General features: G+C 36.6%; 3 protein-coding genes across 3 annotated transcripts in view; all 3 read left to right on the forward strand.

Annotated features, from left to right (window-relative positions):
• LOC113232652 (peroxiredoxin-2-like) overlaps positions 1-9,097 on the forward strand; it is a 12,402-nt gene extending 3,305 nt beyond the window's left edge. Inside the window, exons 5-7 of the mRNA XM_026467430.1 lie at positions 690-792; positions 3,246-3,374; positions 7,358-9,097. Of these exons, the coding sequence (XP_026323215.1) occupies positions 690-792; positions 3,246-3,374; positions 7,358-7,449 (324 nt within the window). The 3' untranslated portion in view covers positions 7,450-9,097. The remainder of the gene's footprint in view (positions 1-689; positions 793-3,245; positions 3,375-7,357) is intronic.
• Positions 9,098-25,573: 16,476 nt separating this feature from the next.
• Positions 25,574-43,016, forward strand: LOC113232601 (cytochrome P450 4C1-like). The gene is made up of 10 exons (XM_026467370.1): positions 25,574-25,652; positions 27,085-27,174; positions 30,806-30,916; positions 31,504-31,689; positions 35,808-36,007; positions 37,770-37,836; positions 39,164-39,353; positions 40,394-40,545; positions 42,085-42,267; positions 42,744-43,016. Exons 1-10 carry the CDS (start codon positions 25,574-25,576, stop codon positions 42,902-42,904), a joined length of 1,419 nt encoding a protein of 472 aa, XP_026323155.1. The 3' UTR covers positions 42,905-43,016.
• Positions 43,017-46,774: 3,758 nt separating this feature from the next.
• On the forward strand, positions 46,775-51,495 carry LOC113232552 (golgin subfamily A member 7). The gene is made up of 3 exons (XM_026467320.1): positions 46,775-47,034; positions 48,608-48,760; positions 50,605-51,495. The coding sequence occupies exons 1-3, from the start codon at positions 46,882-46,884 to the stop codon at positions 50,782-50,784; spliced, it is 486 nt and encodes a 161-aa protein (XP_026323105.1). The 5' UTR covers positions 46,775-46,881; the 3' UTR covers positions 50,785-51,495.
• The last annotated feature ends 16,773 nt before the right edge of the window (positions 51,496-68,268 follow it).

Raw genomic sequence — 68,268 nt, forward strand, 5'->3', positions numbered from 1 at the left:
GTGTCGGAGTAAACGCGTAACATGCACAAAAAAATACAGTCTAACTGAAACCTCCTCCTGAACCTCGTCCTTTTTTGAAGACGGTTATAAAAAAATCTTTAATCACGAAGTTTCCCTTCATCATTAGCGAGACATTCAATATAATTCAGTTCAAGGGAACTGTATTTAAGGAGATTTCGGAATAATATAAAAAAAACCAGTATCAGACACAAATCATTGACATTTTCATTTCATTAACATCCTGACATTCAATAAAAATTTAATTAGAAGTTAGTAGCGACATCTTTAGCAAGGGCTGGTAGCTGTAAAGGTTCTCTCTAATCTCTCTATCTAAGTGGGTGACGAAATACTTTAATAGATTTCTCATAGATGGCGCTACGGCTAAAAAGTCGTTGAAAACCAAATACAAATCCGACAACAAGCACATAGAAAAATTCGTGAGGTCCGCTGGTTCGTTCCGTGGCTTAGTTGGCATAGCGTCTGGCACGATTTGTTAGGAGACGCCCCGGTTCGAATCCGGCCGGATCGAAGGAGTTTTTGTAGGTGTTCGATCTTTGTATTAATAATTATAACACACTACTGGAGTAATTTCACAAAAAATAATTGAATGTCATGGTGGTGGAACATCCTGACATTCAATAAAAATTTATTCATTGACTTTTTTATTAATAAGATGTTGTTTAATTCAGGATGGCGGCCTTGGCAAAATTGAAATTCCCCTGTTGGCTGATTATAAGAAAAAGATCTCTCAAGATTACGATGTTCTTTTAGATGAAGGGTTCGCACTTCGAGGTAATTATGTCTATGTTGACTTTGATTTTTGCGTTTGAGGACAATGATATTAAGATCATACAGCCCACCCAGTTCTATGTTATTAAATTATATTCGCATACTGTTTTCTCTTATTATTTTCACATCTGTGATTTAATTATTTTTTATTCAACTCTATGTCGCTTGCGATAAGAATGGCTTTTAGTGTCAAATTTGATGCGATCTTGACATGTTACAATAATTACTGTTAACAATTTAGTAACCTGTTATGTAGTTCCATCTTTGCTAGCCCTTATGATATTTACAGTATTGTTAGAAAAATGCTCGCACACGTGTTCGTGTCGTTACGTCAATGGGACCTACTTACTAATTTTTTTAAATTTACTCATTGAGCATTGAATATAGAGTCATCAGCTTAAGAAGATAACAAATAATCAAGACACTCAAAACGTAATATACTTAAATAAAAAATTAATTCGTGTAAAAACCGTAACTTGTAAAAACCCGCCATTTTGTTTTTCATATTCACTCACATTGCGTGCGTTTTAGAAGTAAAGATTGATGTCGAGCATGCACTGTTTTTGTGCTTCTGTACAACTACGCTAAAACATGGACGAGCTTGGGGTCTATTGGGTACATCAGAGTATGTATGTAATACTCCACACCCACGCGCAAGACTTCGACTACAGCATCAGCATAACTCGACGAGTTCCCTGAAGTAAAGCAAGCCTGCCAAGGATATGAAGCAATGAAATGTCGCATTTCGTCCCAACTTGTTTCGCCACACCCGTCTCATATCATCATCTGATCGGGTGAGGAGTATACGGATACAGCTTACCAAAGACAGTAGACAGAGCAATTAGTCGTATGAGATTTAACATCTGGGATCCTAGTGGCGCAACTCACAAGCTGGAAAACGCTTGGCGACAACGCAAGTTTTCGCGTCTCTCTCCCAGCATAATTGGGTCATTTGGTATGGGCACAACCATTCTTTCATTCCCCAGAATAACTAGCTGCAACGCTGGGTACCTATAATGAGCATCATCAGACTTCTCACCCAGATGTTGGAACATCTTGAACAGACTGAAACTACTTGTCTCTAAAATATGTATTATATTCCTTTTTTTATTACAATTGGAGACGTTATTGATCTCATTAGCTATGAATTGTATAAATAAATAATAAAAATAATTCACAAAACACTAAACTTTTTTTTCGGTTTTCTGACACTTTTACAGAATTTTTATAGAAAAATATCCGAAAAAACCGAGTAACCGCTTAACCGATACTTAAAAACCGAAAAAACTGTTTTTCAAAATAACTCGGTTTTTGCGTGCCCTAGTACCGCGGAAACCGGTTTATTCAGGGGGCTGGAAGTCAATGAATCTGCGAGCGAGAGGGGTCGTGATGACTCGTGAAAACAGCTTATAAACGTGGCTTCTTCTGTAGGGTGTTATCTCCCTTTATGAAGAAGAGTATCGCTACGCTTCAATTCCACCCTTCTAGCGTAGAACCTTCGAGCAAGACTGCAATTCTCTAATAATAATAATAATTGCAATATCCGGTTCCTTGAAATATATATTAAGTAAACATTTTTATTTACGTAATACTAGTCATAAATATAATAACTTATAGATGTGGCTCGCACTTGATTATATTTACCTTTACAGCTACCGCCCTGGCTAGAGACGTCGCTATTAACTGTAATTAAGGTTTTATTGAATGTCAGAATGTTTCACCACCATGATATTCAGTTATTTTTTGTGAAATTTAAAAAAAATAATATAAATAGTATATTATATAAAATAATTTTTTATTATTTTTTTCCCATTTTTTCAATTATGCCTTCCTTATTAACGCCATAAACTTACTGCTCAAGTCATCATCGTATTCGATTGTAAAATAATTTACCTAGACAATTTAGCTAATAACACATTGTTCTAAATAATTTGTAAATACCCGTTCCGTGCATTTTTTAAATTCACATTTTAATACCTATACATATACCAAACCGAAAGGAAATACCCTGATACATGTAGTGTGTAGTGCGACAATCGAGTAATTTCCTGTCTATCTCTTCTTAGCTCTATGTAAGTGTGTGAGTATATGAGAGAGAGCATGTGTCTATTTTAAGTACAACGCCATCTGTTAGCGACAATATTAATTATGTTAACTCAAACTGAAGGTCCAACTAGCACATTCTTACCACTCCGCGTATGGCGCTACCTCATCGGAGAAATTATAGTAGGCGCGTTATCGCTCAAGGTCATCGACGCTTGTCAGCGTCTTAAGATCCGTAAGTCCGGGTTCACCGAGACTTGGCCCGGACGCTCGCCGTACCCTGTTCTTACCAGGCAGCCCGTAGTCTCCTCGGAACTCCCTATCTCTCGGGTCGGTAGATAGGGACACCGTCGTTATCGGCGTCATAGTCATCGACTGTACAATATAAAGTATAAAAATTTACTTTTCGTCAGGTTTATTCGTGATCGACGGCAAAGGTATCCTCCGCCATATGTCCATCAACGACCTGCCCGTCGGCCGGTCCGTCGACGAAACGCTACGATTGGTCAAAGCCTTCCAGTTCGCTGACAAACACGGAGAAGGTATGAGCAGTTATTGTGAAATAATATTTTATGCATTCATTGCATAATGAGGGTTCTTAAAGTCGAATACCGTATTTAGGCCACGAGGTTTTGCCTAATAAAAAAATAATAGGTACAAGATTTTAAGCTTAAATAAGTAATGATTGCATACAATACTTTTTGTACGAGTAAATTAAAATAATGAAACACAGGCAATTAAACGCTAAAAAACAAAAAACCAAAGAGATAGAATAGAAGTGTCCGTAAATGGCTAAGTACCACTTATATTTTAACCAATCAGGAGGCAGTAGAGCGTTTGAGTGGAGTCATATTTGATATTGTTTTTGAACATATACTTATTTTTCATTTGTTTTTTTTGCGAAATAACTCCATTAGTTTGCTATTATTAAATACAAAGATCCCACATAAGAAAAATTCTATCGACCCGACAGGACTCGAACCTGCGGCCACGACCATCGCTCTTCCAACTGAGCTACAGGTCGAGTTAACCGAGTCGTCGAAATTTTTGTGTCTGTTATAGATCTTTGCATTGAGTTTTCGGCTTTCGACGCTGTAAGCGACATCTATGAGAGATTTTATGAACCTTCTCACTCAGCCGATAACTTTCCAGCTACCACAAGCTGACGTTAATGTCGCTTTTCGGGTCGGTTTTTTATCGGGTCGATAGATTTAGATGTTTTTAGATTTGCCATGCATGTACATTAGAGATATCTGAGTATTTGTCAACTCTCATGCGCAATATTGTAAAACACGTGGTGAAGTAATTCCAAGACAAACTATAGCTAAATCAAGTGAATTTTTTATACCAACCTCGTTGCCGTAAAGTAATTTATAAGTATAAAAAAGAGGTACTCAGAACTGCGAAGTCTAGACGTGCACAAAGCTAGCGGGCCAGATGGAATTCCAGCAATAGTCCTGCGTAACTGTGCGCCTGAGTTGTCTCCTACTCTCACACGCCTGTATCGCCTCTCACTTGAGACTGGTGTAGTTCCCAGGTCGTGGAAGCTGGCAAATATGCAACCAGTGCCTAAAAAAGGAAACACAGCTGACCCTGTCCACTACAGACCTATCTCAGTCACTTCCATACTCTGCAATACTATGGAACGTGTACTTAGAAACCGTCTCCTTTCGTACCTTGAAGACAGCTCCTCAGTGATCGCCAGTACGGATTCCGAAGAGGGCGATCCACTGGGGATCTTCTTGTGTACGCCTCTCACTCGTGGAGCGTACGGGCATGGCGAAGCCATTGCATTGTCTTTAGACATTTCTAAGGCCTTTGACGGGTCTGGCACGAAAGCCTTTTAAGCAAGCTTCACTCTTATGGGCTTCCCACTGACCTCTGCAATTGGATTTCGGATTTCTAGAGTGAACGTTCGATTCGAGTTTCTTAGAAGGCTACTCTTCCGAACATCGGGCGATAGATTCCGGCCGGAGTTCCTCGGGGTTCTGTACTGTCCGCAACCCTCTTTCCGCTGCATATAAACGATATGTTGATTCCAGGTACCTTTGGGTATGCTGATGACAGCACAGTTGTGGACAAGTACTTGACCAATGCAAGGGTCAGTGGAGAAGAAATCCAGTCTTGTCGAGAGTCCATGGTTAGTCGATTGAATTTGACACTTAAGAAAGTCTCCGATTGGGGCGATACCAATCTTGTCAAATTTAATGCTACCAAAACGCGGGCGTGTCTTTTCTGCACTAAACGGAGTCCCTTTCACCTGACTCCGACTTTTCGTATATGTCGTGATATATCCGTACCGATAGCCGACCATCTTCACCTACTTGAAATAGACCTGTCGTGCAATCTGAACTTCGGCAGATACATTGCACCCATGGCCAAAAATGCAGCCAAGAAGCTTGGCATCCTTTCGAAGGTGAGGCGTTACTTCACACCGGGACAGTTGCTTCAGCTGTACCAAGCACAAGTGCGGTCGTGTGTGGAGTACTGCTGCCACTTATGGGATGGCTCTGCTAAATACCAACTGGCCACCTTGGATTCAATAGACAAGCGTGCTAAGAGGATTATAGGTGACTCAGAATTAGTAGATGCGAAGCTGCAGAGCCTTGAACACCACCGTCAAATTGCCAGCTTATCGGTATTCTACAGGATATATCACGGAGAGTGTGCGATGGAATTGCATAATTTGATTCCGCCTTCCCCTTTCCATTATCGGGAGACTAGACATGGGCGGAGGTTCCACCCGTATATTGTGGATATTCCCCGGATTCGCACGAAGCATTCCGCTTCCACATTTGTATGGCGAGCGGCTAGGGAGTGGAATTCCCTGCCTACAGACTTGTTCCCCGAACGCTATAACTTGGACCTTTTCAAGGCGAGAGTTAATAGGTATTATTTAGGTGTGCATGCTACATCATCGACCTCATCGTCGCTTTCCATCAGGTGAGATGGAGGTCAAATGCACACTTATTTTTATATAAAAAAACTGCTTCAACATTGTGTACAATTATTTTCAATAAATTCCCAAATGAAATTAAATTGTTACAAGGACAAGCTTCTAAATTACAATTGACAAAATAGCTTTTAACACATTGCTTCTATAGTAATAAAGAATACTTAAAATTTGCAAATTCATTACATTAATTTGAATTTACAGAGACCAAACATTAAATCGCATTAATATTTGCACATCTGCTTCTGGTTGAATGTATGTAATGTACCTTATTTTACTTAAGACCTATGTAATTACTGTATTCTGGCAAATAAACTTATTCTATTCTCTTTCTAATATGTCGATGAAAAGGACGAAACTTCAACATGGTGTTGTTTTTCAGTCTCCGCCTGTGTTCTCTGTCGGACATTATCGTAACATAATTTCTGCTATTCAAGCAATGTAACTTAAATCTAGTTACACACATTAAAAGTGTCCAGGGACCAAGGTATTTTTTAACCGACTTCAAAAAAGGAGGAAGTTCTCAATTCGACTGTTTTTTTATGTATGTTACCCGATAACTCCAACATTTGTGAACCGATTTTGACAATTCTCTTTTTTATTGGAAAGAGGGTACTATTACGGGGTGGGTCTGAGGACATTTAAAAAAAAAATAGGTTTTGGTTTACACAAATATTTTTTATAGAATAAAACGTTACAAGGAAACGAACCGTCTGTCACAAAGCTCAAATCAGACTAACTGAATCGCGAGGGAAATGAAATTATATGTATGCAAAATGCTGTCGTAGGCATTGGCACCATCCACGTGCAAATGCACTGTGATGGTGTAAATACTCACGTGCATCGCCTGTACATATGCATAAATAACAGTACCTCAGGATATTTTCTTCATATTTAAATGGAACCATTCATTTAAATTTGAAGAAAATATTCTACCTCTAAAGGAGGCAAACTAGGGGATGAATGACTTTTGAGGTCGGTTTTTTTAGTACTCTGTACTGAGATTATTTTTAACATTTAATTACTCTATTAAAATAAATAAAAATACCTATAATATATAGAATAATTTAATACATTTATATAAAATTTATTAAATTATTTCTTTATTTATGAAATTATAAAAATTGAGCAAAAACACATTCGTGTTAAAAAAATTAATAAAAAAGAATATTTTCAGTAATGGGTAAAAACGTGATTGATCCTTAGACACTTTTGATGTGTGTATTTATTTATTGGTTACGAGCATTGACTTACAATTATATGGACGTCGGGTCCGCGCTAAAAAGTTTCCGAACTTATAGGGCGTTAAAATCGTATACAGAGCGTCATTCACGCTTTAGTCTTCGTTTGTTCGACTGACAGCGAAGCAAGCAAAATTAGACAGTACTGCGATGACATTACAATTTAAATTCAACGTTTTAGCTTTTTCATATTCCTTTACATGTCACTACGTTTAAATAGGTTGACTTGGGACATTTTTTTCGTGATTTTTGTATTAGACCCGTCGTCCATTTATTTGTAAGTCAATGGTTACGAGTGATAATAAGCTGTTTTTGTTTTTTTCTTTTATAGTGTGCCCAGCTAATTGGAATCCGGAGCACAATGCAGATACGATCAAACCCAACCCAAAGGAGAGCAAGGAATACTTTCGCAAAGCCAACTAAATAGTATTACAATTAGTTACTAGATATTTATTATAATATGCGTTTATAGGTGTTTAACAGATATCCTAAGTTTGTTATTTAACCTTTTTTGTTTATTTCACTTGTACGAAAAACAAATTAAGACGTTATATCACGCCATGATACAACAACGAGAAGATACAAATCAAAATGTGAGGGCGTTTCTCCACTGTTTAAATCACTTGCATCAACTGCCTCCATTACCATGCTAGAGTGCCACGCAGGGGTCCTGAGTTCGATTCCCGGGCCGATAGAAATATTTATATGGCCTTCATTTATTTCTCTCGTGATTTTGGGTGTAATTTGTGGTTGTCTATGTGTGTGTCCATGGCACCCGCGATACAGGGTTTCCCTAGTGCGGGGCTATGAGTATATGCGTTATTATTTAGTTATTATATTCGCCTCTTCACTTCTCATCCGACATCCGATTTGCATGTGCTCCTGCGCCGGGCCGTCAATTTTACCGAAGAAACGCCCTTATAGACAGTGAACATACGCATTTTGAAATCAATGCCGGTACTAAACAAAAAGTTCGAGAAATGAACTTTAATATTTCTACAACCAAGTTATATTTAAAAATAACGAGATTTTCATTAATTGGCGGTATTGTTATTAACGTGCGATTTAAGCACGAACGGTCGTAGCTTCGATGACCATAAAGTAGAATTTAAACTAAAAAAGTTATTTATATAGTTTCAGAATTTCGTTATCTGTGTTGTATAATGTCAATAATTTGTTGTTTGAAATTATAAGTTACTTCCATTAGTGATGATAGTGCAACCCCTCCCTGAGTGTCTAAAGGTGCCTATAGATTTGCTCGGTTTTTATAAGATCGTTATTGTCGCTCGGTATGCCGTGTTTTGATGATCAATAAGATATGTCAGCTATACAGGTTTGCTCGATTTTATCGATCGTTACTGGCGGCTGTTGGCGATTGATAAATATCACGGTTAAAATCGAACAAATTTGTAGGCACTTATTCCTATTTTAAATTCCACATTACCGATCGCCAAAAAAATACGGTGTCAATCGTCAAAAACTCGAGCAAATGTGTTGGCACCTTAACGCTTTACTCAACGTCAGCTCCGCGAAATCCATCGTGGACATTTCGTCCCGCTCAAGCCCCTGCAGCATACCGACACCGGCCCTCAGGAGTCTACGATGAGCTTTTGCGGAGTTGTTCACTATGTCAATAAACCAATTCAGTGCAAGAAATAACACAGCCTTGAAATTTGTTATTTTTTTGTAATAACGCTAGGTTCCTGCTCGATTTTAATGTTTTCCCATAAACCACTTTGTAACTTTGCACGCTGTTTCACTTTCGGTTTTACCCTTCGTTTCTAAATTAATGGTCAACAACAAATTGCTCTAGTCATCTTTATTTGGTATATCATCAGGGATAGTGCTATTACGCGTAACTAGCATTTGATTATGGGTCTCCATTTCGGTAATTTAGTCGTCAAATCACATCCGCGTAAATGTCGTGGCAACCAAATTAGCGTGATTTACGGGAATCTATTGTTATCAGACCGTAGCCAATATAAATTAACGCTTACTGTGCAAAAAGTCGTAGCCATTGAAATAACTAAGTAATAACGTTAAATCCCTCTCCTGTGAAATTAGATTTAGTACGCGCTTTTTACCAATACTATTTACGCGGATTAGCACTATCCCCGACGATATGAAGAAGCAACCTCATCGCTATGATTTATACCCATAGATAATTGGTGGCGTGTAGGTAATTAGTTCAACTGTTGGAAGAACACAGAGATGCGGAGGAAGAACAAGACAAACACGTCGTTAATATTTAAGATCGTGTAATCTTGACACAACTCAGAAAAACCGTTAAATGCTGAGGTTGTAGATGGGTGCTCTTAAATATACGAATGAAAGCGAATTTTTGTACAGTCGTTGTAGGAGGAGTGACAGTTTACGTAATAGTTCTATCCCGTTATGAGTAAAATGAGCGTGAGACGCACGCTCCGCGAAGTACATTTTTTCGTAATTGTCCATAAGTTCGACACTTATTATTAAGTTTTCGCGATTCTTACACATAGGAAATGAAACTATTTTTCCGGATTTAAATCGCGAATATTATTTTTTTCAAACAAACCAACGTTTCGGGCACTTTACAGGTTAACAATATGAATTTAACTTAATAAAAATTCATATTGTTACTGTTTCGTATGTTCATACATTTTATTTGCAGATATAAAGTACAAACATTATACATGCAATGCAATGGCACTAAATGAGAAGGTTCCAGGTTCGATTCCCAATAGGACGAAATTAGGAAATTAACTTTTCTGAAATGGGAAATGAAACTATTTTTCCGGATTTAAATCGCGTATATTTGTTTTTCAAACAAACGACGTTTCGGTTTTCTGAAATGGTTTTGGCCTTGGTGTTATGTGTAGTGCCGCGGAGTGAATTCCGTTGTCCTTGATCTCGCGTTCGATTCCCGGTAAAATAACTTTGGGAAATGAATTTTCTGAACTTGGGTCTGGTCTGGGTGTTCTGGTAATGCCCATGTTTGACTTCAGTTGCTCTGGCACTCATAAGGAGTAAAGGGAGTTCCCTAGTTAGAGACCAGGTGGTTGGCAACAGAACAGCCAAAAGTACATTTCCCAAATTGGTTCTACCGGAAGTCGAACCCGGGACCAAGAGCTACAGAATACACTCCGCGGTATTGCCCAGAACACCTAGAACGTCAAGACCATTTCAGGAAAATTTCATTTCCGAAACTGGTTCTACCGGGAATTGATCGACGGGGACCAAAATGTACAGAATTCTCACTGCGGCACTGCCCCATAACACCTAGGCCATAACCATTTTAGAAAAGTTCATTTCCCAAATTAGTTCTACCGGGAATCGAATCCGGGACCAAGAGTTACGGAATCCACTCCGCTTCACTACGCTAAAATAAAATTTTATTTCTGCACTTGGTTCTACCGGGAACAAGAGCTTTGGAATTCCCTCTGCGACACTATCCGTAACACCGGACTAAAACCATTTTAGAATAGTTCATTTGCCTAATTAGTTCTGCCGGGAATCGAACCTGGAACCCTCTCATGCAGTGCCAACAGTGCAAACTGTTGGGCCACCAAGATCGTCTTATTTGGACTATTATATGCAAGTATATATTATTTGTACGCACAATCTACAAATCGCTTTATACACAGCCACCTATTCGGAAAACAGATTCCCGTGAGAAGAAATATTCACTTTATTTAGCACATGTGAAGTTCTATATTGTATTGCTATTTGCAAGTTCGCCCTAAGTAGTCCAATGTCGCTCAGCCAATGTTCGCCTTTCAAAGAAATATACTTTATTGTCGAGAAATCTAGTCACACTTTGTAGTGCCCGTGGTGGCACAAGTTCGTGACTTTAGGTTAGCGAGTCCGCTACCTAGGGGCCATGGGGCCAGGACAACATCCCCTCAACTGTGAATTTCAGAGGATGCTCCCCCAGCCCCCGCGGCGGATCTGTTAGTAGGCTCCGCCGCAACACCCTACGCGCATCCACGTGGACGCATCCTTTGGAGCGCCCACCGCACGGGCCAATTGCCCAAATTCGGCCGCGGAGGACAGGACGAACGGCAACGACACACCGACATGTCTCTTCCCCCGCGGCCCCACCGCCACTGCATCTGCACCCTATGCGGTGCAGCCCCGCCAGAGTCGCGGAGGATAGGACGAGCGACAACGCCACACCGACACGTCTTTTCCCCCGCGACCCTCTTCCCCGCTCCTCCACTTTATTTAGTAGAAATGAAACTATAGTGTATTGCATTTTCCGCCCACCGCCGCTTGCTGCAGTTTTGTTTTAAACATAATCTCAGTACAGAGTACTAAAAAAACCAACCTCAAAAGTACGCGGAATTACGACTATTTGCTAAATTTTATTGAAATATCCCCTAGTTCGCCACTATATAGGACTTGACACTGGAGATAATAATAATCGGTTCCCACTACTCAAAGTATATTGAGAGAAAAACGCCTTGAATTGGAGAAATAGCAAAATCAACCTTTAAAATAATTGCTCCTAAATTAAAATTAGGCGCTATTTATAAAAATGAATCTTCATGTGTAAACAGCCACCCTTAAAGGTGGATGATTTTCTTCAAAATGAAATGGGACCACAATGGAAGTACCCCCTTTCCAACAAAAAAAGAATCATGAAAATCGGTTCACAAATACCGGAGTCATCGCGTAACATACATACAAAAAAAGAATATACAGTCGAATTGAGAACATCCTCCTTTTTTGAAGTCAGTTAAAAATAGAAAACAAAGAAAATAAAACCAACACTGATTCAAAAAGTATCGCAAATATTTGCTCTCTTGACGACGAACCCACGCTTAAATCAGAAAATAGTACTCCAACTTTAATTAAACTACTTGTTCTCGCTATTTAGATTTTGACGCTTTTTAATATTATCGATTTACTTAATATTTTAATGTATATATAGCAAAGTACATATCGTTATACTGTAGGTACTGTGTACTTCTTATTGTTGGCATTTCCATCAGTTAAAACCAAATTAGTCGTATTGGTCGTAATCACTTTTATTTTTTTATTATTATTAATCTGTGTTTATTTGCGTATTGTATAAAACAAATTGAATAAATAATACATAAAAGTTATACTTTCAATGACGCATAATTAATTAGTAAATATTGACGTTTGTTAAGTGTATGTAAAATATAGCGAATAAAAGTATTTGTTTTAATTTTACTACTCTTTTCTACTTCTCCTTTACAGTTGAAAATAGTAGTATTAGTTTTTAATTGATAGGGTGTAACGATCGAATTATTGCACGTTTTACCTAATACTTTCACTATTTTTGCACAACAACAACAGGAACAACAACGTAGGTATAGATTGCAAAAAAACACTTATGACTCTTCTGTATTCTAATTTACAACTTATCTTTATTTGACTTTGTGTAAGTACAAGCGAGTGGTCGATAGATGGCGTATGTAATTGTTACTACTGCTTAGAGGTCAAATCGTCAGTCATTCACGACTGTTCAAGCCTTAATTGTTATCAAGTCTTGTGTTTATGACCTTGACTTGCATGTACATAAGCCATACTGAAAGTTTCTGGATAAGTGAGACCAGATATTATGTTTATAATACGTTTATTGTTTTTCAAAGTATATGTTGCTCACATACCTTTGCATTCGTTGGAACCATTGTGAAAAGCAGTGGAACCAGTCTCCTCTTCAATGGCTTCGTGGAACGCATTTACCGCCGCTTCCGGACTGGTAAATTGTAAACTTCTAAGGCTCAATTTATATTGCGGCAGAACGGAATTTACGCGAATTTTTGTTGCCATATTGTAAACAGCATAATGAAGTTATTGTCAATTGTGTAAAGTACGAACTAGATACGAACCAAAATCTTCCGCGGAATTCTTGCGCATGGTCCAGAATGCCCGCGCATTCCGTAGAAGATTTTGGCTCGTGTCTAGTTTGTACGTTACTCAGTTGACCATAAAGTTTATTATGCAATGTACAATAACGTTATAAAAATTCGCTTCTATTCCGTTCCGCCGCAATATAAATTGGGCCTAAGTTTATCCTTGATTTTAAATTAAAAAGAAGTCGCATGGTGCAAGTTCTCTGGGTTGTATGGCGGATGGGCCATATACTCCAACATTTAACTTATTTAACTGCCTCCGTGGCCGAACGGTTACCATGCCGGACTGCCACGCAGAGGTCCAGGGGTTCGATTCCCGGGCCGGGAGAAATATTTGTATGGCCTACATTTATTTATCTCGCGAGTTTGGGTGTAATTTGTCGTTGTCCATGAATGTGTCCATGGCACCCGCGACACAGGGTTTCTAGTGCGGGCTATGAGTGTGTGCGCATTATTATTATTATTTGAGGCCTTCAAATACGCATTCGTTACCTTTGTGGCAGAGGAGTTGCCGTGGTGGTAGTCGATATTGCTCCGAGGAAGCTTCTCGCGAAGTTTTTCTACACTCTGAGCAAGCAGATGTTTACATACCAATCTGCAATTACTGTCCTTAGGTCCTCAAGCGCTACAGTAGTGTAATGTCCTGATTTGCCGAAGAAAGAAGCAACCATTTTCTTAAATTTGAAAAAGGAACACTCTGTGAGTAGGTTACTTTTTAGTTTATGAGACTGTATTTGTTTTTTCATTGTGGAGTCGTTTTGAAAACTGTAAGTCGCTCTTACAATGAATTTCAGTCGTGAAAATTTTCGGTCCATGATTTTCTAAGATTTTCATTTTGTGGCTTAAGTCAACAAGACAGTTGTCAAAGGCTTCAATTGGCATTTGGTGATGAAGCCTCATGTCGTAGCTCTGTCTATTCGTGGTTCAGTGAACGTAGACGTGGACGTGATCATCTTCATGACGATGTTCGTGAAGGTCGACCGGCGACTGCCGTTACCGAATTTAATATTGACACGGTACGACAACTGCGCACAGAAAAAAATACTTGTCAGCAAATTCGTGCTGTATTAGATGTCCTGATTTGCCGATTACAATGGGAAAAGCGCTTAACGCTAAAAGTAAATAATCCATATTTAGGTATTGAATGGTAACGGTGCTTGTGAAATTACAGGCATAAGGAACTTTCCAACGTATGTCTCAGGGTGACGGGCACAGCGGCAGTGCCCCTCAGACTTTTGCGATTTAAAAATCTGGATGTCACTGCAAGTGTTATGTACAAGCGTGTCGCTTACCAGTAGGCGTACAACTTGTTCGCCCTGTCACGCGATATTAAAAAAAAACATAAGACACGGTTGACGAAAAGTTGATAAAAATTAACTTGTGCAGATTAACTGCCTCTGTGTGGCCGAACCTTGCCGGACTGCCACGCAGAGGTACCAGGTTCGATTCCCGGGCCGGGAGAAATATTTGTTTGGCCTACATTTATTTCTCTCGTGAATTTCGTGTAATTTGTGGTTGTCTATGTTTGTGTCTATGGCACCCGCGACACAGGATTTCCCTAGTGCGGGGTTATGTTGAGTACGTTACGTTATTATGTTATTATTAATTCATAAATATTTTGCAGAGTTGAATAATTTCAGGAGCAATAATTATTTCAAGCACAACAATTTCCTTTTAGTATTTTGTTAATATTAAATTATATTTTGTTAAGACTTTAAATAAACTGCTGCAATTAATTACTCAATAATAACTAGGAAAGCCAATTTAATTATTATATTGGTATATTCCCGTCTATAATGGAATTTAAAGTACATTATGTACAATTAGCTCGTTCCCTGCCATCCGCCAAGTTCAATTGTGCTATACATTGCTGTCAAAGATCAATAACCTCTCCTCGAGTGGTTGTAAAAAAAACCACTTGCGCGATAGAGAGTGGAGAAATAACAGTTTTTATAAGCTCCGATACGTCTACAAAATCGTTTATTGTGTTTGTAGCATTACCATTGCCAACAGCGAGAATATTCAAACTAAGTATACACAGGGTGTAATCGTTAAATGTGCCCAGGCTATTATTTCACAAATATTATAGATATTAAAAAGCTTTAAACTGACATCGAAAGTACTTTACCTAATAGGTAAATCGCCATCAATAACTTTTCAAAAACAAAACTAGTAGTATAGAAATTTTAACATTAAAATGTTAAAATTTCTAAACGCTCCCATATATTTAATATGACATTTGTAGAGAGGTTTTAGTTGACCTATTATAATCTGCCGTTCCAAAACAATTGAAAACGTGTTTATTTTTTAAAAATTTTGGATACAATATAATCTATAAGAAATATTTATACGACTGAACGTTACATGTCTCTCTATTAAATGTATATTAATAAAAATTTTAAGACATAAAGGAGAAGTCGACGTAAAATTCACATGAAAATGTGAAAGTTTTTTATACAATACTGAGGGCATACCTACTTGCTTGAATTTGTGTATTTAGTACATTTTAATTTACTTTGAGCGTTAAGCGCTTTTCCCATTGTAGTTTCCTGGGTTACGACCCAGGTTAATTAAGCAAGCAAGCACGTCATCAGAAACTCAGCAGACTACTATAGATTAGTAATATGTGCCTGGAAACATAACAACATTTTCGTTTAGCAAATGGTCCTAACTTGTCAAATATTACTTTTAATGTTTTTTACTTTTTTTATTACACGTCTTCCTCTCTTTGGTTTTTTAGTATTTCCTCACATTTGAGAAAAACACTATACAAGCCTCGACGGGAACGGGGATTACTTGATTCGCAGCAATCCCTTAGGTACTTCCCGGCATCTGCAGTAATGTAGGTACTATTTAATTCGACGTGTGAAACAAACACTGGAATGAAAGATAACTTAATACAATATAATACAACACTGCTTCTTATAAAAAGCCTGATAAAATCTTTTTTCAGGCTTTTTATAGAAATTTAAATTTTGACATCTCCGATTGCCAAGTTATGAATTACTTTATCGATACACATCAGCTGTACAAAAATTTATTTTCTTGCAATGAAAAACTGTTTATTATAAATTATTTTGAGGTCGATGATCACCCCGGAAGTGATGTTGGGCCTGATATTACATTTTAATCGGACTTAAATCGTTTAGTACGTAGGTTTACCTACCTACTGTACGGCAATGTTGGCAATTTTGTGTTGTTGTAACCATGTTGTAGCCAGCCGTTTACATGTACATATTTGCAAGTTGACGCAATTCTAAATCTGTTTATTTTCCTGTTTACATCATCAGTGTTTGGTAATGTTAAATAAAGTTCGTTTTAAACAAGTTGATGTAAGTTGATATATGTTAAATTTATTACATTCAATATACTTAATATATATATTGAATGATACAAGAACGGTTCTACTACCACAAGACACGTCTGTGTGTGTTGTCTGCGGTTGACAAGCGGTCATTCGCAAATATAATGGGAGTTGAATTAAAAAAAAAAATTTAAATTAAAAATTTATTTATTTCTCAATTTGGTTCAACAATGGTAGATCAGGTCCTCCCTTAAGCAAATTAAAACCTCCCTTTAAAAAAATTAGCGCTGGGGAATATAATTTATAAAATTTTTAAACAGTATTGGTCCCAGACTAGAACCTTGAGGAAATCTCGAAGTTACACTTTGTAATGAGGAATGTCAGCCATTGACGACAAACATTAATAAGTCTGTCAAATATATCTTAAACCACCTAATTGAGGTCCATATGCCATAAAAGGACAATTTCTGTAACAAGATATTGGTGAGATACTTTATCAAAAGCTTTATTAAAATCATTATAGATCATATCAACTTGCACATGGCTGTCTAAGGGCGTATCTATAAAACATACTACACATGATATTAAGTAAGTGCAAGGAGACATAGTATTACAACCAGTAGTAAAACCATGCCAAACATCTGACAGATATTTTATGAAATAATAATAAAGCACAATAATACCACAGTATCACATTATTTTTCCTAATACAGTCCATAACATAACCTTAGCAAAGTTGTTTGGATCTGACTATAGCTATGCTTCGACTAAGATAACTTGCGTAACGTATAACAGAACGGTCGCCCCATATCGTCAGCGTCCTTCGTTAGTATCTAATCACACCTACTCGCTGACGTACTTACCGTCGACTAGAATTTTAATTACAGATCGAAATATTCTTATATAACATTGTTTACTAAATATCACAACTTCATTAAGGTGAGCGCCCCAACGCTACGAATTTATAATAGTGTAATGGGCACAATGATGCATTTTTCACAAACTCTGTAGCAATTTAACTGCCTCTGTGGCCGGACGGTTACCACGCCGGATTGCCACGCAGAGGTTCGATTCCGGGGCCGGGAGAAATATTTGTATGACCTACATTTATTTCTCTCGTGACTTTGGGTGTAATTTGTGGTTGTCTATGTGTGTGTCCATGGCACCCGCAAGGCAGGGTTTCCCTAGTGCGGGGCTATGTTGACAGTGTGTATTATTATTATTATAAAAAAAATCCTATAAGCAACTTTAGTTCTGTGACCTTGGATGACGTTTTAGCTCAGACAATACTTCAGTCTTATCAATCTATGAGTATGGAATCCTGAACAAGATACAATTTCTTGGAATAGCTTGCGTATACTTCTTTGTAAAACTAGTCCACTGTGTTCCAACTTTGTAAATAATACATCCACCAACAGCTTTTTACTATAATGTCTTCTTGGAACTTAAACTACGTACTTCGATTCCTGAAAGTACGTGGTCTTGTTGTTCGAGGTATGACTGCGGAGTTCGACAAACCGAATTATTAAACTTAATCGTCCCATCACAGTATACGTAGATACAGTTAATGAACCAAACCCATAAGGGAAGGCGCACTAAAAACTGGATTGTTGTACTTATAAGTAACAGTGAATACATTTAAATAGAGTTGTAACTCATCTGCTGCTCATACAAAACCACGTACGCATAAAGTATTATCGCATACCTGCCAGTATAAAATAATCAAGATCCAAGAACATTAACTGTAATGATTTTAATAACTCAAACTATAGGAAGCCCTCAACTTGTGAATTAAGAAAATTAGAAGTAGGTTTTACGTACATTAGTGTATTCGTCATCTTTTTATATTTTTTTATTATTTAAAACTTCGTAATATCCAAATTATAGCGCTCTTAATTAATTATGCTATGTCAGAAAGGTCTTCATAAAAAAAAATATTATTATACTTTATTACGAAAAAGGCCACAAAAAATAAGAATAGAAATATTTAGACACATAACAAATAGTTAGAAATAAGTACGTATATGTTTTTCACTGACATCACGATGTTTAAAGTCAATGACGTCTCTATTTAAACTGGGCTAAAGGTTGTTTGTCAGTTCTTCGTCATTAATAACTTAAGTATGAGGATGTACATATTGATAAACAAACATGAGACGCTAGATATGCATTTGCTTTGTTGTATTGTCATTATATTTATTGTATTTGTTTTTAAGTTTGGTTATGGGTAAAATAGGTATGATCGTTATTTTCCATCAATTGTAATACGTTTATATTTTATTAAAGTTGTTTCGTTACATTGATGTTATTATTCATACATTCCCATTTAATATCATCATTGCTTTTGTTGGTGAAACTTCTTCTAAGTTTCTCTCATTCTTTCCTGAGCCTCTTTTCGCAACGCCTCATGTTGCGAACCGGTCTTATACCCGCTCGGCACGAGACGCGGGGGAGGACGACACGGCGAGCGTGACGTCACGGCGAGCGGCAGCGTTGCCGGTGGCTGTCGATAAGGCGAGTGCCCGTGCCGAGCGGGTATAAGACCGGTTCACAACATGCTCCCCGGGTTGAAGTATGAAATCTTCAAAGAACTGGAAGAGGACAAATATTACTAAAGGCTCTACGTATGGTGCCTCTCTTAGTTTTTATTTATTATATTTGAGTCTAGAAATTTCTATGGAGACAAAAAGAAAACATTGAATAATAATAGAAATAGTAACTAAAAATGCAAATAGCCGGTGGAATGTTATCTCATTGGTTTTACAATTTTTGTTTTCACCCAAATTTTTACAAGGTGTATCGTTACAACTTGGCATTTTCACGTTTTACAAGAGATCTTGTACCTATGTACAACGATCGCCATGTCACTGTGGCGATGTTTGTAGGCGTGTCACCTCGATATGATCATTTTGATCATATCAAGGCGACTCGAACCACGCCCCCACCCAAATCTCCCTTTTTTTCTATATCTATGGAGAACCCAGCTTACCGCAGAGCGATTGCGTAATTAAATTAGTCGTGCTGCCGTTGTCGAGCAGCATTCGAGCAGAGTGCACGGTGCGCTTGCCGTCTACCACCTTCACGAGCGCTGTGGAAAGCAAAACGAGAGGAGTAGTAAACTGTTTCGACTCGTTTGAAGTGGCAAAGTTGCTAGTTGTGGCAATGGCAGGCTCAGGGATGGGCCGTGACTCACGCAAATGCAATAGCGTATTATGCCTTTTTTTTGCAACATTTACAGGGTACAAGGTTGCAATTATTTTCTAAATGCCCTGGACGTAAACAATTTAGACAGACCTTGGCCTTTTGTATACGCATTTCAATAGGAAGGGCTCTGAATGTTTCACAGTTAAAAATAAGATGATTTTGATTGCATAAGGGACATATTAATTATTTTTTTTAAGAAAGTAATTTTTTTTTTTGACTCTTTTTTGTCAATTTTCATTTGATTTTTGACTCTTTGTACCAATAAGTAAATTTGAATTTGTTTTATAAGTTTCTATTTTGTGTGAGTTACCTTTACTTTCCTGCAGTCTCCAATAAGTCTGCTCTGTTCATAAGAAAGGTAATAAATGTGTCTAAAGAAGGTGGGGTAGTTCGAGTGTTTCTATGCTCTTCCCATACCCTGAGAGTGACACTATCAAGTTTCTCGGCCATCATGTGTATTATAAGTGTGTCTCAATGCTCAATAGGCTGTTCTAAGGTAGACAGTGCACGAAGATTTTTATTTGTGACGTCTATAAGGCGACGAATAGCTGAACAAGATTCACTACGTATACACTCAATATTGAAAAGTTCCCTGGCGTGGTTATTAACAAGTAATCTTTTGTTATCGTGCCTATTGCACAATAAATCCCACGCCGAGTCACAATTTTCGGCCTTAAAGTCCAAGTTATCAATAAAGAGCTAGGCACTACCTTTAAGAAATGCACGAAGATAATGCAACTTATTGATATTATCTATATCCTGCCTGCAATTAATTAAAGAAACAAAAGTATCCCTAGTATATATAGGGACGTGAAATAAAAGTGGACTGTATTACAATAGGACTGGTATATTCGCCGTCTCAATTATACGTGTACTCGTTTATAATAAATGCGTAGGGGTCGACAGTCGCATCAAGGCATCGAATTGCATGTTTATTTGGTCTATGTCCAGTCAAGGGCATATCAAGCTTGATTCTTTGGACGGTTCTTCTTGCAAGTGGCGTACAGTTGAATTCAAATTTTAATTACCAAGCGTGACGAGCTTTTGAACTTGTATGTAATTCTTTAGTCGTCCTCTACCTCACCTTTCGTTGATCCTTTTTTGAAGTTTTAATTTTTTTTCCTAACCTTTATAATGTTCATCAAACTTCCTTCTCTCTTTCTTGTAAAAGTGCCATTATAATTATATGGACGTCGGGTCTGCGCCAAAAAGTGTCCGAACTTATAGGGCGTTAAAATCGTATACAGAGCGTCATTCACGCTTTAGTCTTCGTTTGTTCGACTGACAGCGAAGCAAGCAAAATTAGACAGTACTGCGATGACATTACAATTTAAATTCAACGTTTTAGCTTTTTCATATTCCTTTACATGTCACTACGTTTAAATAGGTTGACTTGGGACATTTTTTTCGTGGTTTTTGTATTAGACCCGTCGTCCATTTATTTGTAAGTCAATGAAGAGTGCGCATGAAGTTTCTTACTTTGTTCATTAGCTAAAATTGTATTAAAGATGCTACTGGTCATTAATAAAAATATAAATAAATATACTACACATTAAGAAATCTTTTTATTATTGTCTATTTATTTAAAACACTTCCATTAGAAGATATTCTTTGGTTGCGCCCCCCTTTCCAGGTCTTAAATTTCTATCTCAAGATATTTTTTTATTCAACTGATGGGACGAGCAAGTTGTACGCTCGTCCCGTGGTAAGCGACACGCCTGTTCATAACAGTTGCAGTACCACGCAGAGCTTTAAAACACAAAGATCTGAGGTCACTGCCACTGCGCCCGTCTCACCCTGAGACATAAGTTGACAAGCCGCATGTGCCTGTAATTTCACCAGCACCCTTACTTACCCTTCAAAAACCGGAACGCAATTCCATGGTCAGGCTCTTTCACAAGGAGCTCTACTGCTACTTAAAAGTTGCCTTGAAGAAATAACTACTTAGCAATAAAGCCCCCGATTGTACGTACATTAGCTTACTCTGTGATGCTTAAATTACTTTTCTATGTTGTTATTGTAATTTCGAAAGTGCAATAAAGAATATTTCTATAATACATTCATTCATTCATATTGTTTATAGTATTTCCTTAGTTTAACACCATGTAATAAGTAGGTATTTTTTATGATATCAGGACGAACGAGTCGTGGGGCTGGTGGTAAACGACACGCCTGTTCATAACAGTTGCTATGCCAAAGCTTTAAATCGGAAAGCCACTGCGCCCGTTACCCTAAGGGCTCATGACCATATGGTAAGAAAAGTCGCCGGGACTATGCAAGAATTCGTGTCTTTTCGACACACGAACAGTGTACACAACTGCCTCGGCGCCGGACAAGAAAAAAATCTTGTCTACCTAAAACACGACGCGCTTTGCCGCTATTGTATGGAGTGAGGTGAGGTGCATTGTCAGTAAACGAACGTTTATGGACGTGTACGGGTGTCGCTTAGCAATCAACATATCCAACAACATGTTTCTTCCCACAGTCGGTAGTAAAACGACAGCTACCTGGAAGGCTCGTAATGCACTGATACATTTTACCCTACACACGTCTGTCCGAAAACATTCGTATCGTGTTATACTCATCATTTTCTCGTCTGCAACAGACACGACATATTTTCGTGACTAGATCCGACAAAGTTCTTGTCGTGTACAAGACCATTCTCATATTTTCTGTAGCAGACATGTCAAATTCCTAGCGTGTACACGCGCCCTTACACATAAAGTTAACAAGTGGTAGGTACCATTTGGCTGTAATTTCACCAGCACCCTACCCTTTAAAACCGGAACGCAGTAAGGTTCAACTCACACTGGCGCAGAGTCGAAGCGTCGTCGCGACGCATCCTGTTTGTCGCCTATACCATATTCATCTCTATTTTCCCATTATTAAGGTACAAATATGTGTTAAGCAAATACGGAATCGCTTTTTGTAATTAAAACCGACGCGACGCAAGGCCTCAACTCTGCACCAGTGTGAATTCAGCCATTAGGCTCACATTACTACCTACTTGTTGATTTGGTGGCAGTGCTACTCTAGTTGAACTCTTTCACAAGGAGCTTCACTATTAAAAAATCCTATGTAAAGTAATAAAACTAAATCCATTATATTTATTAACTAAACATTTAAATTTTAATTGAATAAGTGTCTGGTGTGCGATAAATTGACTTATTTACTTACGTCACAAGCTTCTTGCAAATTTAACATTGCTAATAAGATAATTAATTTTTCTATTTTTTTAATTTTAAAATTTTTGGTTCGTCTGTTTAGGTAATTCAAAATGCTAAATGTTTTATAAAATAACAATGGTTTATTAAACACAAAAAACCGGAGACAGGTTTTAGTGTCGGTACACTAAAACCCGAAAATTATGGAAAATCTAATTTGTAAAGTCACTAGGTCCGGTTTCGGCCTTCTATAACATCAAAACAACATACAACTATTTATTATATTGACGGTTAAAAGGCGGCTTGCTTTAAACAACAAAATACTCGTAATTCAAACGAGTCGAACCTACGGATCAAAGTAACAGGATTCAAGGTAAAACAATTCAAATATCGTACGTTACAAATTATTTATGAAGCAAAATGCTTTATGGTACAATCATAATCAACATTTAACTAGGTAAGAAAGACGTTTTCCTAAAAAAAAATAAAAGTAGAAACGGCTGATTAAACATGAACATAAATTATGAGCTTATTACGAGTAAAGTAGACTCATTTTCCTAGTTAAAAAAAACTGAGAAAATTATGTCGATTGACACTATGATGTAGGACATGAACCCCGAATTTGCGATAGAACTAAACGCCAAAAAAGTGCTTCAATTGACGTGAAACATAGATCAATAGATGCGGTAAAAATCGCTGATTCCAATGATGTTTATGAAAGTTTTGTAAACCGCCAATGGGGAGCAACAAAATAGATTACTCGATCCACATGAATTTATTGTAGAAGGCGAAAACACACCACCCAACCTGGGACCTCTGCATGGCTGTCCGGCATGGTAACCGTTCGGCCACGGAGGCGTTAACTCTTCTTTTAAATCTTTATTTCATAGGTAAGCAAATTACACTTGAAATAGTTATACTGATTTAAAACTGAACAATGAACAAGAAACTCTAGGGGTTGCTCTTTGTAAATATACATTTGAATACATTTATCATTGCAATATTTAATTTAAACATCTTAGGTCGAGACTACCTGCGACAGCTAACCGGGTCACTACCACGGATTTATGTCATCCAAGTACGCAGAAGCTGTAATAACCCTTAGTATAAAGTTTTTGTTTCACCATAGTTTTAAACCTCGTAAATGGCAAATTTTGAATATCAATCGGAATCTTATTAAAGAAGCGTATGAATTTGAGACTTTTTGAAGAAGACTGTATTCGTCGAGTGGGAAAAATGTTGGAAATACTCAGAACTGTAAAGGAAAGAAAGTTGCTGTATTTTGGCCACGTAATGAAGGGCAATAGATACCGGATTCTTCAACTAATAATGCAGGGAAAAATACAAGGAAAGCGTAAAGAGACTGGCTCCACTTTGGCACACATTCCCTCTTACGTGCGACAGCTACAAAAATGAAAATAGCCATGATGGTCGCCAACGTTCGTAGAGAGCGGCACACTAAGAAGAAGACAACTTAATCTATTGTATTTTCTAAACAACGACTAATTTTAAGAATTTTGGGACTAGAACCAACTTAATCACGATATTTATTTATTGCAATCTAATAAATTAATAAATCTTAACTAGACGCTGTGGATCTCGAGATCAAAGAATGTAGCCGTCCGAGTAAAGTTTATACTAAGCGTGGGCAGTAAAATACTCATATTAACTTTAAACCGGTGGATCGACCGAGTGTATTTTGACCGAATATACTTTTGTGCGACTAGAACGAGCTTTTTACCTTACTAATCAATGTTAAAAACTCTGTTATAGTAACGCTAGAATAAACACGCAATACATAATGCTGTAATTATTTGAAAATTATATAATTGGTAGCATGTATAATAAATAGACAATCGGTTACATCGGCGGTTAACATATGAAAAAAATTAAGGCCGCCAGAGTATACATTTATCATACAAAAAAGAAATTTGTTTTGTACACTGTTATAGAGCTGATTAATTTACTTTTTTTACTCTGAAATGATAGCGCTTGAGTCAGCATTAGACATCAAACATCTTCTAAAATTCCTCAACCCAGTAGGCCTCTAAGAGCACGTCGAAATGGTGATGCTTATGGAAACGATACTGTCGCGTGTGTCGTTTTACCATTATTTATAAATATGTAAGAACGGCGGTATAATATTAAGCTACACATTGACGGATTTTGTTCCGTCTGTTCCGTCGTGTTGTGCTCTCGAGGCGCTATTCGAACAAAAGTGTAATTTCGCGTTCTCCTTATGTCGTCACGACAATAGTTGTGCGTTTAAAGTGTCGTCACTGGTATATTTAAATGAAGTTGTTCACATATAGTTAGTTTTACAGTGCTTAATATAATAATAGAAATAATAATAACGCACACACTCAGAGTCTCGCACTAGGGAAACCCTGTGTCGCGGGTGCCATGGACACACACATAGACAACCACAAATTAGACCCAAACTCACGAGAGAAATAAATGTAGGCCATACAAATATTTCTCCCGGCCCGGGAATGGAACTCGGGACCTCTGCGTGGCAGTCTAGCACGATAACCGTTCGACCACGGAGGCAGTTAAATACATATAATAACAACACAATACATGAAAAACATATAGTACAACACGATTAACTGTCGTTCACGATTTTTTTGACGTTACGATGACAGACTGTCGCGGTCGTGACAATGGGAAGAGCTAGAACCACAGTCGTCTGACGATAAATAAAACGTCATAATTAAAGTGTGACGACAGATAATCGTAGCTACAAACGATTCTGTCCTGCAAACGACAATGCAGCTGCCATGAATCGATAAATTGTCGTCACGATCTAGAGGAAACAGTTAGACACGACCGTCGTTCAACCATAAATAAAAGGTTACGGCATAATGGGAACGCGCCCTAAGTTATACACGTTTGTTGTGCTGTTGACTGTACGTTATGTTAAAACGAAAGAAGAAAAACTTATTATGAGCATCAGAATTTATTTCAAGCCATTTCTTACTTTTATTTCATTAAAAATATTTAAAATGAATATGACTTCATTTGACGCAAACGCGCAACTGCAGCGCACAAGCGTCAAGTTGAACGCGCCCTTACTCTACAGGACCACTTGTACCGCTTAAATAACATTTGTTTAATTTTTGTTTCTTAGACTTTAGTGTGCCTTCCTGTACACGTGACGTGCGTGCGTGTTTCTTCGACGTTATTTCACTTTGTAAAATAAAGTTTATCTGTAGAGGTTGAAAGTGAAATAATCATAAAATATTCGAGATTTTCATGAATAAGAACTCTATGTGACAGAGAAGCTTTTATTACAAATTGACTTATGATTCCGCTTGGTTGGACCAACCAAGACAAAAACGTAAAACTTTTACGCTTGCGTAAAACCAGGTAGTAATAGATAGTAACACACTTAAGATATCGTTATAAAAGATGGGTATTCCATTAATATTACTATTAACAATTATAATACTAAGTTTATTAAAACTGTGGAAAAGCCATTCAAGAAAGGATGTAAAACTGCCACCGACATTCGACGGCGCGCTTCCTCTGATTGGAATTGCACATAAATTAATTGGTGATAGTCAACGTAAGTATATTTCAAAAAATCGGTTTTCGTGTAAAATGTCGAGGTAAGTGTGTTTTTTTGCCATCGTGAAATTTTTTAGGAATTTTTTTTCACACCGTGTATATCTTCAATTTTACTACATATTTTTATCCAAAGCGATTGATTCTACTCTTAATAAGAGTACGAATTATTTATCGTTAATATTGTGCGTTATGCCCCACGAATGGGCATGTACAAATTGATATTCTATAAATGAAGGAACAGTTGGGATATTTAACCTGAATTATTTAAATTAAATATCTCCAATCGCATGTTAAATTTGATTTCATATGCTTCATTATAGTTCGTATCATTTTTGTGGCTTTCATATTGTGATAAAAACACTTGTGACGTAAGTATGATCACAGATATGCGTATGATCGTATGTGGCTCTATTAGACCAAAGGTAGAAATTACGGCTATTCGGAACCCTGGGGGATCCGTTTTATTTTAAATTATTATCTACTCCCATCGGCTCCCCAATGCAGGAGATCAAGAATAAATATAAATATTAAGGGGATGCAAAATTTAGAGGGGACGAGTTGCAATTTAAAATTGGCGGTGGATCATTTTGGAGATCAGTTGGAAATAACACATATTACTATTGTATTTTGTTTTCAATTCAACACATTTACCATATCTGGACTTAATATAGATTAGTGACTTAATAGTGTAGATTAGTTGTTTAGTTTATTTTATTGTCATATTATATTATATGTATGTTAGTCCTTAAGATATTTATTTTATGGGTCATGTGGCCTGCAATAAATATGTAAATAAATTTAAAAAAAATTAACACTTTTAAATGTCGGCAACAATGAAACCAAATTTGTAAAAATTAAAATATGTCATAAACAAATAAAATGAAAATTATAAAAATTTCGTCAAAAAATATTATAGACTCCAACAATATTAATTATTCGTGTACCTTCTTAGATTCGTGGAGAGTCATCCAGAAATTTGGAAAAGAATGTATAGCGAAAGGAGACGTTCTTTATGGAGTACTAGGCCCCTTCAAGATCTACGGTAAGTTTACAATTTACATAATTTTATATATTATAATGCAATACGAATGTTTCATCAATTTGATATGTCGCTCCAGGTTTGTTTAATAACATCTTGTAACACAATTTTTGTTTCTGGGTTATCAATAGTATTTTCTAGGTGTAAAAGCTTTGCTTTTGTGGTACAACAAAAAGTTGAAATTTACGTACCGTTACCGAATAATCATTTTTTGTAGCAGTACAGCTCCTTGTGAAAGAGTTCATCCAGGGAAGGGTGCTGGTGAGTTCATCCAGGGAAGGGTGCTGGTTCAGAAGGGGAAGGGTGCAAATTACACGAACATGGGATTTGTCAACTTATGTCTCAGAGTGATGGGCGCAGTGGATTTAAAGCTGAGTGGCACTGCAACTATTATGGACAGGCATATCGCTTACTACCAGGTGCACGACTTGTTCGTCCCGTTACTTGGTATCATAAAAAAAAATCTTGCATAACATATTATTACTTCAGTAAATTCTCGATTATCATTAAAATATTCATAGGAAAGGGTTTTTTTTATTAATATGAGTACATTTCTTCACATATAATAATAAATGATTAATGTATCTTATTTATTGTTAATAAAACACCGCAGCCAGCCGTATACTCTGCTGTCAGCCGAAATTTATCAAGACTGTTTTTTCCTTGTACAGTTTAAGGTCATTACTAGACATCGGATTATATGCACTATCAAAATGCCAAAATATGCATGCAAATATGCACTAAAAAAGGGCGAAATATGCACAAAATATGCACAATCAAAAAACCATTATTAGAATTAACTTTATTTCTACAATATACAATAACATATTTTTTAAGGTTTTCTGGCGCAAATTTGTGACGTTTGTCACTTAAAACTAATTTATATGCTGAAAATGACCTTTCAACGTCAACTGACGTTACCGGACAGAACTTAAAATTTGGCGCCATTTCTGCCGAGACCTCTTCAGGCAGAATTTGTCCGGTGCCGTTGATAAATGCGAATAGCGAGTCGAGTACCTACGCTCGCGGATCGCTCTCAATGCGCTCTCGCAGTGCGTGCGAGGGCGATGTGTTGATGTGTGGTGTGGGGACGGCGGCGTAGTACAACACGTCTAACACGTATAAATACTAAAATAAGCACTGTCAATGAAAAAGTACCAAAATATGCAATAACGCTATAAAAATAGCATTATATGCGTTTGCATATGCAAACATGCAAATGCATATAATCCGATGTCTAGTCATTACACTTTATCGTACTACCGTTAAGAAATATGAGGCAAACATTGAACCGAGACGGAGCATTTTGGAGTATGTTGGCGAACATACTCCAAAATGCGCTAAGTGCAAGCTTGAAACCGCTTTAAGTAATTGTTCGATACAAGCCTGCTCAAGATGGTCATCGATTTGTATTGAAAGTTTGTGAAATTTCATCTACTTATTTGCCAAGTTTTATTGGAGTTGGTTAACGGAAACTGGGTGAAATCCAATAAGCCAGATTCATCCCCTAATTTACCATACTTAGAGGTACAATATTTTTTCCAATTTTGAAATGGACCATTACTGAGCTATCCTATTTTCTACAAAAATAGAGTCATCGAAATCGGTTCACAGATGTCGGAATAATCGTGTAACAGACAACAAAATGATGATTGTTCTGATATTGTTAACAACATATCATACAAAGTCCCAAACAAAGTCCACATGCATTCATCACGGACTCATTACCTGTTTGTTATTAACGCATGTCGTACCAATGCTGGCAAGCGATCACCATTGTATAGGTTAAAAAAATCGTTTAATAATACATTTAATAACATTGATATTCATGGCACACGCGTTTGCATTTTCAAAAAGTTGCTTATTAATAAATTTAAAAATCAGTTAACAAATAAAATTCCTGAACCAATCGGCAATTATTTACGGGGCGCACTATAAGTTTCCGGAATGAAAAAAATACTACAAATGGTCAGAAATGAATTTATTGCTCCTCAAAATATTCTCCGTTAGCGTTAATGCACTTTTTCATACGAATAAGCCAATTTTGAAGACATTTATGCCACTCCTCTGTGACAATCTCTGAAACATATTTTTCATAGTCTTCGACAGCCTCTTCAGGTGATGAAAATCGTAACTGGTTCTTTAATTTTTGGAAATAAATAAAAGTCACAAGGTTCCAGGTCGGAACTGAACGTGGGGTGGCTCATAAGGTCAACATTGTTCGCCTTCGAAAATGTGTGAGAACTGGCATTATCATGGTGCAAGATGATACGGGGTTTACGGTTACTTTTACGAGGTTTGTCAAAACTTCCGGCAAACAAATGGTCGTGTACCAATCACTATTCACGGTACAACGATTCTCCAAAGCAACATTAATCACGTGTCCAGTTTTATTAAAAAAAGAAGCAATCATCCGCTTAGAGGCACTTTGCACGCGCGCCACTTTGGTTGGTTTCGACTCATCTCAAAAGACCCATACGCTCGATTGCTGCTTTGTTTTGGGATCGTAACTATAAATCCATGTTTCATCACCTGTTACTATATCCCATGCCAAATTTGACGCCCCTTCGTTGAATCTGGTAAGCATGGCATTGCACCAAGTAACGCGATCCGTTTTTTGAGCCTCAGGCAAATTGTGTGGAATCCACCGAGAGCACAGCTTTTTCACACTCAAATGTTTGTGTAGTATTGATTGTATTTGACTCTGCCTATGCCTAAAGATGCCCGATTCTCATGGTATGTCACATGTCTGTCTGTTTTGATCATACGGCGCACAGCATCGATGATTTTGTTTTTCACAGCAGTGGACGGACGACCATCACGAAATTCGTCACTGAGATTCACACGACCGCGTTTGAATTCTGCAAACCAGCTATAAATAGTAGTCTTGCATAGTGCTTCATCGCCAAAAGTAGTTTGAAGCCGAGAGAAGCTCCGCTGAGCTGTTAAATTACACTTAGGCTCAACTCACACTGGCGCAGAGTCGAAGCGTCGCAACGCGTCATGTTTTTCGCCTATAATATATTCATCTCCATTTTCCCTTTATTAAGGTATAAATTTGTATTATGCAAATATGGAAACAGGCGACACGCGTCACTTGAGCGCAGTGAGGCGCCAGACGCCGTTCACACTGTGATCCGGGCGCACTAAAGCGAGCATCGTCGCGCGACGACGCGTGTAGCCAAGCGTTGTAGTTGAAAAACAGGACGCGACGCGACGCTTCGACTCTGCGCCAGTATGAGTTGAGCCTTAAAGTCGTAGAAAATCATACTACGAAAATTTTCACGAGTTAAATCCATGGTGATGTAGACAACCACTTTCTAAAATGACGCCACAATGTAAAAACAAGTGACAGATGAAACAAACTGTATTCTACAGCCAAAGAGTTCCATTTTCAAATGTTGTAATTACTTTTTAAATATTGTTTATGTAAGTGGCCAGTCCCGAAAATGTATAGTGTCTATTATATGTATATTTTTAAAATAAGCACTTTTGGTATAACAGTTCAAAATTTACTTATTTTAAAAGAAACGTGATATGTATATATGTCAGTGTATCTATGTACCTGTAACATTTGACATTGTTTATTTAATGAAACAGAATTTGAATTTCCATAACCAATTTTGCTCCCCAGTGATCACGGACCCCGATGATATTTACACGGTGTCCAACGCTTGCCTAAAGAAGATCTGGGCTTATGACTTGTCGAAGCCTTGGCTTGGAGAAGCCCTGATAAGAGCTGATGGTAAGTGGCATTTCGGGTTTTTGCTGGGTAGTGTAATCAGCATCACACTGGTCCCGAGGTCCCCAAACTTTTGTCCCGTACGAGTCATTTTTTTCTGTTTTGTTTAGACCAATTCAATTGAATTCATCAATTTCAAATGAATATTTTTAACAGTTGACACAATGCTACTCACTTTGATCAATTTAACTGTTTAGCGTCACAACTTTCCAAAAAAGTTTTATGCATTTCTCTAATCGAACATCTTGCACTACATACATAAAGTTTAATAGTTTACTTCGTAGGTATATTATGTAAAATATAATAAATAAATATTTGACATTGTTTATGGTACTATTTATACAATGTGAATTATTGTGTAAATAGAAAGTCAAAATTTTGATCACAACCTGCCTACATCGCTGATATGAACCACTTGTCTGTGTACCCCTGGGGGTTGATAAAGCCAACATTGAGAATCATCGATATAAACAGTCGAACTAATCAACTTCTCTGGTGACAACAGGTGTCCACGGACAACAGTGACAACTTACAGTGAGGTGTTCGTGTATTCATTGTGTGTCAATTTTATACGAAATAAATGTTTCCAGTTCCAATTTGGAAAAAACATCGCAAGATAATCAATCGAGCTTTCGTACAAGACGTGATCGACCAGTTCATTGGTGTATTCAACAAGGAATCTAAGCTTTTAGTAAAAGATCTAATTGCTAAAGCAGGGAGGGGACCATTTAATCCTGTTGATTACTTGGGAAACAGAGCTATGGAGATTACTTTTCGTAAGTATTTCATATTTTTTCGACTATGAACAATCGTCGATCTTGGTTGGGTGAAAGTAGTGTCACTAATGCTCCATCTAGAACAGAACCTGCCAGAATAGGTTGTGACCTATGACAGTGCTAATCACCTACATCGACATCTCACGTTTTTATCACAATGTTTACTGGTTCCTCTCGAATCGTTCTCTAATTCCTTTTCCTTACGTTGATTCGTTCCATCATCAATTCCTACAAAATTCCCGAAGTGAGAGGACGTGCAATCTGCATCTGGTAAATTTAAAGTGTTTAAATGTAAAATTTTCTTATGTGCATTTTATATCGGAGAAACGCAAGAAATTATATTGTAATATTTTGTGCACAATCCTATTGTATGCCTACTACCGTACCGGCACGCTATGGTGGCCGTTTTGACAGATTACATTAGTGAAGTTAAATCTCAATTCATTATCGAAAAGAATATAATCAAATGCTAGACGTATCTATGAGTTTTTAGATTTATAACTAGTATTGCAAGGGGTATCTGATTAAAAAGTTTTAATAAAACGAAAATAAAAATGTTTACTTAATACCTATATCGTTAATTCGAAACGCTTTGTTTTGCATTGAGCTTTGACGCGAATTTGTTTGAGGTAGAAGTTGTGCTGGACAGCGATCCATAAGTGACGATCGTATTAGATTTCATTTCTAGAAATTTCGAATTTCGAAATACAATGCCGAGTTGTGTCGTAAATATACATCCAAAAATTTTACTGCACGTCACTATTGACAATAATGTACGTACATCAATTAGCTCCTTCAATATACGAAACTTGATGAGAGAAACGGCCGTCATAGCGTGTCTGTACCTACTATAAAGTATACGACAAAAAAGTTAGAAGGCAAAAGTGATAGCATAGCTAGTTCGTGGGACTTGTACCCCACTATTTTTAAGCGTCGGAAATAGATTCTCGACAGGATAAACTTTTTAATTTAAACATGGTCTAAGTAGAACACAGGTAGTGCCACCAAACTTAATAATGTAGTACTCAAATATAGAACAATTTAGTAGAGTAGAAGTGGTTAGTTAGCGTCTGACGCGTGCCAATTATATATAGGTCTCAAAAGACCTACTTGAGCTCAGTCCGCCATTTTCGCTTTGTATGCTATGGTTGTGTCATTCTTTCGCGCAAACTGCCTTAAAAAAATGCCTTATTGTGCTGTTTTGGAGTGCAAAAATGATAGCTGCACCAAAAATATCACCCCTAGTAGTTTCAAATCATCGTCTTATTTTAATAAATTATCAATTTTCTGATTATCTATACGTTGACATGTTAATCGTTAGTCGTAGTCCAGCTACAGACCGCAAGATGTCAGCATGTTGAAAAAATTTCAATATAAAATCAAATCGTCGTAACTTGCAACAAAAGTTTCAACGATATAACGACTGGGTGAAGTTTAAATTATATTAACAATGCAGAATTTGTTACATCTTTTAAAATTAGAAACTATGACCAATCATTATCAAGATTTCATAGTGTTTATCATTTTGTTTGTGTGCGTTTTGGCGACATCAGGGGGTCTACTCTCGATCTCAAGTCAAGTATTGCTTTTATGGCAGTAATTGTTTCGGACGGATGTCGGACGGAGATCGAGAGTAGACCCCCAGTTCCGATAGTAATCAAGGCTCATGGCACTTCCATTGTTTTTTTTTCTTCCATGTACTCAATAGACTTGTACCTGATTGGTCCTTAGCGGGAATGATCCTAGTTAGTTCAATCGGTCAACTGAACTAGGTCGGTCTTCTAGTTCATCTAGTTCCTTAGTTAGTTAGTTCGTCTTGTCCTTGCTCGGACATTGAACTAACGCTCCAAGCTAGTAATTTTATTCACATTAACTATTACGGACTTCTAGTATTATGAGGTCAATACTACACTGTACTAAATATTTAAAAATACAATTTGTATGGAATCGGTACTATTTGATTTTCCTTCATGTTTTACAGGTTTAAAGACTGTCATTCTAAATTTTTATTGAATTCATTATCAATTGTTTTTTTAAATTGCTCCACTAGTTTGTTATAATTATTAATACAAAGATCGAACACTCAGAAAAATTCCTTCGATCCGGCCGGATTCGAACCGACGTCTTCTTGCTTACTGTGTCAGACGCTATACCAACTAAGCCACAGAACGAACCAGCGGACCTCACGAATCTTTCTATGTGCTTGCGCCGTGTCTTTGTATTTGGTTTTTTCAACGACTTTTTAGTCGTAGCGCCATCATGAGAAATCTATGAATGATTTATCAGTAACTGTCTGACTGTCATTCTAACTAAATATCCTTTTTTTACAAAATAGGAATTTTAGTCAGAATTATGTGTTTAAAAATGAATATTTAGGTACAACTATTTCATATACTCGTATACGTAGGTTGATATTATACATACAGATACCTACCAAAAATATTACCTTTTTTGCAAGCTCGTATATATACAAAATGTAGATACGTATTCGAGACTTAGAACGAGCTGGGAAAGTTCAACCGTGCATCCCACTCGAACTTGTACTAAAAGTAGCGAAAGATCGCTATTTGTACCGCTCGCACCGTTCCTACTGTATAAAAGACAGGTGAACTATCAACGCAAACAGTTCCTAGTCCGTAGTAAACTAAAAAGAAGGATGAACTCATTGACCTACCAACAATGAACTATTAAAACCGTGCAAGACGAACTAGGTCATGTCGGTCAGTGTAGGGAATATATTCCTAATAGTTCGTAGCTCATAAACTATACAAGCCTAGTACTCAAAGCACAAAGAATTTCTTAAAAACTTATTTGGTTTGGTGGGTTGTCTGGCTGCTTTTCTTATTGTCTTAATTTTTTTTTATATAATACTAAGTGATGGGACGAACAAGTCGTGTGCCTAGTGGTAAGTGACACACCTGTCCCTAACAATTGCAGTGCCACTCAGAGCTTTAAATGACAAAGATCTGAGTGCACTGCACGCGACACCCTGAGACATACAATGACAAGTCCCATGTGCCTGTACTTTTACCAGCAGCCTTACTGTTCAAATCTGGAACACAGTAATGCTGACATTACTGCTTGGCGGCAGAAATAGGTAAGGTGGCAGTACTTCCCTGAACGAACTCTTTCACAAGGAGCTCTCTAGTGCTACTAAATTACGAAGATCATAATTGTCATTACACATTATCATTTGTATAAAAAGTCGTGGTAGCCTACTCAGAGTTTCTCGGAATTTATCGACTCATCCGTAGAACAAAGGTCTACGTGCAATTTAATTTGAAATAAATTTAGCGTGAGCCTTTCGGTGTACGAAAACCGCTTGATGAATCCTTCACGTCGAAGATGGTTCACAACCCTCGGAAAACTAGTGAAGTGAAAAAATAGTGGGGCGTATGATTGGGTTGATTACGTGAATGGCAACATGGGAGGAAATCTGATCTCATATTCGTGACATATGTAATCCATACCTACACTTTGAGTCAGCGTAAATGAATATAGATAGCTTTAATGTCAATACAGAGTACCTACTTACTAAAAAGACCAACCTCATAAGTTATTCATCCCCTAGTATGCCACACTTAGGGGTTGAATATTTTCTTCGAATTTAAATGGGACCACTTATGAGATGCCCTCTTTCCAATCATCAAGTTCGGTTCGTGTAACATACATACAAAAAAAACTTGGTCGAATCATTGACTTACAAATAAATGGACGACGAGTCTAATACAAAAACCACGAAAAAAATGTCCCAAGTCAACCTATTTAAACGTAGTGACATGTAAATGAATATGAAAATGCTAAAACGTTGAATTTAAATTGTAATGCCATCGCAGTACTGTCTAATTTTGCTTGCTTCGCTGTCAGTCGAACAAACGAAGACTAAAGCGTGAATGACGCTCTGTATACGACTTTAACGCCCTATAAGTTCGGACACTTTTTAGCGCGGACCCGACGTCTATATAATTGTAAGTCATTGGGTCGAATAGTGAACCTCCTCCTTTTTTTGAAATCTGTTAAAAAGCATTTAACAGCATTTACTTAGAGGAAGCTCATATTGCAGAGTAGATTTAAATGGTTTGTTACAAACGTGCCTCTAATATCTTTTTTTTTTCCAGAAACAGTAATGGGAATATCGGACTCAGGCGATGACGTCATCCATAACCACGAATATTCACGGGCACTACAATCTTTATTTAACTTGTACGCACAAAGATTTCAGAGCCTGTGGATGCATAGCCCGTTTTTGTACAACTTCTCCAGCTTGAAGAAGAAGGAGCAAGATTTGATAAGTATTCTCCATAGGACTTCTGATAAGGTACTTGTATTATGTATTTTTGTTATTTATATTAAAATCACTTGGTAATTAAGTATGGCGTAAATAGAATTGCAAGCTCAACATAACATTGTCTAACGGAACTGATTGTTCTTTACTGTCGTGTTCAAAAGTCACAAATTAAGGGGCAATGTGTACACTTCTATAATAAGATCCCGATTCATATTCAAAATTTGCCATTCACCAGGCTTAAAACTATAGTGAAACAAAAACTTTACAATGTTAAAGGTTATTTACTTTTGTCATCTATTTACCCTTCTGCGTAATTATATGACAAAAAGTCCTGACAGGTTGTCTCGACCTGTGATGCTTGAAACAAATATTATATTTATTTACAAAGAACAAACCCTACAGTTCCTTGTTCATTCGTCTCAGGGGATCTGCCTTATGAATAAACACTAGAATTTAATTTATATGACGATTTAAGATGTAGTTTCCTTAATTTTACTTTGACTTTGAACAATAATGTAAGTAGCCTTAGTAAAATAACATACTTATTAGGTATATAACAAACGACTATAAGAATTATTCAAATAAAAGCAAAGAATTGGGTGAGAATTTATTTGCCTCTTAATTTACAGAAAAACACTGGTCGACATATTTTCGTGTGTTCGACTCGAAAGTCGAAATGTACGCAGCGTTGTTCCGTATTTTATTAACTGACTTCAAAAAGTCGGAGGTTCTCAATTAGACTCTATTTATTCTCGATTTCGATGAATCTTCTTTTCGTAGGAAAGAGGGTACCCTGGTAATAGTCCCATTCAAATTTGAAGAAAATATTCAACCTCTAAGGGTGACAAATTAAGGGGTGAATCGGTTTACTGGATTTCACCCAGTTTCCGCTAACATTTCAATAAAATTTGGCAATTAGATGAAATTCTATCAACTTTTTAGGTCATTTTTTTTATAAAAGATCATAATTATCAAGTTACAAATTTAATTCCACTACTGCCTAAGTAATTATGATAATAAATATAGTACATATAAGAAAATATTATATTACTTAAAACAGGTATTTCTTTTTTGTATTTTGTTTGAGGATAATTTGTTTACTTTTGGACTATAAAATTACTAACTGGAGGCCCCTATTAAATTCTTGTTTATCAAGAAAACACATAAAAATAATAATAAAGATCAAAATACAAAACATAAGGCACCTAAAAATTCCAGTTTGTGTACTTGTTTCATAAATTTAGAGGCAATACTTAATGAATAATAGATTCAAGCGTTACTTTGCGAAAGTCCATGTTAATAAACATGGGAGTAAATTAATTTGCTACTCCGCGAACCCAGTGAAGATTAAATCGTGTAAATTTGCTGCGCTTGTGTTGAATATTTCTTCATGCAAATAATTTTCCCACACTAGTTGCATCACAAGCGCAACTACAATCATAAACATCACCACCAGCAATACCAGACACGTGTTTCGCCTCCCTACGAGGCATCTTGAGGGGTTGTTGATTGATCGAAGTTAATTGCGGCCGAGCGTCCGTTCAACATTCAAATGTATGCGATGGTATGTACATAGTCGCTGCTTCAATAACAAAGGTGTGAACAGGTTAATTCACATTCATCGTCCCATTATACAGGGTAAACCTCGTATGTGATGTCTTTATAATGTTTCAGAACGAAGATAAAAACTTACATAAGATTCCGTCTTTGATTGCCAAATTGTTATTTCCTCAGTGCCCTCTATATTCTATAAAATTTCAACAAGTTTTTTTTACTTAAAATTTGATTTCAGATTATCCAAAAGAAAAAAGCAGCTTACGAGAAACGGCTGGATAATAGCGATACTATTAACACTTCGGGTAATTACAATTTTTTACATCGTTCCTTATTACAGGATGTAAACAGAAATATTAGAATTGGATTCAGAATTTCATGCCTGGTCGTTAATATTTAGCTTTTTCTTCACTGAGGAAAATTAATATTCTACCATATTTAATATAAACTTAGTAGCAGTACTGCCACCTTACCTATTTCTGCCGCCAAGCAGTAATATTAGCGTTACTGCGTTCCGGTTTTGAAGGGTAAGGGCACTGGTGAAATTACAGGCCCATGAGACTTGTCAACTATATCTCAGGGTGTCGGGCGCAGTGGCACAGTGCCCTTGAGATCTTTGCGATTTAAAGCTACTGCAACTGTTATGGACAGGCGTGTAGCTTATCATCCGGCGCACGACATAATCGCCCCGTCATTAAATATTATAAAAAAATCCTCCATGTGAAGAAGTTCGTCCAGAGGAGTGCTGCCACCTTAGGTGCTTATATCTGACGCCAAACAGTATTTGAGCATTACTGCGTTCTACTTTTGAAGGATAAGGGTGCTGGTAAAATTACAAGCACATGGGACTTATCAACTTATGTCTCAAGGTGACGAGCGCATTACCCCTCAGATCTTTGCGATTTAAAGCACTGCAATTGTTATGAACAGGTATATCACTAACCACCTAGCGTATGACTTGTTCATCCAGTCACTTGGTATCATAAACAAAATTACATTCTGTCATCGGTAGATTAGAAACATGTATAATATATACGACAAATTTTTAGTCATGATGAGGTTGTGACACAAGAGAATTCTACCATACCACTCAGACTGTTACACCATTACTGCAAATATTTCTCTCAAGAATGGAACACTTAACTTATTTTTTTAATAATCATAATAGTTAGCCTATATACAGTCCCACTGCTGGGCATAGGTCTCTTCTCTCAATGAGAGGAATTGGGATGTATGCTCGCTGCTGGCCTGATGCAGATTTAGAACTTCACACACATAATTAAATCGCAGAGGTAAAACCATAAGTGACATTCCACAAATCCACAAAAAATCTCCAAATTATGTACCTGTTGTAAGAAAATCACCATCTTTCTGCAAATAAGACCACTTATTGAATTTATAGGTTTTTTGTTATTGAGTTTCACCTGCAGAAAGATAGTGATTTTCTTACAATAGCTATATAAAGATTTTTGTAGAAAATGTCAGTTATGTGCTTTTATCCTTCGACAGACGAAATTGCTTTTGCAGATGTGCGCAGGTTCCCTCACAATGTTTTCGTTCATCAAAAAGCTCATAGTAAATATAACATAAATTCCGAAAAGCTAATAGATGGTTTTTTTTGTTATTTTACAGGTAAAACTTTCAAAGCCTTCCTAGATCTCCTCATAGAACTGCCTCCAGAAGAGGCATATACGGACAAGGAGATTCGGGAAGAAGTAGATGGCATGGTAGTAGCCGCAGCTGATACTTCTGCCACCACGTTAAGATCCATTCTTGTACTGATTGGATCTTATCCTGAAGTGCAGAATAGGGCGTTTGAAGAGTGAGTTTTCATCATCAACCCATTTATACTTCCCACTACTGGGCACAGGTCCCCTCTCAGGCGAAGTTCTCTGGCCTAATGCGAGTTGGGGGCTTCACACGTTTTCCGGAGGTTGTGAACTTTCTTCGACGTGCAGGTTTCATCACGATGTTTTCAAAATGGTAAATTTCAAATTAAATTTCGCACCCAGATTCAGAGAAACTGGAGGTGCGAGTCTGGATTCGAACCCACGGCCTACCGCCTCTATTTAAGAGGCGGTAGGCGTGAGTTTTCAAGACTGTATTTTATTTATTTAAGGCTAATAAATTTGTTTTGAATTGATAACAGCCTTTTTTCAGCCAGCCAGATTATTGTAAGGAAATTACAAAACACTATAATGCAGGGTTAAAGTCACAATGTCAAACAGCCCATGCACCTTTTCAGAAAGATTAAAAAAAACTAGATTTGTAACAAACCTACTTTATGTATTAGACGGCCTTAGGCCGGATTGTTCACTTTTCGTTCACCAAGAATCCGTTAGATGGCATTGACCCATTGTGAAGTGAAATTCATCTTCTCGCGGAACGGTTTCCAGGTGTCCCTTCTTGGGAACAACTGCCCGGACCTTCCGCATATAGGGTGAAATTGTACTGGTGTCATACAAGGTGAAAATAAATCTTCTAAACAACTTTTTCACTTGGCTGGAGCTGCGTAACCTCATCCTACAGAAGAGAGAACCTCCCTCTTTTACAAATTTAGATTTTACAAGCTTATATTGTTTGCTATTAAACTTTATTTAATTACATAATGAATAGTAAGTGATACGGTTGCTGTTCCATTATGTTAGGTGGCCTCGCCACGGACCCCTGGCGTACAGCGCACGGATCCCTTAGGGATTTCTTAACCCGTGGTCCATGCTATAATGGAACTTGTAGTCTTTCGGTTTAAACGGTAGTTTTGGTTGACTATCTCTGTATTCTACTCTAAAAATGTATATGTGATACTGCGTAAGACATGATGACCTATTTGCTTGGATATTAACATATGCGTATTATTTACAGAGTGAAAGAAATTCTAGGCTCTACAGACAGAGAGATTGAAAAACACGATTTACATAAAATGGTGTACTTAGAAGCTATTATAAAGGAAACCCTGAGGATGTATCCCACTGGACCCGTGCAACCGCGATATGCCACTGAAGATGTTCAATTAAGTATGATATACCTATTATAGAAATTCCATGTTTTTACAATTTCTTTACAAGCAGTAAAGCTCCTTGTGAAAAGTTCGTCCAGGGAAGTATTGTCACCGCACCTATTTCTACCGCCAAGCAGTAATGTTAGCATTACTGGGTTCCGGTTTTTGAAGGGTAAGGATGCTGGTGAAATTGCAGGCACCTGGGACTTGTAAAATGGCAACCAGTACCTACTATCCTAATTTTGACAACTTTACACGATGAAGAAAAAATTGTTTGCGTCATTTATATAGCACCTGAATTTATTGAATAAAAATACGTAGTTTTTAAATATTTTTTATTACACATTGGTACACTACGTATTTTTATTTAATAAACCATATGCTCTATAAATGGTGCAAACAATTTTTTTCTTTATCGTGTAAATGATAGTAATGTTTGCCAGTTCACAGTTATGTCTCAGGGTGACGGGCGCAGTGGAAGTACCCCTCATATCTTTGCGATTAAAGCTCTGAGTAGCACTGCAACTGTTATGGACAGGCATGTAGCTTACCATCAGGCGTACGACTTGTTTGTCCCGTCACTTGGAATTATAAAAAAAAAATCTAACTTTTTCTAAATTTTAAAAATTGTCAAAATTATGTGATGTACCTATTTATACTCATAAATGATTTAAAAGGTACCTTTCGTAGTTTGGTATACCACATCATTGATATTTTAGCATGGGTATTCGAAGTCTATCGTTTAATGTGTAACTGAGTGTATATTTTGTGTGGGCATGGACCAATATTTGAAGAGGACTGGTAACTGCTGCGGTTCAAAACAGCGTACTCGGCTATTTAGTAGTTAGGTACCTATTGGTATACCAAATGTCGCAATAAGTACCAAATATGTCATTTACATAATATAAACTGCTTCCACGGTATTGATCAGCGCCATCAAGTTATAATGGGATTTTGACCATTTTCAGAATTACGATCTGTAAAGGAGATTAGCAATCTTATTGGTCCATGGAATGGGCTATGGTGCTATTATGAAAATTGGAATACCTAATTTATAATTATTTTGGCTATGGTGCTATTATGAAAATTGGAATACCTAATTCATAATTATTATTTTTTACAAGATCAAGACTCTACCTATTCATCCTCATTCAGATCCTTTTACCTACTCATGAACAGTAACGGCATTTCCCGTAAAATTAAATGTCATAAATGATAGCACGGGGTACCCCGTTTTGCTATGTGAATCTCAAAAAACCTAACGGGCCTTACAAAGCGATTTCCATATGCTTTCCATGTTGTCCCCTACAGCTTCTCCGTAGAGAAGTATCAGCGCACCGACAAAATTCAATTATTTATTGAATATTTTATATTGAATCAATATAATTATGAACTACGGCAAGAAAAGTAGTGACCGTTTTTGTGCGGTATACTATTTATCAACGTTTGCGATAAGTATGCTCTAAGCTTGATATACTGTTGACTGTACAAAACTGTGAATACTTTTATGAATAAATAATATTGAGAAGTCAAGAAAAAATTTTCCAATTCTCAGAAAACTACGTCCTCCCAGCGGGAACGAACTGCTTCATGCTGGTCGCTGCGATGCAGCGAAACCCCGATCTCTGGGGGCCAGACGCAAATGTCTTTCGCCCAGAAAGATGGTTGGACCCATCCACGCTTCCAGAAAACTCTAACGCTTTTGCTGCTTTTAGTCTCGGGAAGCGGGTGTGTGTAGGTAAGATATTAACACATCTATCTGTTTTCTAAGAAATAGATGATTTTCGACTTCCAAAATAGTTTTCTCATAGACAATTTTGTTTTGTAAAGAAGTATCTTCCTTTTAGCTTGGAGTTTTTTGTAATGTATACAGACGGCAACACATCAAGCTACACATTGACGGATCTTGTTCCGTCGCAAAGGAGGCGATATTCGAACATAAGTGCATTGTTTGTTGTGCTGTTGACTGTACGATTATGGCAAGATTTTTATTGAATAATAATAAATTCATTTATTCAGACAAGTTTTGGTAATATTTTGTTTCTACATGCACACAATTTAAGCACAATAAAAACATCATGCATTATTTAGACCTTTTTACATTTATAAAATTCTAAATATATTTTTTTTCTTAATGGCAACTCCTTTGTTTACTTTTTTTCAACATGAATTCTGCACTTTCAAAATTTTTAACAATCTATTTCGGCATTTTAGGCAAAGCGTACACGCTACTCTCCATGAAGACAACATTATCATACCTCCTGCTTAACTACCACTTCACGGGCGATGACACCAAGCTGACACACAAATTGGATATCATGCTCAAACCCGCATCGGGGTATGAGATTACTATCACAAAAAGGAACAGGGACTAGGATATGTAAATTGTATATATAACCTAATGGCAGTATTTGAGACCAGTTTGCATTATATATATATGTATATAAAGAGGAAAAAAACGTATGTAATGTAAATTCAGAACGCACCCTAAACTAAACTTATTTTTTTCAAATTTTCATTATAATCACTTCAACTTCACTACTTTGGATTTAATTGTACTGTAATAAATTAAAAAGAAACAAAACAGCGGTGTTAAAAAACTGATTTGTTCTAGCTCAAGTGTTTTTTTTTCATCTACCATTTTCCTCGCTATAGTGAGATGAGAGTTATGTGTTTCGCTCGGCAGCAAAGTTGTTTTGCGTCTCGTGCCTTGAAACCTTCGCTGCGCTAAGGATTCAATTTTTGAACCACTCGCGCCAAACAACAACTTTGTAGCCTTGCCTAACAAATAACTAATAGAGCACATAAAATTATAAAGCCAATACCGAACAGTATAATAAGTTTAGTAATATTGTGTAGTAATATTTATTTTCCAAACTTATGATTATGATTTAAATTTAAATTAGACATTAATATTATTTCGTATTATCTAATTGATAAAAAGTCTGTATAATTGTAATAAATAGTTATCTACTGTTAAATCTCTTGTAGTGTGTGACGCACCTCGCCCACATTCTAACATTACCATGTTGTTCAATTGTTATAATTATTAGTACAAAGATCGAACACTTAGAAAAAAATTCTTAGAATTAGATGGATTCGAACCAATGCAACGTCTTATAGCAAACCGTGCCAAATGTTATGCGGCAAACGAGCGAACATTATGAATTATTTTATGTGCTCCTAGCAGATCTTTGTTTTGGTTTTTAAACGATTTTTCAGCCGTAGTAGGTAGGTAACGTCATCAGTGAGAAATCTATTTCGTCACTCAGCCAGGTACCAGCAGCTGATTGAAAATGTTGCATTTATTGAATATTTGGATGTTTTACCACAACGATATTCACTATTTTTTGTGAAATTGCTCCACTGGGTTGTTATAACTATTAATACAAAGATGAAGACGGTTTATTACAAGATGTTGGTTCGAATCCAGCCGGATCGAAGGAATTTTTTCTTAGTATTCGATTTTTGTATTTAATTCTAACAAACTAGTAGAGTAATTTCACAAAAAGTAATGAATATCATGGTGGTAAAACATACTGATATTCAATAAACATAATTACATTACCATTTTATTGTGAAAATTCGTTTATAATATTTTCGTCATACTAGATGGGTATTTGATTTACCCACGACATTGGACATTGGACTATTTAATGAACTCAATTCCCATATCACAAGGCCATCAAGTCACACGACCAGCACCATAGTTGAAGGAGTAATTTTGTCTGTTGGGTACAAAGACAGTACTGTACTAACGAGATATCCATATTATGGTCAATAATATTACAATTTAATTTTGTTACCTTGACGTCATGTTTTTTTATACCGTAACCATTAACCGTGATCTTCCCGTGATTAATTACCTCGTCTTTATTACCATATCAGGTTTGGTGGACCCCGAGGTAGCACCATTTTTTTAATGATTTTCGGCTACTAAATACTCAATAATACTGTTATATAAAACACCCACCTTTATAACCGCACGTAACCTTGACCAAAATGCAATTAAGTACCGGTCAGCAAAATGTCGTCACGCAGCACGCACATCTGTGAGCTGCTGCAGTCTGCAATTGCAAGAGCAATTTTGATGTGTGCTGGCCCTGTCTCGCAATTCGTTGTAGAACAGCAAGCATACGTGGAGGTCATTACCGCAGTTTCGACGGTAGAGGATCCAAGCGAGAGACCTTTAAAATACACAGTGAGGCACACCGCGGTTCCACCTAGGTAATACAAAGCGAATTTGAACTTAGCAGAGCTCTTGTTGGTTTTTTCATAGATGCTAAGTTTATAAATAATTGAAGGACTGCTCCAAACATGTGAAGATTACAATAATATACGAGTAGGCACCCATGAGCCCACATCCCGTAAAATATAACGCAAAAAAATTTAATTCTTCTGGTCCAGTTTCATCAGAAACGACTATACCTACTTCACGAGGTATTCTGCCAATCTTACTACGTGTAATCTGTGTATCAACTTTAAAAGGACAAGTAACGCCCTGCACATTGAATATCTCAACAATAGGTACGTTTAAAATGATAATGTGGTTACCACGGCAGTGTTAGTACGTTCGCGAAAGCTCGCACGGATTTCTTCTATGTACCTATCAGATGAGAATTGTCCTAATTAAGTCGAGTTAACAACCCGATCACTCAGATTATAAAAATCTTTTATGTTCCCTTTTTTATGTCATGATAGCACTCATGGTTTAGCAGCTAGTACTCTACTCATGTTGGAAGTCCATAAGACGTCCACATTGCAACGATTGCAAATAAAATTCTTTTATACGTAAGCAAAATACATTCGAAACAATTGTCATATTGATTAAACTCTACTGCTCATTCGTAACTATTCGTAAGGCAGATGAGAAGAATGAGCAAGACACTCTAGGGGTTGCTTTTTGTAAATAAAGGTTTGTACACTTTTATCATTTACACTATTTATTTCAAACACCATTTATAGTGTTCTGTGGTCATAAATAATGAACGAAGGCAAATCCCAATAGCAGTAGATTTAGACCACAAACTACTAATAACAAGATTTAGGGTCATATTCTAGAACTCTACTTAATGCTCAAGTCAGGATTTCAGTATGGTTTAAAGCACTCGAAATCGTACTCAAGTCCCTGCCATTAGGGTCGTAAATTCCAGTGCTTGAAATCATACTCTGATCCTGACTTGAGCATTGAGTAGAGTTCTGGAATACGACCCTTAGACGTCTCAAATCTCTTTTTTTTTTCTTTTTTTTTTTAATTTATTGCTGGCCATGGAAACAAAGCCCTTCAGCCGAAAACATAACAATAAGTTTTTCTGTAAATATGGCCGCCACAAAGAGGATAGGCAATTTGAGGTGGCGTGCTTGGATTGACTCGGGATTCCTTAGAACGGGCCGATACGGGTATTTTAGTTCGAGATTCGTATAATTTCGCGTTTTAATCTTCGACTAAGGCACAATAGCACTTTCCTATTCCACTTTAAACTAGATTTCACAAAATAATTGAAAGTCAAAATAAAAACGACACTTTTCCCTACAAAAGGTCCAGAGCGAATCCCTCTCAAATCTCGGGTCGGTGGTGTTGCAGTGCTATTCTCCAAGTTCTCACCACCAGTTCTAAAGCGGGCTTACTATCTGTTATTATTTTATTTTTCACTTGGTTACGATATGGAAATAAATAATGAACATTTTAGCTATGTGTCACGTTAAGAAACTGGATTTATTAAAAGTCAGAATATTTAAAGTAATAATAATTAGGCATGAAATAACAAATAATTAACATCTTATAATAACGACTTAGTAAATCAAACTTATTGAGATAAATAGATTTTTCTTTCAGAGTTTGTGTAATAGCAGAAACAATTGAATAATATTTAAAAAATTGTAACATTTTAAGATTTACACGATAGTCTTCGCTAGAAAGGCGAAATTACTAACCTCTAAAAGAATCCTTTTACAGGTTAGTAATTTCGCCTTTCCAGGGACGAAATTCATGAAAAAAATGAAATTTTTTAATTTTCAAGTTAAACTTAAAATAAATAAAATTACTGGCTAATTTGGCATCATTTTGGTATATTTCGGTGTTGTGCTCATTCAGTAATGAGCCGCCATGCTTGCAAGTTTGCAGTAGTCGTATTACCTTGGCAACACTGAAAATGTCATTTGCTGTTTTTTGGGGCGAAGAAATCATCTAATAGTCTGTGGAAGAAATCAACGAGAAAGTTGTGTTTTTGCGTCATTTTCCCTCGTTAATAGCGTATCAAAGTTGCTACAATGCCTATGATATGATCAATTATATTCTCCGTGTACATTTGTATATTTATTTCGTGCGTGAACTTTGAAACGGAGAGCGAAAATGGCAAATAATCGTATACCGTCGGGTCCGAACACTCCAGGTAGTCAGCAGACGCCTACACAGCAAGGAACAAAGATTTTTATACAAAGAGACTACTCGGAAGGGACTGCAGTAAAGTTCCAGACGAGATTCCCTCCCGAATTGGAGGATAGGGTAAGTGAAAGTCATATTGTTTATCTAATGTCAAGAAGGCAAGATAAACGTGGTGACTCCGACTAGATTAGTTTATCTATCTAAACTAGTGACTGGAAATATTTATTAGATGATTTCATGTTATAATCGCAGGGCTATAATGAGTTTGTTGCACACATAAACTCTATATATTGTGACTCACATTAAAAGTTGGGTTGCTTTTTGTTCTACAATCGCAAGTATTATAATAGACATAATGTATCAGTACTTTCGATCGTGTATGAATGCAGAAAATTGTATCATGTTAAATAGTGTCATAAGCATGCCTCTAAGTTCCATGTTTATTGATATACAACCATGGATAAAAAATGCAATAATTCCTGTATTCTTTTATTTTTCAATTTTAGTGAAGCAACATGCTCTTTAGCTCCAATATTTATCGAGCCAACAGAATATGTAACGAAAATTATTCAAATTGATAAATTTTGGTACCTGTCTAATAAATTATAATGAAATGAAATAAATTGTATATAATTATAATAAATTCTCATTGTTTGTTATAAAGAATCATTGAATTCTTCTCCATATGAACAGGAACCATCAATTGATTCCTCATTAACATTAATTATGAATTCTTGAGTACACAAATTGTGAAACGCAACATCACGAGTCCAGTCAGACAATATCTTCTTTATTGAACCTGCTTGTATTCATGATTACAATTTCTTCAAAAATAACGTCATTTGTTATAAAAATCAAATCGAAAATGCATTAGGACGTCACTAATTGATCAGAATTCAAACTGTCAAAAGTGAAATAAATGGTTGAATGGAGTTAGATATGACCTGCAGAATTACATGAAACCTTGCGTGAATGACCTGTGATGATGAAATATAAATATTAGACAACGTCACATTAATATGTTGGTATTGGAATTCCAAAGTCAGTAACTAAAGCACTTGTATAATGGAAATTGGAAAAAACTACAGTGCCACGGACCCATATACAGGAAAGTTAGTTTTTCTTCTTGACCCAGCTGGGGATTGGACCTGGGACTTCAGAAATGGCTACTAAAAACCATTGTGCAAGCCGCAAGAGGTACTGGCAAGAGGTGAAGAAGTTCTCTAGTACAGTACTCTCATAACAACTGTGTTACATGCTACTCAAATCTCATTATCACAAGATTAACAACCAAGTCTTTGTACAAGCAGAGAGCAAAACACTTTTGAAAATAATTGTAAATAAAAAATGTATTATATTTAACAGCTTTTTTATTTTTCACATTTACAACGTTGTTGCGATACATCTTCTTCTTCTATTTTTTAATTCTGGGTTTTCAGTCTGAGATGCAATAATAGTCAGTGTCAGTGATCATAATAAATAATAAAATAAATTATTGGGAATGTGTTCTTTATTTATATGTACTGTAAAACACGCATGGTTGATTATCCAACCTATAGAAATATCTACGGACTAGAGTTACTGACATAATTAATAATATATTTAGGTTGAAATTTAAAAGCGATTTATAAACATTGTTAAATGTGTCTCTACATAGACATAACAACTCATTTATTATTTGAAAAACTTCCAGGTTGACCGTCAAACATTTGAATACACAATGGACCGCTTGAATGAGCATTTCGAGATGGCAGAGACGGCTGATTGTAGTACGTACTGTGAAGGATGCCTTGCTTGCTTGACTGCATATTTCATTTACATTTGTACAGAGACACATTATGAAAAGGTAAGTGTTTAGACATCTTTCATTTAGTAGCAGTAGAGCTTCTTGTGAAAGTGTTCATCCAGGGAAGTACTGTCACCTTATTTCTGCTTTAAATATAATAATTAATATAATATAATTTCAAGCATTAATACGGTTTTGAAGGATAAGGCTGCGGGTGACACATGGGACTTATTAACTTCTTATGCCTCATTCAGGATGACGTCAATGCTCCTCAGATTTGACATTTAAAGAGTGGTAGTGCAACTGTTATGGACAGTCGTGTTGCTTACCACCAAGCGCACGACTTGTTCGTTCGGTGACTTGATATTATGAAAAATTAAAATTTATGGTCTTTGCCTTCTCCCTCGTTTTGGGGGAGGAGACAGAAGACTACTTGTGTAAGGTAAATAGAGACATTTTTTATCTGCTTTTACAACTCAGTATTACCATATATACAACTATTTTTACTAATTATTTGTCTGTAACTTTTGACAGCCATTTCTTTGAAACCAATGTTCTTTTTTACAACTTTTACATATTCTATTTTTGATAAATAATTAATACAAACTGTAATTTAAATACTAAACTGAGAAGACAGACCACCACAAAAGACACCAGTCTTTCGCTTGTTGTTAACTTGCAACTCTGTGTACTATTTGTTGTACGTATATAATTATATTGGAAGTAAAATGAATAGCTCCGCAGCTTTGCAGTTTTTTATCTGACCTGGGCACTAGTAACGTTTGATTCTAAGTAAAGCTAAATTATTGAAATTTCATTTATGTCTGAATTTTTCCATGAATCCTTTAGAGATAATTATATTTGGCTGTTACTGTAGGAAATTGTCTGGTTAACCCGTGGTTGGACAGTATGGACAGTAATGGCCTGTACCGCAGAAATGAATATCAGAATATGAATATGGGGTTACCCGTTTCACATCATGAATCTTAAAAACAACATTTATGGGCTTTGGAGTGCGATTCCCAAGTGCTCTTGTGTAGTTGCCACTAACTGCTTCTCCATAAAGAAGTATCAACAATGTATTGACAAAATTATAGAATTCACATTGAACATTTTATATTGAATCAGTATAAGCACTATGGTACATAGAAAAGTTGATAGATAGATAAACACTTTATTGCTCACAACAAGAACAAGAATAGTATACATAAACAACTTAAAACGAATGTGGGCAAAGACGGTAGCTACCTCTTCCAGACAACCTTTTAGGTAGAGGAAAGCTAATCAGAGTGGGAGATGTAGTGTGCCAATTTTTATAAATAAAAATTATTTTTATAAGTAAAAAATAGAATAAAAAAAACACATAGTAATTTATCAAATTGCACCCCTTATGGGAGAATAGCATAAGTGGAGTTCCGTCGAAAACGTTTATTGCTCCATTAGATACAGAAAAATATAACACGCATCCTCTCCAATTATTTAATTCTATAGACTGCTATTGTAGGTAGAGGTACAAGAATTGGAGAGGATGTGGGTTATATTTTTCTGTATCTAATGGAGCAATAAACATGTTTGACATAACTCCACTTATGCCATTCTTACATGAGAGGTGCGTAAATAGTTTAGAAATGTAGTGAGATTTTTGTGCTCAGTACTATTTAAGTACTTTCCATGAATGGATTAAGAATCAAGGTGAATTGATGTGATTAGGTGCAATTACAAAAATATGTAGATAACAAATTGGAATTCAAGAGTATGATTCCTTGTTTCAAAAGTTTTGTATGAATAACTTTATGGGTACTAATATTAATTAGAAGAAGCTAGAGTCCTAGGAGAGAATAAAGTTTTACTACATATTACAAGCCTTTGTTAAATCACTAATCTACTTGTTTCTCTATCCCCAGCACTTAAGAAAAATATCAAAATTCATCGCAACGCAGAACGAAAGAGTGTATAATCCACGTGGAATACATATAACGGATCCAATATTAAGAGGACTACGTGTAATAGAGATTACCATAATCGACCTACCGAACTGCCAGAGTCCAACGGGTAACTCAGGGTCCCAGATAAGGCACACTTGACCACCACACGAGAACAGGGAATTTTTCATGTAACAATCACGGTACTGGTTTTAAATACCAGTCCGTTGTGCTAATAGAAAAACATTGAAACAATTGGCTTTAAAATTTGCTTCTGTTTAGTGTGAATGAAAGAAATTTATTAGTGTAAAAAAACAATGTTTGGAAGTTAACAGTGATTTAGAGTATAATTAGTTTTTGTGAAGTTCGTATGAAAATGAAGTAGTTGCGGTAGATATCTTGTTGTACTGAAGTTACATACTTCAATACTGACACACATATGGGTATATAAGGTATCTGTATCTATTTTTAGGGCATGTTTCCTATATTAGCTCTAGGACCTTGGTTCTAATCTGTTATCACTATATAATTGATTGAGAACTTTTAAAGCTTTGCAGTAAACCTAGTTTACAACTAGGTAATTTAATGTGGATGTCAATTGAGGAGACCAAGAAAAGAACGATTACAATCATCTATTTAAGTTACACGCTGAGCATATTTTTCCTAAATCAGGGAAAGGCTAATGGAGTGCAACATCCTGAAAAATTAACTTTTAGTTTTAGGCATAAAATGCTTGAGACTAAATGGTAGAAAAGTTGAAGAAGATTATTAAAAATTTTTTTAGGTAAAATGAATTACACACATTATGTCAACATTGACTTTATTTCAGATAGCATTTTTACATATCTTTTTCACCAATGTTGAACAGTTTTCCAAATTATTATTTTTTTAATTCTCCTCAAGTGACTTTGTTCATTCTTTACCTCAACTCTTCAATTTTTATGGAAATGAATAGCTGTTTCTTTTCATACATTTAAGTATCGAACTATCTGTTGTGTATAGTGTGGGGGTTTTGTTCATGTAGCAAATAATGAACAATTACTTACATGTAAGAAATTAAACTATTTTTTCGGTTCTTAATCGCTTATATTTGTTTTTTCAAACGAAACCTGGCCCTTTTGGCCTGGCGCTGGCCGATTGCAGGTCCCTTGGTTGGATTAGATCTGCAAAAATACTTTCATTATCTATGTTTAACAATCGCAAAACCACAAGAACTCGAAAACCTTACATTGCAAACCCGTAACACTATCTTTTGAGTTATTGACGTCAATAGTTTTAAGTACAACCAAGATATCTGCCGTTCGTGACGTGCGTATAGGTTCATTGTTTAGTAGTAGCGCCATTTGAATCTCATAAAAAATTCAATAGTTCCAAATTGTTCTCGCTCCGTCTACCGTCCTTCGCCGTGACCTCTTCGGGTGATAAACAAAATCCACTCTCTGGAAATTTAACGTGGAAAAATGGATTTATGTACCAGTGTATGAATTTTTTTTTGTCACGTTTCACCACATGAAGTATATTTTTCCATTTGAAAAAGCTCACTTTCCCATTTATTTTTCCAAGTTACGAAGATACCAGTATTAAGGTGAAATGGAAATTATTCCCAATTTAGCAAAGCGTTGTTGATGCTGAAATATGCCTTATGACAAAAAATGCTATATTTTTTAATACTAATAATATTTGTTAGACTTTATCGTGTATCAATTTATCGTATGTGTATATATTGTAAATATTAGGTATATCAATTGTGGTCATGATGAAACGGTATGGTCTATAAAAATCCTGAAAATGTTCGTAAGAAAATAAAAAGGACGTAAATATTTTAAAAACAGTTGTTAAAACCCAAAACATGCTCCCCTAAAAAAACATTTCGAATGCGCTTGCGCCCTTTCTACAAAACGCTGGCAACGTACAAGCCGCGCTGCTACATTTGTATGAAGCTACCACACTTATTACACTATGTACATATTGAAGGCCAGCGAGAGAAGAAAATCAGTCTTAACTCTCCCGGGCCGATTTCAGGTTGCACTATGGTACCGTACGTCTATGCGGTCGTTACCCTGGTACGGCGCGCTCTGTATCTGACTGCTGAAGCTTTATTCGGGACCCGCTTCTTAAGTACATTCAAGCCCTTTCGAAAACAAACACCAGAAAAGCAAGAGAATCCTGCAAAGGAAAACGGTTCACTCATCCATCCTTCAAATTCCCAAGTAAACGAAAAATAATAAAAGTTTTTTTATGAGATTCTGGCCTACTTTAATATTGACATATGGTATTTCATTTATAGTCTGCTGTAGCTTTAGCACTTAGTGAGTTTTTCAAAATTATTAGATAGTAATATGATGGCGATTCTGTTGTGCACATTTCTAGAAAAATAATTCGTGAGTCGCGTTTTGTGGCCGGTACAAGTTTAGCCTGATGACGTCATCAGACTAAACTTGTTTATTAATTCCGCTACGTGCATGCTATTTGTTACCAGCATGTTCTGATAATCCTGCACTATATGTAAGTACGCAATGTCCTATATCAAATTCGAAAATGTGCACAAGGGCGTGTCCATTTTTTTTTCTATGGATTTAGAAAATGTATTCGACAGAATGGCATATATAAGTGTTTTGTGTAAAGATTATGACTCAAAGATTTTTCTAAAACTGTAATGACTGATTTTCACACGTAGTAAGAGACTCCTTCTGCCAAAATGTTCTTCCAAAATGAGGAGAAATTCTATTTATTGTAAATCTTTTTATTGAGTCTATTTTATACTTAAACAATTGTAATTTTTTAATTTTTACAATCCTGCAGCTCCCAGTTCGTCATTGAACTAATACTCTCCACATTTTTCTCGAACTTTGGCATTTTCTTCTTTTAAATTAAATTTGAATGGTATTAGACTCAATAAAAAGCATTCTTAGTTGATTGAATTTGTAATAGTTGAAATAGGGTTAAAAGTTATGACATTTGTAATTTTTATGGAGTGGTAGGACAAGTGTTCGTGGAGGACCGTATTTGGCCTCTTTACACGCAATGCACTGAATTATTTACTTATGCGTGATTATGAATGTACACGAGCTGCAGTTTTAAAGCACATTGAATGCAGTAAGTGTAAACTGCACGCCGACTGTGCTGACAGTCGGAAATTCTGTTGCAGTCGGCGTGTTGACTAAGTTCGTTAGCTAATAATAATCTCAGTACTAAAAACCAACCTCAAAAGTCATTCGTCCCCTAGTTTGCCTCCCTTGGAAGTGGAACATTTTCTTCAAATTTAAATAGGACAACTACTGAGGTTTTAAATAGGACAACTCTTATACCAACACAAAAGGAATCATTAGGATTGGTTGACAAATGCGAGAGTTGCGGAGTTATTGCGTAACAAACATAAAAAAAAAACAGAATAAAGAAAGAATATAATCTAAGGCGATTATCACACTGCACCGTGTCCCGCGATGGAGCGCGAGATGCGGAATCACGCGCGCGGTTGCGGAGACGTGACGCAGACCTGCGTCAACGCGCGGTTTTACCTGCGCGGAGGGAGCGGTCTAGCGGCCCCGCGTTACTTAAAGTACTCGCTTCACAGTTGATCGCCGTAGTGATTGTGTATGTAGCGGAGATCCTTCTTTGACAAGAATGGTTAATAATACAGAACTCATTCAGGACGCTGCAGTTACACTATTTGGTTTTTGTTAAAAAAGGCACCGAAGATATTGGATACATCCCTTTTTACGAACCGTATTGATAAATGGATAATTTCAACTTCATTACAAAGATTTAGGAAAATGTGAAGATAAATTTGGTCGATTTTCAATAGCAAATATAAATTTATCGACGTCGAGATATATTGTGGAAAACTGAACATGTCCTTAAGCTTAAAAATCTGCGTAGGTGGAGAAGCGTTGTCAGTGTGTTCGACGGCGCGTGTTTTCCATACAAACTACTTACTTACTGGTACTTCAGTACAACGTTAAAAAACGCTGCTCCACGCTCAGTCGCGGGGCGTGGTGTAGTGTGATAATCGCCTAATTGAGAACCTCCTTCTTTTTTGAAGTCGGTTATAATGGATAAGCTATCTTAACCCGTCCGTGGGTAGTACTTAATTGGAACGCACACAATAATGTCACTACTTTGTGCCGTAGTGCTTGTATTGTTTTGTTTTTGAATTTTGTTAGTCCCTAGTTATTTATACTTCTCTATGGACAAGCAGTGGGTAGCAACTACACATAAAGCATTTCATCGGCTAAATTCGTACACGTCATAACATCCATTAATGTGAACTTATGGATAGGCACAAAATACAGAATTATACTCCGTCCAACTATTTATTTAACTTTTGAAAGCATTAGAATTCGTCTAATCAATTAGTGATGTTCTAATGCGTTTCTGATTCGATTTTTTATAATAATGATTTTGTTTATGAAGAAGTTTTAATGGTGAATGTGAGCGGGTTTAAAAAAGAAGATATTGTCTAATTGGAACATTGACTTACAAATAAATGGACGACGGATCTAATACAAAAACCACGAAAAAAATGTCCCAAGTCAACCTATTCGAAATTTAAATTGTAATGTCATCGCAGTATCGCGCTGTCAGTAGAACAAATGAAGACTAAAGCGGAGTGTCGCGCTCTGTATACGATTTTAGCGCCTTACAAGTGCGGACACTTTTTAGCGCGGACCCGACGTCCATATAATTGTAAGTCAATGAATTGGAATCGTGATGTTGCATTTGACAATTTGTGTACTCGAGAATTAATAATTAATATTAATGAGGATGATGATTCCCGTTCATATGGAAAAGAATCCGACGATTCATTATAATAAACAATAAGAATTACACATAATTATTTATATTTATTTCATTACATTATAATTTATTAGACAGGTACCAAAATGTATCAACTCGAGTAATCTTCATTACATAATCTGTTGACTCGTTATATATCGGAGTTAAAGAGAACGTCGCTGCACTAAAATGAAAAAATAAAAGAGTCCAGGAAGTATTGCATTTTTTGTCTATGGTTGTCATTGACTTACAATTATATGGACGTCGGGTCCGCGCTAAAAAGTGTCCGCACTTGTAAGGCGCTAAAATCGTATACAGAGCGCCAAACTCCGCTTTAGTCTTCATTTGTTCTACTGATAGCGCGATACTGCGATGACATTACAATTTAAATTTCGAATAGATTGACTTGGGACATTTTTTTCGTGGTTTTTGTATTAGACCCGTCGTCCATTTATTTGTAAGTCAATGATGGTTGTATTTCAATAATTACGGAACTTCAGAGGCATGCATATGTCAAAAGTTAAATAAATGGTTGGACGGAGTATACTAGAAATAATGGCCGCCGTGGACGAACGGTTAACGTGCTGGGCCACGCAGAGATCCCATATCCGGGAGGAATATTTATATGACCTACCTACATTTTTTCTCCTGAGTTTCATTGTAATATGTGGTTTGTTCATATCGTCCCCTTACTTTCTCAAACTCTTATCTTAAAGCACAAAGTTACATAAATGCAAAAAAATGGACTGTATATACACGTTTTGCAGGCTTATTTCACGTCTCATTTCCTTCATATTTACACCCTGGCTTTTATCTATTCTTAAAGTAATGCATTCAAATTGATAAGAAATTTAAAATAAGTAGTAAATTTTGCCATCTCCTGAATTATCACTCTTTAAAATACGAGCTTGAGAAAGTAAGGCATAATTATGTGTGTCCATGGCACGCGTGATACAGGGTCTCCCTAGTGCGGGACTACGAGTGTATGCGTTACTATAAATAATTATGTGACAATCTATGTTTATACCCTTATATTTTAACGAAAAAAGGGTCTACAAATTAAATTTTAAGCTTTAGTTGTCCGATATTGCACATGAAGAATAAAAGAGAAATGTCATGCAAACACAGAGTTACGAGGTTTTCAAATTTAGCCGACAATTTGTAAATTACTCCATAAAGGATTTTTTAAGGTCCATATAGCGAAACGGGGTATCCCGTACTTATCATAATTCTGATATTTAATTTTGTGGTAAACGCTTTTACTGTACATCAACGGCTTGAGAACGCAGTGCTTTAAATGGGTGATAGACTGTAGCTCGCACAAATGTACACTATTAATTTGAACACTATTATAGCTGGTACAATCTGACTGAATGTGGATTTTCGCCTTGAAACCCTAAGGCTCAAATTGTATTGCGGCTTTATGGTCAATTGTGTAACGTACAAACTAGACAAGAGTCTTCCTTGGAATTCTCGCGCATGCTCGAAAATGCTCGCGCATTCGCAAGAATTCCGCAGCTGCCGTTGCGACACCTGGCGAATCATGGCGAAAAATGGCGCAGAGTGACGTCAAACATCAACGAAACACTACAGCCTCAAGGCGCGAGCTTGTCGCGCAGCGAGGCGAAATTGGCGCTTCCATTCCATTCCGCTGCAATGTAAATTGAGCCTAAGGGCTAAATATTGCATTTTGGTGAAAATCAGCTGTTTATTTCGCTTAATTTATAAAATAAATATGACCAAATAAACCCTCCATCGTATGACATGATTAAATTTAATCAAACTTTTGTAAATTAAAGAAAAATTGGTTTAGCAATAATTATTAGGCTGTAAAAAACGCCTGCTGCTCTTTAAAATTACCATAAAGATTACAATTAATATTGTTTATTAATTAACGATTAATATGAGTTTACTGTAATAAATTATTAATCATAATTTATGTGAGATTAGTATTTCTTTTCCGATGTTCTCAATTTTTAAACAAATAATATATCTAATTGCGTTATAATTATAAACGGCATGTAAACCTTAATCTGAACCTTAATTATCTATGTCTGCATTGAAAATGATATATAAAAGAAAATACACGTCAATAGCGACCTATTCCAAGAACTCCTAATGAAGATCTTTAAAAAAAGCTTACGCGAGTACTTCGATCTTTTACCAAGGCCAATTACGACCTTGACAACATTTTCACTGTAGGCAAAGATAATTCTTCTGTCTATACGGTTCGCACGTATTTCATATGTAGTGTATTTTGTAAATATTATTTTTAGAATTCAATAATGTGTACCTTATTCTATTTTGTATAATTGTTCCTTATATGCAGTCTAATACGTGTTTATTAATTCTAATAGGTAATTACGTAAAAGTCCATTGTATGGCCTGTCGGCTTGTTCCTTTTCATTACATCGAGTCATGACCGCTGAGTTATGGTAAATGATATTTTAAACCACAACGGACAAGAACGCGTCGACATTTCGCGCCAAAATTACATCAAAATAAAAATTATAACAAAAGTTAAGTTTGTGGTTAGCTCAACTGTTTATTTATATTTTAGTGTAACCGACATAATCAATATTAAAAAATCATGACGTAAGCGACCCCACTTCTTACAGCAACTTACATAGTATAACTATTTCGCCATTTACTATAAACAAACAAAAAACGACTTGCACTTTGTTGCATAATTTTAATCGCAAGTGTCACCTTAAAACGCCTGAAAGCCTCAAAAGTCTTTAGATAGATATAGCAAATATTCTAAGCGCTTACAAAAAGGCTTAATATACATTGTTTAAAAATAATTTAGCTGTTACACAATCGGTTACGAAATTAATTATTATACATTATAATCTCAGTACAGAGTACTAAAAAAATCGATCTCAAAAGTTCGTGGAATTACATCTATTTGCCTAGTTTTATTGAAATCGGTTACCGGAAAGTGCGCGAAACCAGATTCATTTCCTAGTTTGCCACCCTTAAAGGTGGAATACTTTCTTCAAAATGTGACCCCCTCTTTAAAAAAAAAGAATCATCTTAATCAGTTCACAAATGCCAGAGTTATCGCGTAACATGCATAAAAAAAGTCGAATTGAGAACTTCCTCTTTTTATTTTAAATTGCTTAAAAATTCAATTTAGTATCACGTTTGTCTGTATAAATATTTAAAATCCTCATGTAAAATTGTTTCTCGCTTCTCGCTTACTCTAAGTCGGCAGTAATGGCTCGATATCTTTCACCACTCATACACCAGAAAATTAGTTCGATAACATTGTCCAGAATTGTTTTTCTTTAAACAACTCTGATACAGTAAAGTTTTGTTTCAAGTAATTTGATACAAGATATATCTATTGTAGCATTTGTATGTCCAGGCTGAGATATAATCTGCGCTCTTTGTCATAACCAACGCATTTCATTTTTGATAACTTTCTAAAAAATATTGGCATCTAAGGTTTTTTCTTTGAAAAGAAAGTAAATTACGCTGAGTGTGCTTAACAATTAATTAATTATATATAATTATATAATTAACCGGTTATAGGGGGTTATAGATCTCGTTTTGTTAATTCCAGAGAATGTTAATAACTCAAATGTCGATTACGTTAGTTATGATAAGGAGCAATGTTGGCAGTAATGGTATCTATACAATCATCTTATACACATTTTCGAATAATCCTGATTCATTGATAGTATGACTGATTCACCAATGTGAGCTCACCGTGTAAGACGAAAGACAGCCCTGTGGCATATTTTGTATTTCCGGTTCAGTGTTGCCGTTTAGCCACGTTTTGTATTATTTATCTGTCAAAAGTTTGATAGTATATTAATTATCTGGGAAACGGTGGTTTAAACGGTAACACTGAGCCGAAACGTCAGACATAAGTACCAGCGCGCTGTCTTTCGCGTTATGCAATTAGCAGGCTTGCAGGGAAAGATTAAACAAGCCACATCATTACAATTTTTAATCTTAAAAAATCTTGATTACGGTTTAATAAATGAAAATACTTTTCATATGTCTGCTCGCATTTAATGAGATATCTTTGGTATGTTTTCTACCACAATCGAAAGAACAGACTTTGCTTTAAAAGAGTTGATTATTTTGCAAATTATCTGTCTTAATAGCATTCTATAGCATTAATCTTAAAAGTTGAGAGGTAGAGTAACTACTGGTGTCAAACGCGCGCTTTATGTTCAGTCGTGGGCTTTCCATAACTGGTTGTTTCAACTAAACGGAGGCAAGAATCAACGAGAACAGGCCATCTGCATTTTCTCTTCGCATTTCTTCCATCATATTTTAGAAAACAATTTAAGTCACTTCTAATAATAGAATTTGGAATTTATTATGACATAAGTTTTATTATAAGAATTTATTTAAAACCACTTTTAATAACGATGCTAGAAATGCCCCAGATAAAAAAATGTTTTGATCTCTAGCTAACAGTGTAAGGCCAAAGACAATCCCTTGACATTTACTGATTATTTATCAAAACTCGGACGGATTAATAGTAGAAATGGTAACACCGTATCGGGAAGACGAAATGTCCTGCTGTCCTTCCGCCTTTCGTCTTACTCTGTTAGCCCGCCGAAATATTCCTGACTATAAACTCATCATGGATTTTAAAGGGGGCAGATTCTGGCGTTGTCATTTTTATTGTAATTTAATATCTAGTTTAATAAATAAATTGAAATATGTGTAAATTGATTAAATTATAGTGAAATTAGTTGAATTTTGTACGTAATAATAATAAAAATGTGTCTTCTCCGGTATAGGATGTTACAAGTGAGTTTACTAGTAACATTACAGTCAGTAAAACGTATTTATTTGCGCCTTTTATCTAGCTAATGTTGCAACGAACAGTTGCACAAATATCCAATAATGTTTGCCAAGTATTGTGCATTATTCTGCCGCCGTTAGTTGAAAGGGCGCATTTGAGATTTTTTCAAAAATATGCGCGCTAATGATGAGTAGGAAAAGACCGATCTCTCACTTTTTATTTTTTCCTAGGTGGGGTATAAAATTACCGCAAGAGAAACGTAGATATTTTATTAATTTATCTTCTTTAAACATTACTTTCTCAGTTTTGAGTTTTTGTCAAAAGCGCCCTTTCAACTTCAACTAACGGTGCGCGGAGGCAGATTAGATACCAATATCAGTGCTTTATTACGGCAACTGAAGCTGAATTCAAATAGTTTTTAATTTGATCTGCCCATCTAAAATTTGTTAAGTAATAGACTTTTTAATGGCCGTTTCTGTTTAACCCGACTATGGAGAAGCTAAAAAGGTATGTACATAAAACATTAAAGTTTGATTTTTATAACTATAATTAATGCAACACCTGTTTATAAAACATGTATAAAGTTCGCCAAGAAAATGATATTAGGCGTAAAATTCTTATATTTTAAAACATCTTAGTTATCGGCTAATGTTTAGCGTTAAGATATAGATATATTATTGTAAAATTTATTATAACTTCTATTATTATATTTAAATAAAAATAATGTTTTGCTATTCATGTTTTTGTCATAAAGTCAACAGCTGCCATAGCAGTAGCCGCGCGTCTGTAGACGCTAGATTAATTAATAGTTACCTACTACGTAACAGATACATCGCTCTCATACAAAATCGTAAATACCTTCGCTATAATAGCCTACTAAATCTGACTAATGACAGCAGGCGCTCATTACGGGGAAAAACGAACCTACCTACGCGCTCAGAGGTGAAAATAACGTTGCCCGCCGTGTGCAGTCGTGCGGATCCGAATGCTGGGGTTGTACAGGGATTGTAATGTAAATGAAAGACCTGTCTGAGCACTTGCACTATTGGCGATATACTCTGCGGTAGACACTTATCGCGTAACCTTGAGCGAATGACGGAGCCCTGGTAGTAAATACATCATTATTTTTTAGTTCTCTAACTGTGATTGCAAGTGACGCACGCGTGTCACGACATTGGTTCTGCAATTGCGTTTCTAAATAATGCATGAAAATTAGTAGTGGCGCATCTGCACCATCACAGTGGTGCCACTGCAGTGCTTCTTATAAGCATCTAATTTGAAGGCGGCTTTGGCATTTGATTTGGTCGTTATTATAAATTTGTTACGGCTATTTACCAAAATTATCAATTCTAATGTTACATCAAATGGGACGTTGCAAAAAGAATAATAATAATAATCACTCAGTACACCATTAAAAAATGTTATTAAATATATTAATAAAAACTGCGTCTGTGGCCGTACGGTTACCATGCCGGACTGCCACGCAGAGGTCCTGGGTTCGATTCCCAGGCCAGGAGAAATATGTCTATGACCTACAATTATTTCTCTCGTGAGGATGGGTGTAATTTGTGGCCTATGTATGTGTCATGACGCCCGCGACACAGGGTTTCTCTAGTGCGGGGCTATGAGCGTGTTGCGTTTATTATTAATTTTTAGTAGCAGTAAAGCTCCATCTGAAAGAGTTCGTCCAGAGAAGTACTGCCACCTTAACTATTTTTGCCGCCAAGCAGCAATGTCAGCATTACTGCATTCCGGTTTTGAAGGGTAAGGGTGCTGGTGAAATTATAGGTGTATGGCAATGCTCCTAAGATCTTGGCAATTTAAAGGTCTGTGTGACTGCAATTTTTATGGACAGGCGTGTAGCTTACCATCAGGCTCACGACTTGTTCGTCCCGCCAAAAAATATGCGAAAATATTCAAATGTGCACAAACTTGATTCTGTATGTGGGCTTGTATTTCACAACAAAACTAACACTAGATACTTGCTGTAATGCTTGTTACTGGCTTGTTCCTGATAGTTTAGCGTCTAATGTGCTCATGAGTGCTATATGAGCCTTCTCAATACAGCTGGTGAGACCCGCTTGTGGGAGGCCAACTGTACCGATTCCAAAAACTCAAAAAGACTACTAACATGCGGCTCCAAGGACCAATGTTTGCGTTTTGATCTTGTTAGACAATGTAGGTATGCTTTTCAAAATGGTAATTTGGATCAAAATCGGTAAATTGGACTTTTCAATGACGCTGGCTGTAAAGTCGCGATAACTACACCAGGATATTAATATGCGGCAAACAACATAAACTCCACAAAGCGCTTATTAAATTAACAAAGTTTGTTTCGCGTTATGACGTGCCAGGACGAGTTTGTGCCTACTAAATGTACCTATACGTACCCCTAAGACATTAGAGCAAACCATTCAGACCTTAATATAATCCCAAAATTCGACTAATGACGGGTGAGCCGTCTGGAGGGAGGGGTCAAGCGAGTCGATCCTCTCCTCTTTAGCGCGGGAACCCTGGGGTGGGACACTGTATCGAATCAACAGTATCGACTGTACTGTACTCATGAGTAGTATCGCATAAAACATTATCGTACTCATAAAAGCATCGATACCTTGAGATATCGATACTTTAGCCCTGCAGATTTTCCCTACTTAAGGGCAGAATAAAACACATGAATTTGTCTTTTTGTTGATTTATGATTTTTAATTAAGCAAATAGTAAAAGAATTTTATTAATTAAATCAATTGATCAATTGAATCAATCGTCATTTTACATAATTTGTGTCACTTAAATTTCCAATTTCCCACTCCTCCTCTGTACAATCACTTAAAAAAAAACTATTTAGGTCTGTTTCTCGTTTTTGATACTATATTGCCTGCTTTTGAGAACAAACGTTCTGAAGACGGGACAAACTTCTTTTAAAGAGGATAATGATTAAAAAAAATATTAGTGATAAAGATTCCCATTAAAAAAAAATCACTAAGTGGCTTGCGTTATGGTCTGAGGTATCTTAAGTAGAAATTATTCGAGACGATACGACACTTGTCAAAAAGTACTAATACCTGAAAAGTATCAAGTAAAAAGTATCGGTATCGGAGGGAAAAGAGCTCGATACCAAAAAGTATCGATACTTTTTCCGTGTCCCTACCCTGGGGAAAACCGGATTGGCCGGGGGCGTTGTAGTCTGCGGAATCCCACGGCATCCACAACACCTGGCCAAGAGGGTAAGCCGCGGGGATTTTAGTGGGTACGCTCTCCATCAGGAGCGTTCGCTCCACCAAAACTCGGGCTCGAGGGCATGCGTAAAGCATTTCCACTCAAAAAAGAGTATTAGTGAAATTACACTAACATGGGACTTGTCAACTTATGTCTCAAGATGACGGGCGCAGTGGCAGTGCCCCTCACATCTCTGCGATTTAAAGCTGTGAGCGGTACTGCAATTGTTGTGACCAGGCGTGTTTTTTACCATAAGGCGCACGACTTGTTCGGCCCGTCACTTGGTAGGTATGCCTTTAGGTAAAAAGAGAGCCCTGGGATCACTTGTATTTATGTAATTATTATTTTCCACAGTACTTTCAAACCCATAAATCCCCATCTGCTTCACTCGTACAAAATGCGTAAGAAGAATACAGAAACATAAAAGTAAAATACTTATAAAAAAGACGTGACTACGACGTTTCGCTTCAGACGTAGATACGTAACTCGCAATTCCGCGTCCATTTCCATAATGAATGAGCTGTTTCTCGTATATTCCACTTAAAGGCCGTAAAACCATATTGTGGAAACTCGTTATGCTTTGGAATTACATTATTTACGGCAAAGGAAAACGCTGCAAGGAACTAGCACACCCGAAAGGTAAAAAAGGCCGAGTCAAAATACAAATGAAAAAATTATTTATATAGGTAAACTATCTTATAGATTATTTATAACACCAAGTGACGGGGCGAACCATGAACAAGTCGTGCGCCTAGTGGTTAGCGACACGCCTATCCATACCAGTTGTGGTTGCCACTCAGAGCTTTAAATCGCAAATTCTTAGGGGCACTGCCACTACGCCCATCACCCTGACAAAAGTTGAAAAGCCCGTGTATCTGTAATGTCACCAGCTTGGAAAGGTAAAGTTTACCTTTCCAAACCGGAACGCGGTAATGCTCACATTACTGCTTTGCGCCAGAAATAGGTAAGATGGCAATACTTCCATGGACTAACTCTTTCACAAGAAAGCTCTACTATTGACAGTTTATTTGATATACACATTTCTATTTATTTAGGTATGACCAGTGGCGGATTTGCCCTAAGGCCCAGTAGGCCCAAGCCTAAGAGCGGCCAATCGTGACAAAAAATTCACTGATGATGACAAGAAATAACTCAAAGCACTTAAATATTCTAAAGGCTCACGCACGTTATGGCGGGCCGCACTGCACCGCATCGTATAAAAATAATCTTCCGAAATCGCTTTCGTATATTTTATGTATAAAATATAGTTATGTTACATATCTATAATGTAATGTATAATCCCTACATCACTGCATACTATCACTACCGCGTCTGTCTGTCTGATCGCGATAAAAATATTGAATAGATTAAAAAAAAAGTACTTAAAAAGTACTGAATAGATTTTCATGCGGTTTCCACCTACAAACAGAGTGATTCATGAGGAAGGTTTAGCCGTATAATTTATTTAGGTGTTGAGTAAGTTGGCTGAAATCACTACATCACTACATATTATACCGCATTAAATGTTTTATTTAAATCTGAAACCTCCGAAAATATTAAAAACTAGCAGCTAATCTGGTTAATTAAATTTCTGAATCAATACCGATAAAAGTTGGCTATAAATTCATTATGTAGTCTACCGGTATATGATGAGTGCTGAGAAAGGGGCGGCTGGTATTGATTACATAGCTTGGGGCCTAGGGCGGCCAAGGCCGCAAATCTTCCACTGGGTATGACTATCTCTTAGTTGTTTGGATCCCCAGATCAGCGTCAGTATCCAGGATGGTATTAGGACGAGACACGGCCTTTCATAGTAGCATTCATAGTAGCAACATATTGTTCGCATTAACTAAAATATTTTTCATTTTATTCCCTGCCTAGTTTTAATTTTTGTTATAAAGAGCGATACCACACAGGCGTTGCGACGGCGCGGCGTTGCTTTGTGACACTGCGAGAAAGAATGACGGTGTGCGGTGCACTAATGATCTAATATACAAATAAAACACTCATAAAGTAAGTAAAACGATTTACATGAAGAATATTTTTAACCGACTTCAAAACGGAGGAGGTTCTCAAATCGACTGTTTGTTTTTTTTTGTATGTATGTTACGCTATAAATTTGTCAACCGATTTTGATGATTCTTTTTTGTTTGAAAGAGGGTACCTCAGATGTGATCCCAGATTAAATTTGAAGAAAATATTTCACCTCTTAGGGTGGAAAACTGGGGGATGAATGACTTTTGAGGTCGGTTTTTTTAGTATTCTGTACTGAGAGTATTTAAACTAAATATTTATTATTTCGGAGTAATTTATTACGTAAATCATTAGGTAAATACAATCGTATATGTATCTAGGTACTGCTTCTTATCGTATTGATGGCATACACACACATATACTGTATGCTTGCCATAGTGTGAGAAATGATTTGTCAATCGAAAGGTGCTCGCCGATTGTGGCCCTGGCTGAGCAAGTACAAGTTTGTGACGAAGCTTTAGAAGCAGTTGAGTTAATTGTGAGAGAGTTCGTCCAGACTCCTAATAACTGTCACCATACCTATTTCTGCAGCAAAACAGTAATGTGAGCATAACTACGTTTCGGTTTTAAAGGTTAAGGATGTTGGTGAAATTACAGGCACACGAAACTTGTCATCTTATAAAGATAAAGATAAATGTATTCTGTATATCAATAAATTACATTATTGAAGTCAATAACAATAAATTACAATAAAACATGAATACTTAATTACATTAGTTAGCGTCTATCCTACTTTAATATTATGTAACCACAGATGCTAAATTTTCAGTGTCAGTGTAGTTTAATCCTTTTAACCAGTCTCGTATGGTTTTCTTACATTGAAACTTATTCATAGGATATATACTTACATAGTGAATGATTTATTTTATTATACAAAAAGCTACCAAGGAAGCAGAAGAATCTATGGGAGTGTGCAGTTCGAAACCGTTCAGAGGAACAAACAATGTCTGCTCGTCTTTTGCTGGTTTGGTGTGAAGGGATGAAGGGCGTTAGTGAATGGTTTTTTGTTACGTTTAGTAGTGTGAACTTATGTCTCAGGGTGACAGAGCCCCAAGTTCAAAGTCGCACTGCATCACGACAGGCGAATCGCTTACCACCAGGCGCACGTATTGTTCGTCCCTCTCACTGGATATCATAAAGAAAAGCTTTCACATTAAGATTCAATATTTTAATAGCGATTGTGTAAAGATTTTAAAGGTCGTTTGCTCTGTACTTAATCAAGAAAATCATTATTAACGTCGTAAGTGAATACACATGTACACATTATATACCTACATGCTTAGGCATGTACTACATCTTTATATATTTATTCATCCCTAGACGCGTTTGTCGTAAATATAAACATTTTACGGCATCTAATTACATGAGGTTATTACTGTCGTAGGCTCTTGGGATCGCCATTGTATTTAACGTCTGCCTCAAGTTGCCTCGATATAGCGGTTATTGAAAAACTATCATAATACTTTGCTACGTTTCTGTTTGTGTGTCGGAACGGACGAAGTGTCGGAATGGACAAATGTTAAAAATAATATATATGTAATGTGAAAAATGAAGTGGTAAGCGACCCACCGGAGAAAATAATTACCGGCAAATTATTTTCTAGTAATAATAATAACAATTATAACACAATAACTTCAGCAACATTTGTAACAATAATTCCGAAGTTTACCACTAGATGGCATTGGCTTAGAAAACACAATTTCTGAATTGCGATGTTAAGATTTTCCTTAGATAGCCATGCCTAGTGTTTTGTAACAATAGTTCCGAAGTTTACCACTAGATGGCATAGAAAACGCAATTTCTGAATCGCGATGTTAAGATTTTCCCTAATGTAATAACTTGTCGTCGCTAGTATTTTGTTTGAAATGGATCTGATTATCCTTCTACTTGTCTATAGTTATTATTTGTTTATTTAACGATTGCATTTCTACGGTTATCCTCAATACTAAGGAAGCTTATTGAACTCGCGCCCATCTTTCGGGATAAGTTATGAAAACACCTCAGAGTGGGTGTATTTTTGTAAGATTCTCACCCGCCCGGACTAGTCGCGGACTCTACGTCGCACTTGCACCCAACGGGACGAATCCCTTTTATTGGACACATTTGTATTGTAAGCCTTTTGTAAGCTTCTGTACAATAAGTCTAGTTATCTTCACCGAATTCCGCCGTTTGATTTCTGGACGTAGTAAGGGGGAACCAGCTAGCCGAGCAAACCTCTACCACCCTCTTACTACACAATTCGTTTGTTTGTTTAAAACATGGTCTAACAGTAAAAGGTAACTAGAGACAGTGCCAGTACCTACTGGCAGTGTCTCTTGTAACTATCTTCTGTTACTTGTTATATGATTCGCACATATTAAATAGCATGCAAATGTTCAGTTACACTATGTTAATTACTACCCCAACATTATCAATAAGAATATCACACAAATTTGTCAAGTTACTAATAATAGGCTTAGTAGCTGAAAGAGTTTGTTCAGGGAAGTACTGTCACCTTACCTATTTTATTCCGCCAAACAGTAATATGAGCATTACTGCGACCCTATTTTGAAGGGTAAGGGCGGGTGAAATTACAAGCACATGGGACTTTTCAACTTATGTCTCAGGGCCACTCAGAGCTTTAAATTGCAAAGATCTGAGAGGCACTGCCATTGCGCCCGTCACCCTCAGACATAAGTTCACAAGGCCCATGTGCCTGTTATTTCACCAGCACCCTTACCCTTCAAAACCGGAACTCAGTAATGCTGATCCTTCCCTGGAGAAACTCTTTCACAAGGAGCTCTAGTGCTACGTGAACTAAATGTGGACCATATCAATATGTAGGTACTGAAATTCATTTTTATGGCGGC

Source organism: Hyposmocoma kahamanoa, unplaced genomic scaffold (assembly GCF_003589595.1).
Source record: "Hyposmocoma kahamanoa isolate Upper Pololo Valley unplaced genomic scaffold, ASM358959v1 76, whole genome shotgun sequence".
NCBI classification, from domain to species: Eukaryota; Metazoa; Arthropoda; class Insecta; order Lepidoptera; family Cosmopterigidae; genus Hyposmocoma; species Hyposmocoma kahamanoa.

Coding starts and splice junctions, on each gene's coding strand:
- LOC113232601 (XM_026467370.1), top strand. CDS start 25,574: ATGACTTCATTTGACGCAAACGCGCAACTGCAGCGCACAAGCGTCAAG. Junction 25,653..27,084: donor CTTACTCTACAGGACCACTT/GTACCGCTTAAA, acceptor GTACCTTCTTAG/ATTCGTGGAGAGTCATCCAG. Junction 31,690..35,807: donor AGCTATGGAGATTACTTTTC/GTAAGTATTTCA, acceptor TTTTTTTTCCAG/AAACAGTAATGGGAATATCG.
- LOC113232552 (XM_026467320.1), top strand. CDS start 46,882: ATGGCAAATAATCGTATACCGTCGGGTCCGAACACTCCAGGTAGTCAG. Junction 47,035..48,607: donor CTCCCGAATTGGAGGATAGG/GTAAGTGAAAGT, acceptor AAAAACTTCCAG/GTTGACCGTCAAACATTTGA. Junction 48,761..50,604: donor CAGAGACACATTATGAAAAG/GTAAGTGTTTAG, acceptor CTCTATCCCCAG/CACTTAAGAAAAATATCAAA.